Source organism: Lactuca serriola, chromosome 3 (genome assembly GCF_051521515.1).
Source record: "Lactuca serriola cultivar US96UC23 chromosome 3, Lser_US96UC23_V15, whole genome shotgun sequence".
In the NCBI taxonomy this organism is placed as follows: domain Eukaryota; kingdom Viridiplantae; phylum Streptophyta; class Magnoliopsida; order Asterales; family Asteraceae; genus Lactuca; species Lactuca serriola.
Genome location: NC_136410.1, coordinates 121208022 through 121280110, shown reverse-complemented (window position 1 = coordinate 121280110; position 72089 = coordinate 121208022).

Here is a 72089-nt window from a genome sequence, read left to right as displayed (position 1 = left end):
ATGAGACATGGATGCAGACATGGCTGTGGGATTAGAGACCAAATACTATCTGAAACTCTAAAAAACTTTAGGATCCAATCACATATTCTGCGTCAACTGGTGGCATAGCAACAACATTAAACTGTGGAGGACGAGGTGTCTATGGATGAGTACCAGAGGAATGTGGCTGAAACTTCTGTTGAACAGGCCTATTTTGTTGTCTCGATTGAGGCAGACCTGATTCACCCTTTTTGACTAATAATAGACACTGAGCTTTCCCATGATTTTTCTGTTTGCAGAATGTACACTCATCATAAGCAACCCTTGAAGTTTGTCGAGACTAATTAGAGGAAACAACAAGCACAACAGGTGTGGAAGTAGGAATGGAGGTTGCTTTAAACCCTTTGTCCGCATGAGACTTGATACGAGTCTCTTCAACAATCAACTCATGAACAACAGAATTTAATGAGGGAAGGGAGTGCAATGAAGAATCGTTCCTCGTAGTCCTTCAAAATCATAACGTAAGGCCATCAAGAACCGGACCAAAAGTTGTTCCTCCCTCCTAGCAATGTAAGGCTCAACATCTTTTAACTCTTTAGATTCAGTAAGAGCCAATTGATCCCACTAATCAAACATAGCAACATAGAAATCTTGAATGATCTAGTCATTTTGTTGCAGAGCACGAATATCATATTCTAATTGTTATTGGTTAGAAAAATTGGATGAGTATACAGTCTCTCCAAGTGATTCCAAAATTCCTTTGTTGCATCTTATTTAGCCAACTGCATACCAATAGACCGAGTAACATAATTATTAATCCAAGTAATGACCCTGGAGTTATCAGTCTTCCAAGCATCAACTAATAAGTCAAAATTCTCAGGTTGAGGCACTAAGGATTTTTAGTCCCAGTGACATAGCCCCATATATTCTTCCCACGAATCAAGTTCTTCATAACGTAACTCCAATACGTATAATTATTTCCATCTAGCCGAGTACTGATTGACTGAAGGAAATCATCCTTTCCAGTCATGTTGACAATGAATAAATAACCACAATAACTGTATAGCAATTTGAGAATGAGACGGGTAACAAACCAACAGAAGCAATCAATCGGACAACAAGAAATCGAACATCAACAACAAATCAGCGGAAACATCAAACGAATACCATCAAGAAAACGAAATTCACCAACGAAGAAACATCAACAGCTTGAGCAAAACTTCCTTCGAAACGGCAATGGTAACCCTAGAAAATTTCGATCCGCGCCACAGATGATTGCTACAAAAGCTTCTAACAACGTATCAAACCTCCGCTCTGATGCCATGATAACATTTCCATATGAATATGATAAATAGGAATTGCAAGGGTTCTCAATGAAAAATATAAAGACTACAAAGAATAAAGTGGATATAAATACTAGCTAGATAAACCCTAATGGGCTAAAGGCTAAATGGCCCATAAACAAGTTGGCTAATAATATATTTTTGCTAACACTTTAAACTTTTTATATTAGTATAAATAAAATTTTGTTTCACTTTGAAGCATGATTGCTAAAAGGTCCCAACACCCAAAGCCTAATGGTACTCTTAATACTCAAGGAGCTCCAGTGATGACCACGCTGGTCAACCATGTAGAGAATCCGAAAAACTTTTCTGGACTTCACTTTAAGAGTTGGCAGAAAAATATGCTCTTCTACCTTACCACGTTGAATCTTGCTAGATTCTTAACTGAAGAGTCTCTGATGATGCCCAGAGGAGAAGAATATGTGCAAGCTTTGAGTGCGATTGAAGGTCGGAAACATTCTGATTTATTATGTAGGAAGTATGTTCTTAATGGTCTTATTTATTCACTTTATAATGTGCATTTTGTAACAAAGAAAGCCAAAGACCTATGGGACTCATTCGAAAAAAACAAAAAACTAAAGATGCCAGGACCAAGAAGTTTGTGGTTGCCCAATTTCTACACTATCAAATGGTCGATGGGAAAACTATTATGTCCCAAGTCTAAGAACTACAAGTACTCCTACATGATATGCATGACGAGGGTATGGGGTTTAATGATCTTTTTTCTATTACTTCCATGATTGAGAAGCTACCCCATGGTTGGTTTAATTTTAAGAATTACTTGAAACATAAGAGAAAGGAGAGGCCCATTGAGGATTTAATTGTCCGCCTTCGAATTGAAGATGACAATAAGGTAACTCAAAATATACCTATAACCCTACTTATGAAAAAGCTAATGTGGTGGGGCATGGTCAAAGTTTTAGGAAGAAGAAATTTGGAAATGATAAATTCCAAAAGAAAGGAAAGGATGGAAACTTAGAAGTCAAAGGTGGAACTTTCATAAAGTCATTTAGAGGATACTGCCATAATTGTGACCGACCTGGTCATCAGACTGCTAATTATAAACTTACAAAGAAGGAAAAAGAGGAAAACATTATGAAGAAGATAACCAACGATGTGTCTGGCATCAATCTTACAATGATTATTTCTGAAGTTAACCTTTTGGATCCGAATCCAAGGGAATGGTAGGTTGACATGGGAGCTATGTATCATGTTTACTGGAATAGAGAATGTTTCAGAAACATCAAGGTTATGGATAATGGAGATAATTTTTTCATGAGAAACTCGAAAACTTCTGATATCCAAGGTGTTGGGAAGATTGTGCTAAAGATGACGTCAGGAAGAAAGATGACATTGAATGAAGTATTGTATGTAGCCGAAATTCATAAGAAGCTTGTGTCGATTTGGTTGTTGAAAAAGCATGGTTTTCGCTTGGTGTTTGATTCGGATGAATTGGTGTTAACCAAAAATGGTGTATATGTGGTAAAGGGGTACGTTGATAGGGGTATCTTGAAGTTATGTGTAATGGATATTAAGCCAAATGAAAGTTATAATGAAATGAATAACTCTTCCACTTACTTGCTTGAGTCTTCAAATATTTGGCATGCTAGATTAGGATATGTTAATTTCTATACTCTTCGACATTTAATTAAACTTGATAACATACCACATTTTCATAATGGCTCAAAATACAAATGCAACCCTTGCTTGGAATCAAAATTAACACGGCAATCTTTCAAGTCCATTTATTGGACAACTGAACTACTCTGTTTAATTCACGCAAATGTGTGTGACATGAAATCTAAGGGTGGAAATAAGTACTTTATCACTTCTATTGATGATGTTACTAAATTATGATATGTCTATTCACTTAAAAGTAAAGATGAGGCCACAGAGAAATTTAAAGTGTATAAAATTGAAGTTGAGAATCAACTCATAAAGAAAATTCAAGTACTAAGAAGTGATTATGGAGGTTAATATGTATCACCATTTGAGGAATTTTGTACAAATCATGGTATAATACATGGGCTTACTGCACCTTATTCACTACAACAAAATTGCATCACAGAAAGGAAAAACTATACCTTAAAGGAAATAATAAATGCCATGTTTTTAGGTTCTTGGTTGCCACCCTCAACGTGCGGGGAATCTATATTTTCAGCTTTCTTTTAAACAAGGTACCACGAATGAAATTGGATAAAAAACGATACGGTTAATGGTCAGGTATAAAACCATCCTACAAATACCTTCAAGGGTGGAGGTGTCCTACAAAGGTCGTGGTACCTACACCCAAGGTGATGAACATAGGACCCAAAGACCGTTAATTGGATATTTACTGGATATGTAAAAAATAGTAGTGCTTATCGATTTCTTGTGCGTGTCTCAAATATACCATAAACTCACAAAGGCACAAAAATGGAGTCAAGAAATGCATCGTTATTTGAGAATGTGGTTCCATGCCTTGATAAAGCCAACACAAGTGCTCCAAAAATAGTTGAGCACAATGAATCCTCTCATGAAGAAGAAATAGAGGAAGGAGCAGAGCCATGTAGAAGTAAAAGGGAACAATTTGAGAAGTCATTTGGAGATGATTTCTACACTTATATGGTTGATAAAGAGCCTAAAACGTTCAAAGAGGCAATCACCTCTTCTGAAGGACCTCAATGGAAAGTGACAATTAAAATCGAAATGGATTTCATCTTGCTAAACCACACATGGGAGCTCATGGATTTACCTCAAGGCTGCAAACCACTAGGCTATTAATGGATTTTCAAGAAGAAAATGAAAGAATATAGATCCATTGAAAAGTACAAGGAATGGATGGTAATAAAAGGATATAGATAGTTAATACACCTTGATTACTTTGATATGTACTTTCCAATTACATGTATTATATCCATTAGATTGGTACTTGCAATTGCTTCTAAAAAAATATGAAGTACACCAAATGGATGTTAAAACACCTTTTCTAAACGGGGATTTAGAAAAAAAAATTACATGGAACAACCAGAAGGTTATGTTTCCCAAGGACAAGAATCAAAGGTTTCCAAACTAGTGAAGTCGTTATATGGGTTGAAACAAGCCCAAAATCAATGGCATAAGGAGTTTGAACATGTGATGTTGGAAAGTGGATACAAGATTAACAAATGTGATAAGTGTGTGTGAGTTAAAAACACAGGTGAGGGTTGTGTTATCTTATGCATTTATCTTGATGATATGCGTATTGTTAGTAGAAACGATAAAATGATTCAATCAGCAAAGAACATGTTTAAAGAAACATTCGATGTGTAAGATATGGGTTTGACAAATGCCATAATTTAAGTCAAACCCATTATATGGACAAAGTTCTCGAGAAGTTCAACTATGATGACACTAATGTGGCTAGGACACCAATTGATACAGCTCACCATCTAAGTAAACATAGAGGTAAAGCAGTTGCACAAGTTGAATATGTAAAAATTATTGGTAGTCCGATGTACCTTTTGAGTTGTATCGGACCTGAGTTATCTTTTGCAATAAGCAGACTAAGTAGATATACCAATAATGCAAGTGAAGAACATTAAAAGGGTATTAAAAGACTATTACAATACCTAAGGCATACTCACAATTTTGGATTGCACTATACATGATATCCCGAGGTGATAGTGAAAGACTCACACTTTCATATTTCTGAAAGGCCCAAACTTCCATACTTTACAATTGTTACTCCAAAACATGCTACTTGTATATTCATAAAAACAATATTTTACATTGTTAAAGTGATTACAAACTACATGATACAAACCGACTATTACAAAGTGTTATATATTAGATAACTTCCCAAGATACTATACTTTTATACACACTTGAGTACAACATACAATAGTTTCATAACTATTCTAAACATTCAACAGTATACAACTATACTGGTTACTTATCTCCTGCAATTTGTTAAACATTAAGAGGGGTAAGCGGTGACGCTTAGTAAGTTCAATAATAGATACAATATAACGTTATGCCATATATATATATATATATATATATATATATATATATATATATATATATATACACTTCAATATGGCAGAAGCAAAGAGGAACAAGGAACAACAAATGCATATGTGAATCAAGTGACAGCTTTCCATATCAATCAATGATTTCATTCAAAGATATAAAATCAATGAGACATAACAATTTCCATACTTGATATACATCAATAAAGCTTTGGCCCAAATGGCACAAAAGACACACAACTTCTGATTAACATTTTGGTAGATTTCGGGCTTATAGCCCTGTCTAACCTTCTGCCAATGCCATAGAATATAAGTCATTCTTTTACGGAGACATGCTCTACATGGCCAGAGGCTACATACCAGTACCAATGTGAATCTAATTCCTTCCACTGATCACATGCTCAAAGGTATTACTTTGCAATTAAAATAGCAAATAAAAATAACACGGAAAAATAACCCATAAAATTTTACTCGGATTTCGATGAGGTTATCGCCTAAATGTTTCTAACAAGATTCTTTACTACTTTCAATAATAAAATTTTACTTATTTCAAATTTTATAATTTCGTTAAATTTCAATATTTTCCTTTTGATTGGAATCTCATAGGACTTTCAATATTTTTCGAGTGATTCTAAACATAGTTTTACTTCATTTCTAGTAAAAACTATTTGTCAGAACTTAATACTCAATTCACATAATATTTCATAATATTATTTACTTTTAACATTTACAAAACACGATTTCAAAACATGTATGTTACAGATAAAAGGTTATAGTGATGTAAACTGGATATCTTAACAAATGGGTTTTGGTTCACTCTTGGAGATGGAGTTATATCATGGAAATCTTGAAAAATAAACAGTTATAGTTAGATCCACCATGGAATTTGAGTTTATAGCACTTGATAAAAGTGGAGAAGAGGCAGAATGGCTACAATACTTTACGGAAGATATACCATGATGGCCTAAACAAATTTCTACACTCTAAATCCATTGCAATAGTCAATCAACAATTTTGACGGGCGTAAAGTGCTATGTATAGCAGTAAGTCTCCATATATTCATTGAAGACACAACACAATTCAACAAATACTTTTAACTGGAGTTATCTCAATCTACTACATAAGGTCCAAGGATAACATTGAGGATCTGCTAACCAAAGGGTTAAACAAGGGGTTAGTTGCAAATTCGTCAAAAGGAATGGGATTAAAAATCATTAACGAATAAGTTACTGTTAAGAAAAAACCCAACCTACTTGGCTGGAGATCTTAAGATCTAGGTTCAATGGGACAACCTACTTGCATATAACATATGTGAATCACTATGGGGATCATCCCCAACCTATTCCTATAAAAACAGTGATGCATGTTACGCTTATAGTAGTTGATGATAAGTTGCAAATCATCAAGCTTTAGCTTTTAGCAATTATATAGAATCACATATGTGACAGATAAATGGGGTTATGATAGGTGTCATTTTATGCATCCTTTAGGGTAGTTTTTATTAGCATTTTGCATCATATTTTATGCTTTTTCATATGCATTAGTTCAATTAATGTTCAACTCATGTTTATCATTAGAATTCCTGTACAACTCATGTTTTATGTCGTTTTTAGATATTTCAAGTGGAACGATAATTTTGAAGAAGATTTAGATACATATTTGGAGATTAATGGAGCTATAACCTAGGTTAGATTTGCTGAAACTATAGAGTTCACATCCGAATAATGTGTTTTATAAAAAATGTGACTGTGCTTCCCATAAAATGCCTCAACAACAATTGTTTAGTTCTATTCATTCATGTAATTACATGTTATATTTTCATAACACTTATTTTAATAGGAAATGTTTTAAAGATTTGGAGTGAGTTCAAACACTCAATGATGGAAGAATTCGAAATGATAGATATGGGAGAACTTTATCATTTTCTTGGCATTGAAGTGTATCAATCTAAGAAAGGAAATTTCATTTCTCAAGAGAGTTCTGCAAAATATGTTCTTAAGAAGTTCAAGAGGGATAAAGCTAATGCAGTCACTACTCCATGCAAAACAAGTTTGAAATTATCCAAAGAAGGTGAAGGAAAACTCGTAATTTCAACTTTGTTTAAAAGTTATAGTGGAAACTTAACGTATCTAACTTCTATAAGGCCTGAAATTGTATATGCGGTTAGCTTGGTGAGTATATTTATGATGAAGCCTTATTCAAATCATTGGAAAGCTACCAATATAATCTTACAATATGTTAAATGGTCCCTTGACCATAGGAGTGTTTCTGAAGATAAGGTTGTTGGATTAGGTGTCTAAGCCGATAACTATAATTGGTATATATTTGACTCGATAGTAGCAAGGTCCTTTTGGGTTGCCTTCACCATAGAAATTTGGCAGGATAAATTATGAGAAAGAGGTTGATAGATGATTTATTAATATATTATAAGAATAATATATTAATCGAAAAATCATAGTATTTAATTAGTATTGATCAGAAATTAATTTGGAATTAATTTAGTGATCAAAAGAGACTGATTAAAAGAACCGGGGCTGATATTGCAAATCACTAATAGTTTCAATTGGGCTGATGGATCACCTTGGAATAAGGTTGGACGAATTCTATGGGAAGCACATAGAGAATTCATCCGAAGGAGCATTTTAGAAGTAGTCCATGGGCTGCTTGAGGATTAAGCAATCAAATTAGGGTTTCACATAAAACCCTATCATCCACAAGAATAAATAGACCCCTTGGCATGAGGATTTTGGCCACTTGATGCCAAGAAGAAACCCTAGCCGAAAAGCCTAGCCTCTCTCCCTCTCTTTTGTGTTCATCCAATTGCTAGTGGTGTTTGCAACTCCATTAGAGGTGCAACAATTGAGGCACTAATCTCTTGAAGGTCAAGATCAACAAGCTACAAGAAAAAATATTCTTCTGACTTATGTTGTCACACCCCAAAACCAGAACGGCGGAAACGTTCGGGGGCAGAGGACGTCATGTACAGTATCACAACAATGCAAAGTAGTAAAAAAGCAACTGTCACACCCCCAAACCGGAACGGCGGAAACGTTCGGGGGCGGATGACTTCATGTGGTAGCGTAACAAATGAATACATAGTAAAGAAAGCAATACAACCATCATATATATAATTGAAAGTTTACATTGTTAAAAGGTACATGTTCAAAACCAATTAGAATATGATGCCAAAATATGAATTTAAACTGGTGCCACAGCGTCCCTTCTTCAAAAGTTGTTTGTTACCTGTAATTACTGAATCCCTGGGACATACAAGTAGTTTTGAAAGAGTAGATCAACATTTAAGCTGGTGAGTTTCATAAGTATTAAATGACAACGTTTGTATGAAATGAAATGTTTTTATTTTGTTTGTTTGTTCCTAGAAAATCCCATATTTTCTACTAGCATAAAAGTAGCCTTCTATCAAGACCAATGTTTGTTTCTAGAAAATGTATGTACGTATAAAATTTCCAATACGTCTGAAAAACCCCGTAAATCAATGTATTTTAATACCCCATGTGAGTTTTTATAACCATGATATTGACTAGGAATGCCTATACGCAACGTTCTTCAAGCGTTGGAATGTTCTGACGTTTGTCACCCCAAATGGTGTACTATAGCTAACAGTCAGGGCGCGGGGTTGTCAAGCCCGTATAGATCTATACACAAACACCATGATCCCCCTCCAAGGGATTCTGGTATATAATACAGGAAAATTGGAATGTGTACTCGAACGTAGATGAAGTTAATGTCTCACAAAACTTAGTATAAAAACATATTTACGTGTAAAAATGTTGTTTTGTTCTTGTATGTGAAAATGACTTCTTGAAAATAGTGTTTCTAGTATGTAAAAGTTAGTAATGTTCTCGTAAAACTACACCTATTATAGTTTTCTTTAAATGTGTCTCGTTTGTATAGTAATCCCTAGTAAAATGCTCACTTGTTATGAAAAGTATAATTTTTATAGTGTCTAAGATGGACACATATACATACAGTATAAGCAGAGTGTTTTATTTATACATATATAACTACATTTTTCATTTAAAAAGATATGATGTTATCGTGATATATTTTGCATATGAAAGTTTCCTTGTAATAGTTATAAATCATATATGATTCCGTTGATAAAAAGTGTATAATGAAACTTTATATAACACATGATAATAATCGTGTGTTTTACTTGTATTCCCCCCTTAGAAGCATATAAAAGCATTTATAAAACACTTAAAAGAGTGGATTATAAGGGTATGAACTCACTTGGAAGATCGAAAAAGGCGAGATGAAAACCGACCAGAATTTCGACTCGAGAAAGCGGATTTTCTCGGGATTCTCGGGAATCTCGGGAGCACAAACGACCATCGGGACTTGAGCAAGGAAACTGGGGCTTCGGGTTAGCACGGGCATGGAAAACGAGGCAAGAATTCAAGAAAGTTGATAGAAATTGAGCCCTTTCTTCGGAACCCTCGCATCCCTTTTATAAAGGGTGGGAACCGCCTCGGTACGTTGGGTGTACGCGGGTACGCTGGGCGTACACGATTACGCTGGGCGTATGCGTGCGGCATGCGTGATCGCCTCCTCGACTGCCTCGGAGCTTCGGATGGGACGGGTATTGTCTCGCATAGGGGCGACGTGGACGATCCGAGGCCTAGTCCTCGAGTACGCTGGGTGTACGAGCGTACGTTGGGCATAACTCGGCTCGACCTCGTGACTCCTCCTTCGGATAATACCAAGGTTAAATAAGAAAATTTATATTTTAATTATTTAATAAACTTCAAAAATCCATATCTTCTTCATACGAACTCCGTTTTCGACGTTCTTTATATCCACGCGTAGGTGAGACTACGCTCTACAACTTTCATTTAGATTCCGTCGGCAAATTTTGAAATTGTTTTTATTATTTATTTTTAAAAGGTTACGGTAAGAAAATTTCATTAGAAATTCATAACTTCATTATCTGACGTCTATTTTTGCCAGACTTTTTACCGTTGCAAAACCATTGTCGAGATCTTCAGTTCTCATTTGGGTCATTCCGGCCAAAATTCGCTCGATCTCCGTTTCGAGTTTGTAGTTGTCTGTCGTTAAGCCGAACTTGGAAAAATCATAACTTCTTTATACGAAGTCAGATTTGAGCGTTCTTTTTACGTACGATCACGGTTTAATGTCATCTAACATAGTAGGTAATTAATTTGAGATTTTTGGACATTTTATTTTCGAAGTTTATTTCCTTATATCAAAAGTGGTTACAATACTTGACTTTTTAGGTCATTACATAGAGTTGAAATATCGGGTTGTCACAGCAAAAAGATCATCCATTTCATTATTAGTATAATTTTATTTACAAGTGTGTTCTTTCATAGTATAAGACAGCATAATGAACAATCAAAATAAAATAGGAGTCTTGATTTTTCCGTCTTCACAAAATATGGTTGTCGTACCTGTCTATTTGTGACCTAAGAATACAAGTATTTTGAAAGTGAGTATCAGCAATAAAGCTGGTGAATTCATAAGTATTAATGGGTCTTAGATTTGTAAAACTGGAAAGTAAAGACTAGTGAACATTTGGAAAATTTTTGTATAAGTATGAACTTTTTGAAAGTAGTTTGAAAATGTTTGAATACCCTAGCAAATCCCTATAATTTCTATTAGCATAAAGAGTGGTCATCTACCAAGACTAGATTGTTTTGAAAGTAACAAAGATGGTTTTGTCGCTTGTATGACTACTATTAACAATATATATAGTCTACCTCATCGTTTATGTGAATGTATCACAAAATAAAAGTAATATGAAAAATATTGCCATGTAAGTATTATCCTTTTGTATTAGGATAAACCCGACATTGCGACTGCCGAATACTATTAACCTTGAACGTCCGTAGATAATCATTGTCCGCTGTAGCTAACAACAGGGTGTAGGAATGGTTAGTCCCGTAAAGGTACCCTAGTATAATTATTAACCATAGGCATCCGTAGATGTTCATTACCTCTGTTGCTAACAGTTGGGTGCCGAAATGGTTAGTCCCGTCTAGTAAGTAGGCAGTCTTCTCACGGGACCCAATGTAAGTAAGTAATAATATGATTGGTAGTCCCTATTCTACATTTGGAACTAAAGGTGACTTCCGCAACGAATCGCTAGGACGAAATCCATATTTACTACCAAATCATATATAAGCCCAACTACACCTATTATAGTTTACTAGGGATATATGAACGTATACCTTTGCTACCCAAAGGTACTAACTGTTTAGACCTATTGTGTCCGTATATGTACACATGATATATAACTAATGATTTAAACGACCTTCGGACGGATACCCGATACCCTACCAGACCACATCCCAACGAGGAAAAGGAAATAAAGCGGGTTAGCCTTCTTATGTCCTTTAAACATTACTTATATAACTATACATATACATGCATGCTTTTAACAAGGTATCTATGTAAAGGTATCCATGTAAGTGTATCCAAGTAAGTGTATCCAAGTAAGTGTATCTCTTCATATAGCATTTAGTATAGACTCATGTATGAACTGACTCTTGTGTAATTCCTTGTAATAGGAATAGCATGTAGTATCTCCTAACTATACCTATAATAGTTGCTAGTAATGTACAAGTATAAATGAAGGTATACATTTGCTAGCCAAAGGTACTGAACTGACTGAGGGCACTTTTATGTCTATATATGTATACATGATATATAACTAATACTTAGACGACATTCGGACGGATAATCGATACCCCATATCCACAACCCAACGAGGAAAAGGAAATAAAGTGAGTTAGCCTTCCTAAGTCCTTTAAAAATTACTTATATAACTATACATATATGGGCATGCATTTGATAATATAAAAGCATAAAAGGAGTTTTGTAAAACCTTTGAATAAGATTAATATCTAAGAGAAGATCGACTTGATGTCAATTTATAAAACGGTTTGAAAGTATTTTGTTTGAATAATCAGTTTAAGTATAAAAGAAAACCTTTGTTTGAAATACAATTGTAACAGAGTTTGAAAAGAAACATACAGTGTATGAAATAGTATGATAAAGATTTTTAAACATATAAAAACGTTTAAGAAAGTCATTTGAAGAAATCTATTCGGTAAAACAGTTAACGTATAGTAAATCCATTTGCATGCTAGTTATTAATCACATGTGATTGATGTAATATCTAAACATGATTTAACTTGTATCCCCCTATAAAGCATTTAAAAACATTTAAAACATTGATTAAGGGGTATGAACTCACCTGGAGTTGATGGTTTGGATGAATTGACTGACGTAGGATGCTAGGTGTCAAGTGAAGACTTGTACACACACAAGGATCCTAGTTAACATATAATAGTACATATATTTATCCAATTAGTCTTTAAACAACTATTTAAAAAAGTTAAGACATCCTAGGACATGATAAACACTTTATATAAGTGTTATAAGTGCTAAGGAGTGCATCCAAGTGTTGTAGGACAAGGCCATTGAGTTTAGGGTTCAATAGAACCCCTTTCATGAGTTTACTCCCTAACGACCATAACCCATTGAGTTTACGGTCATAAACCCTTGATATTACGGTCGTAAGCTACTAATCTTTGGATCATTTGGTGGTTTGAAGCCTTATAAGTCCTTAGAAGTGTTTCCACTTGATGTATGAGCCTAAGGAAGAAGTTAGGGCACCATTTCCCTCATTTGAGGGGTTTACGGCCCTAAGACCATTTTCCTTTGGGTTTACGGCTGTAAACCCTTACGGACCATGGTATTTTTGTGTTTTCAAGTCCTATACACATTAAGGTATGAGTCTAGGCTAGTTTCACAAGGGAAGGAATGGACTAGGGCACACTTTTGGCCCTAAAGAAGGGTTACGGTCCAAGGTGTTCTTGGGCCGTAAACACTTATGATCTTGGTGTTTCCTCGTGATTTCTTGATGTATAGATGTGTAACAAGCTTTACTATACACTAGGGTAGGAGTACTTACAATAGAGAAGCTTGAAATGAGCCAAAAGTCCAAGAACACTAGTGTGTGTTCTTGGTGTTCTTGGTGAAACTTCAAGAATCAACCTTTTGGAACATTTTCACGGATGGATGTGTGTTAAAACACTAGATTAGATTATATACTAACTTGACAGGGCTAGAAAAACTTACTAGATTTAAGATCTCGAAGAAAACCGGGATGATACTTGAGAGAGTTTGGGAGTTTACTCTTGGAAAGGTGATAACCTGATTTAAAAGACTAAGTGTCACTTATATACCCCCTTCCTTGGGGTTTGCAGCCGTAAACACCATTGTTTAGGCCGGAAACTCCAATTTTTTGATGTGTCGGGATGTTATTGTTGCACAATAAACCCTAGGGCATCCTCTCTCCTAATATTTCCTAAAGTCTTAGTCCTAAAATACTCAAAATTAAACCAAAAAGTTTGAAGATTAGCAGTACTGTTCTGACTTCAATTGACTTGATATATTATACATAATGTAAATTTCGGGTTGTCACATCATCCCCTACTTAGAAGGAATTTTGTCCCGAAATTAGAATTTAGGTAAGGAAGTGGGTATGAATAATCGAGACAAGAAGTGGAGATACTTCCTAATCGATTGCTTCTCGCACTCTCAAGTAAATTCGGGTCCTTGGTCACCACGGTTCTTCCACGAAGGCGAGGGTCTCGTTGATCTCGATCTCGTCGAGTGGGATTACGAGAATCCTGACGGAAAGGTACGTTTTCAAGTTCGAGACGTGAAGGTCCTAAGTTTGTGAGTTACAGGGCCGATTCTGGTTATAGGAGTCGCAGTAGGTCCTAAGTTTGTTCACATGACGATGCGATTACTCGTAGTCTTGGGCAGTCTCTATCCTAAAGTTCATATTAGAATTCATGCATGGTTCATCAATCACAGTCTCGTGTATACGAGTCATATATAATTAAGATTGAAGAGGTAGTCGAATAAATGCTTCCCATTTAACCTCACATCCCAACAAGGAAAAGAGTAAAAGTGAAATCATCAATTCTAAACCTGTAGAACCTTGATTATATACCACCCCTTAGCGTACATTCTTCAGCGATAGATCAACCATATGGGTCTTTGGATTGAACTTGACGTACTATACGAGTGGTACCTCGGGGAGGTTTGCTGCGGTTTCTTCGGAACGGATAAGAACATGTGGTACTCTATGCATGAGTACTCCGGTGTTCTGGAATGGCGGCTTCGCTAGCAAGACGATTTCGGAGAAAGAGATGTGCGCACGAAGCTGGTATTGCGAGGATCGAATTGACTTAAGTTGTATGATAATGTCTGAATCATATGGAAACTAAAGACATTAGATTTGAACATAAGGCGTTACAGACAAAACAAAACAGTGCAACCTTTAACAGAGTTAATGTACTTTAGTTTAACTAGAAGACTATTGCTGCGAACAAGGTATACTACAAAAGACAAGTATACGCAGCAAGAGGATCCCTTAACTGGCTGGATCTCGCAAAAGATAAGACTCTAGTTGCACTAGTTCTAAACAGTTTATAAGTCTGTTACAACGAAACACCTTAATTAATTTAACGTGGGTCCGGAGTAGTCTCTCCTGCGGCGGTGATCATTAGCATCCTTCCGTCTGTGCCAGTATTCGCTACTTCTGGGCAGTTTCTTTTGTAGTGACCCACCTTGCCACAAGCATAGCAAGCCTGGCTCATACCAGCACTGGGTACTTGGTTGATCGGTATTGCTGGACTCTTGCAGTAACTTATGGTGTCTCCCTTTTTGTTGCAGTTTAAGCACTGCATCTCTCGACAAGGTCCATGGTGGTGATAGTTTCATTTGTTGCACTTTGGGAGATTACCCGCATATGGCTTTGCTGGTAATGGGTTAGTAGAGACTATTGTAGGTACTGTAGCAGCATTGACTGTAACTTGTTGTTGTTTCCTTGAGGATCCTTGTGAGGAATCGTCTTTCCACTTGTTCTTGTTGTTGATTCCTCCTTGTTTATCTTGTACATAAATTTTTGAGTTCCGATGGTTTCCGTGGTCAATCAGAGATTGTGCTAGTTCTTTGGCACTATCGAAAGTATTTTGCCTTGATGCTAACACACTTGACTGAATTTGGGGAGACAATCCCCAAATATACCTCTCTAATTTCTTGCTCTCAGGAGCAACCATATCCGGGCATAGGTTTGCTAGATCACATAATCTACCCGTATAGTTTGATATATTGATACCAACCATTTCCAGACTCCAAAGTTCTTGTTCGAGCTTTTGAACTTCCCCTCAAGGACAGTACTTTCTCATCAACATGATCTTCCAGTTTTCCCAACTTATTGAATTTGCCACTACAATAGTCAGGGACTTAACATGGCCATTCCACCAAGTTAACGCTCTGTCAGAAAAGGTACAAGTAGCAAACTTGACCTTGTTCCCTCCGGGCAGCCGCAAATCTCAAAGACTGCTTCTGTCTTTTCAATCCACTGCCTTAGGACCATAACCCCACTAGTTCCATTGAAGTTTCAGGGTTTAGCATTTGTAAAGTACTTGTGGGTGCATTCCCTAGGATGCCCATGGCTCTCTCCATGGTGAGAAGGAGGTGCACCCGTTCCCGATCCACTAGGGACAGGAGCATTGATGGCTGACACGGCAACTGCTACTGCAACCGTGAAGGCTGCTTGGAACATGGCAGCATCGAAAGGAGGAGGTGGACGAGTTGGTGGTATTGGTGTTTCGTTATTAGGGTTACGCCTTATATTCCTGCGAGTCGACATCTTTTGACTATACGATGAAAGATGACAACACGGTAAGAATAAACGAATAAGGAGAGTGACTCATGGACTAACTCTCCTTAGTCCAACAACACAATTTAATAACACGTTTGAATGAGGATCTAGTATCGAAAGGTGAAAGCATTTGGACAATAATGTCCATACGATTTGGTATCTGTCAAAAATACTGGAATTATAAATGTAACATGTTCTGGAAAAGTGGCCTAAGAGTAGGCCTTACATCAACCATTGATGGGAAAGTTTTGACAGGACAACGATCTAATCAAGACCAAATAGATCTAAGATTTACAACGATAGGAAATTAGACCAGAGTTTTACATAAACTAGGTTATATCCGAAGGAGAAGTCGATGAGATTCTATCGGCAACGAGAACTACCAGAAAAGTCTTCAGTTGAGTGATCATTCGAAGGGATTGGGTGATCATTCTCTGGCTCCTCTCCGAGCCATCCAGCATTGTCGTGGTTAGGGTAGTACGGGTTGTCGTGGGGATGGAAACCAACCATGATATCTACGCGAGAAGAGGGATAATAAGAAGTAACTTAATAGATGAACTAACTTAGATAAGTAACCCTAACCCTATGCTCCCAACCCAACGAGGACAGGACATAAAGCAAAGATTCACAGATTCTAAGTCTATGACATCCTAGTACATATAACCTTAGTGTATCCACTAAACGACTATTGACATACTAATATATATCTATTTAGTTCTGAAATAAGTAATTACAGTAACACTAAATACCCTTATGGTATTTATTTTGTGGTTGTGTTGGTAAGTTTTTAGACTTGTTGCCACATCACAACCATTCTTGGGCATATGCTAATCACTCCTCGGACCAGCATAGTTGATCAAGCTATGCCACTCCCAAGACTGACTATACATCCCCAAGCTTACTTATGATATTCAACAATTGTAATACTTTTGTTCTTGTCATTGTGACACTGATTTTAGTATGAATGCAGGCACATATACTTTCTAAATTATTTTATTATTTAAAGTATAAACTCTTGGTCAGAGTATTTTAATCCCATTGTATTTATAGTCTGTATATCTTTTATGGGTTTATATACTCAATTCACTATAAACAATGCTCTGATACCAATCTGTTACACCCCAAAACCGGAACGGCAGAAACGTTCGGCGGTGGAGGACGTCATGTACAGTATCACAACAATTCAAAGTAGTAAACAAGCAACAACATCATACATTTCATTATTAGTATAATTTTACTTACAAGTGTGTTCTTTCATAGTATATGACAACATAATGAACAATCAAAATAAAATAGGAGTCTTGATTTCTCCGTCTTCACAAAACCTGGTTGTCATACCTGTCTATTTGTGACCTGAGAATACAAGTATTTTGAAAGCGAGTATCAGCAATAAAGTTGGTGAATTCATAAGTATTAATGTGTCTTAGATTTGTAACACTAGAAAGTAAAAACTTTTGAACATTTGGAAAAAGTTTGTATAAGTATGAACTATTTGAAAGTAGTTTGAAAACGTTTGAATACCCGATCAAATCCCTATGATTTCTATTAGTATAAAGAGTGGTCTTCTACCAAGACTAGACTGTTTTGAAAGTAACAAAGATGGTTTTTCCCTTGTATGACTACTATTAACAATATATATAGTCTACCTCATCGTTTATGTGAATGTATCACAAAATAAAAGTAATAGGAAAAATATAGCCATGTAATTATTATCCTTTTGTATTAGGATAAACCCGACATTGCGACTGCCGAATACTATTAACCTTGAATGTCCGTAGATAATCATTTTCCGTTGTAGCTAACAACAGGGTGTAGGAATGGTTAGTCCCGTAAAGGTACCCTAGTATAAGTATTAACTGTAGGCATCCATAGATGTTCATTACTTCTGTTGCTAACAGTTGGGTGCCGGAATGGTTAGTCCCGTCTAGTAAGTAGGTTGTCTTCACACGAGACCCATTGTAAGTAAGTAATAATATGATTGGTAGTCCCTATTCTACATTCGGAACTAAAGTTGACTTCCGCAAAAAATGGCTAGATCGAAATCCATATTTATTACAAAATCATATATAAGCCCAACTACACCTATAATAGTTTACTAGGGATATATGAACGTATACCTTTGCTACCCAAAGGTACGAACTGTTTAGACCTATTATGTCCGTATATGTACACATGATATATAACTAATGATTTAAACGACCTTCGAACGGATACCCGATACCCTACCAGGCCACATCCCAACGAGGAAAAGGAAATAAAGTGGGTTAGCCTTCTTAAGTCCTTTAAACATTACTTATATAACTATACATATACAGGCATGCTTTTAACAAGGTATCTATGTAAAGGTATCTATGTAAGTGTATCCAAGTAAGTGTATCTCTTCATATAGCATTTAGTATAGACTCATGTATGAACTGACTCTGGTGTAATTCCTTGTAATAGGAATAGCAAGTAGTATCTCCTAACTATACCTATAATAGTTACTAGTAATGTACAAGTATAAATGAAGGTATACCTTTGCTAGCCAAAGGTACTGAACTGACTGAGGGCACTTTTATGTCTACATATGTATACATGATATATAACTAATACTTAGACGACATTCGGACGGATAACCGATACCCCATATCCACATCCCAACGAGGAAAAGGAAATAAAGTGAGTTAGCCTTCCTAAGTCCTTTAAACATTACTTATATTACTATACATATATGGGCATGCATTTGATAATATAAAAGCATAAAAGTAGTTTTGTAAAACCTTTGAATCAGATTAATATCTAAAAAAAGATCGACTTGATGTCAATTTATAAAACGGTTTGAAAGTATTTTGTTTGAATAAACAATTTAAGTATAAAGAATACCTTTGTTTGAAATACAATTGTAACAGAGTTTGAAAAGAATAATACAGTGTATGAAGCTGTTTGATAAAGAGTTCTAAACATATAAAAACGTTTAAGAAAGTCATTTGCAGAAATCTATTGTGTAAAACAGTTAACGTATAGTAAATCCATTTGCATGCTAGTTATTAATCACATGTGACTGATGTAATAACTAAACATGATTTAATTTGTATCCCCCCATAAAGCATTTAAAAACATTTAAAACATTGATTGGGGTATGAACTCACCTGGAGTTGATGGTTTGGATGAATTGACTGACGTAGGATGCTAAGTGTCAAGTGAAGACTTGTACACACACAAGGATCCTAGTTAACATATAGTAGTACATATATGTATCCAATTACTCTTTAAACAACTAATTAACAAAGTTAAGACATCCTAGGACATGATAAACACTTTATATAAGTGTTATAAGTGCTAAGGAGTGCATCCAAGTGTTGTAGGACAAGGCCATTGAGTTTAGGGTTCAATAGAACCCCTTTCATGAGTTTACTCCCTAACGACCATAACCCATTGAGTTTACGGTCGTAAACCCTTGATTTTACGGCCGTAAGCTGCTAATCTTTTGATCATTTGATGGTTTGAAGCCTTATAATTCGTTAGAAATGTTTCCACTTGATGTATGTGCCTAAGGAAGAAGTTAGGGCACCATTTCCCACGTTTGAGGGGTTTACGGCCCTAAGACCATTTCCCTTTGGGTTTACGGTCGTAAACCCTTGCGGACCATGGTATTTTTGTGTTTTCAAGTCCTATACACATTAAGTTATGAGTCTAGGCTAGTTTCACAAGGGAAGGAAGGGACTAGGGTACACTTTTGGCCCCTAAAGAAGGGTTTACGGTCCAAGGTGTTCTTGGGCCGTAAACACCTTTGATCTTGGTGTTTCCTCGTGATTTCTTGATGTATAGATGTGTAACAACCTTTACAATACACTAGGGTAGGAGTACTTACAATAGAGAAGCTTGAAATGAGCCAAAAGTCCAAGAACACTAGTGTGTGTTCTTGGTGAAACTTGAAGAATCAACCTTTTGGAATATTTTCACAGGTGGATGTGTGTTAAAACACTAGATTAGATTATATACTAACTTGAAAGGGCTAGAAACAATTACTAGATTTAAGATCTCGAAGAAAACGGGGATGATACTTGAGAGAGTTTGGGAGTATACTCTTGGAAAGGGGAAAACCTGATTTAAAAGACTAAGTGTCACTTATATACCCCCTTCCTTGGGGTTTGTGGCCGTAAACACCATTGTTTAGGTCGGAAACTTCAATTTTCTGATGTGTCGGGATGTTATTGTTGCACAATAAACCCTAGGGCATCCTCTATCCTATTATCTCCTAAGGTGTTAATCCTAAAATACTCAAACTTAAACCAAAAAGTTTGAAGATTAGCAGTACTGTTCTGACTTCAATTGACTTGATATATTGTACAAAATGGAAATTTTGGGTTGTCACATATGTTTATTTGTTAAATCCGAAAATTGTATGCTAGATTAGGGTTTATGCTTTTGATAATAATTGCATGTATAACTTGAGAAAAACCTAGATCCAAAGCATTAGGGTTGCATGTACACCGTAGGAATGTTGTAGTGCTGAAAACCTATGCAAGTTGTGGTGCTCTCTACAACTAAGACTGAATAAATTGTTGCACCCCATGCAAGATGTTAATTGGGTTGGTTATGTGCAACATTGGATACTATTCATCAAAATCAAAACAAGCCAACAAATTTGTTTTGTGACAATATTTCAACAATTTTTTTCAAAAGAGATCCCATTATTTATGGACGGACAAAGCATATACGCAAGCAATATCATTTCTTGAAAGAACTTTTAAATGAAGAAGATGCTCATGTTGAGTATTCCAAGTCAAAAGATCAAACAAGAAATATTTTCACAAAGCCACTTGGTACTCATATTCTCAAAGGAAATTTTAAAATACTTGGAGTTCAGACCAAGTTTAATTTACGGGAGACATTGGTGGAAAAATAAATTAACTTGCATTAGTGTATGGAGTTTTTATTATATTCTATTAAGTTTTTATTTCTTGTTCTTGTAAACTATGGAATAAATGGTAGTAATAAAGATAAATAATTATATAGATGATGCTAGCCATTGAAGGGTCTAGTCATTTATGAAGACACTAGATATGTTACAAATGAAGTCTATATATTATCCTTTTATTTTTGTTTTCAAGTCAAGAGAAATATTTAAGAAGACTTAAAAAAAATTCTTCATTTTTTGTGTTAGCTTTATAAATATTTCCATCTTTTATATATATATATATATATATATATATATATATATATATATATATATATATATATATATATATATATATAATCAAGGTTGTAAACTCGTTACTCGGTACATGTTCGGCCAACTACTGAGTAGCGAGTACTCGGGGAGTACTCAGATTCGGTATTTTATGTAGAAATATTTTTAGGGAAATTATATAAGTCAAAATCATAAGTTAAAATCAAAAGTTGATTGAAACATATAACAAAATTAGACACATGTGGATACACAAACAAAAAAATGCATAATGGTCTGTCTTCATGAATAATTGTTCAAAATTTAAGACATATATGTAGTAATAATCACATATGTGTGTGTTAAATAATCAATCATTAAGTATATTATAAATATTAATCACCGAGTTGATCGGGTTACAACACTTCTCAGTTTAGGAAGGGGACGATCAGGGAGTACTCGAGATTCTACAACTCGCCTCGGTAAGGGGCCGAGTAGCGAGTACTCGGAGGAGTAATCGGACAACTCGACGAGTTTTACGACACTTTATATAATATAATATAATATAATATAATATAAGTCATATTAGGCGTATCTTCAATTTTAAGAGGTATAAAATACAAAGCATTTTGTAAGAATCTATTATGCATAAGTAAATCATCAATACTTGTAAAAAATTTAAAGACTTGAATTACGGAAGGGTATAAAGAAATTCAGTTTTGAGCAAAATTACAATTTTAAAATATTAAATTCATCTAGACAAATTAATTTACAGTTCTTAAACTAGACATAGATATTAATTAAATTACATCAAATATATAATCAGACAGTATAAATATAAAGTTTAAACACAAATATTTTATTTAAAAATGCTAATTTCTTATTACATAATAATTCATAAGAAAATCTAAGAATTATTTATCCGTAAGAGAACGATTCGCCAAAAAAACTATTACCGTCTTGCTTTTCGCGAGCACACATCAAGTGTGTGTGTGTGTATATATATATATATATATATATATATATATATATATATATATATATATATATATATATATAACAAACTCTTGTTATTCGATAAAAAAATAATTTTGTAGTTGTTTCCAATATTTTGGTTTATTTAAACATAACTAATTATACCAAAAGTCTCAATTGTTATCCTTGATAAATACACAACAATATTGATATTGTTTCACCTTGATCTAGTTAGATTCACATTGTTAATATGTACTGATTCATACTTTGAATCTGAAGTTTAAATAATTTAGTGTTTAGCAATCATAATATGAATCTGACTTACTATTTCAACCCGTATAATCATTCACAAATAAACTTAGTGGAAATTACATATATATCGAAGTATATATTTCCTTGTGCTTTTAAATTATTTTCATGTTTTCATTGCTCATAAATTAGTTTTTTTTAAATACACTAGTGATTTTTATTCACATTGTAAGTCTAACCTATATATAATTTATTTTTCAGAATTCACAATGTGAATTTGACAAAATTAAAGAAAAGAAGTGAGTTTTTGTTATAATCTGATACATACGTGTGCAGTACACAAATCTACAACCCTTCATTTGGCATCAATTACTTTAAATTCCAAAGGTTTGCATTGTTTCCTTGGTTTTTTAATTAATAATGGTTTTATATTGAAATTAATTAATAATGATTTTATATTGAACTTTTATGAATTTCCTATACGAAGTTGTGATGAAATTTATAATTAAATACAATAAAGTCATAGTTTAATTGTTAAGGTGTAAAGTTCTCCTTGGATATAGCTTTACCCTCTTGTATGTGTAAATGCGTAGAGTCTTTCCTATAAATAGTAAGTGAGTGACTCCCGTTATGTAAGACCCATTTTGTGAGTGTTAGTTTAGTAAGAGAAATAACAAAACCCACTTGTACTTTTACTATTCTAATGGAGCTTAAATGATTTTATTTACTCCTTGTGTTCTTGATGCTTGCATGATTCTGTAACATCCCAAAATTTAAGACAAAAAATTTCATTTTTGATATAACGATTCATAAAACAATTTATAAGAAAACAACATCAAATTAATTCATTTCATTAAAACCATAGATCACATGTCTCAAAACTATATCATGAAATAGTAATAATGTCAGAGTACAAATCCCAATAATCTTGTGTGTGGAAATCATGTGTGTGATGCGCTGCTATCGGGCCGCCTCCTTTCCCTTTGAAGAAGAAGGACCTGAAACAAAAATTGAAAATTGTAAGCACAAAGCTTAGTGAGTTCCCCTATCATACCACATATCATTTAACATACATACTGTATAACATATCCAGGTATTGAACTACCCCTTCGGTCTCTTTCAACCGGTAACTGCCTAGCATATCAGGGTGCTGGCTAACCCCTTCGGTCCTATCGACCGACACCTAGCTTAGAATATCAGGGTGCTATCATGCCCCTTCAGTCCTTTCGACCAGTACCTTGCCTAGCATATCAGGTTGCTGGCATACCCCTTCTATCCTTTAGACCGATACCGAGTTCTATTCCACCCCTACTTTACCACATAGCATCGTAGTGCATAAACATAAAATCATATACTGCCTAGCTTATCCTATTGCTGGCATACCCCTTTGAGCCTATCGATCGGTACTGGGGTCTATCCTACCTGTCATATCACATATCACATAACATCATAGCATACTGGCACATAAACATAACAGATAATGACATACCAGATAATTATCACAAAGTCATTTATCCCTACTATAACTCTAAATAGTGGGCCGAACTTGGTGCCTTGGACCCACTTCTATTGGAAGGTAACTCACCTTAATGTCGTGAAGTAGTTGAACTGTCCTCGGTGCAAGGATTAACTCACATCAAACTCCCATACATAGGATATATTTAATTTCTCTTTCAAACTTATAACCCTTCTAAGGGTCAACTCTGGTCAATGGTCAAGTCAAAGGTCTTCACTCTGGTCAAAGTCAACCTTCTAGTCCAAGTCAACATTATGGCTGACTCAAGTCGCCAAGTTGGTCCGTCAACTCATCGAGTTTCATGATTTAGAGAATCTCGAACTCGCGATCTAACTTGTCAAGGTACCCTATAACTCGCCGAGTTTGTCCTTATCACATAATAGAGACTTTCCGTTTGAACTCGTCGAGTTCTCCTTCATACAGAATCGGTGTATTTCACTCACAACTTGCCGAGTTCATCCTTGAAATCATCGATTTCCTCTTTATGTATGTTTGGACAATTGCTATCAACTCGTCGAGCTCATTCTTGGACTCGTCGAGTTCTTTGATCTTCAAGTCCATAAACGCGTCCAACTCGTTGGGTCATCTTCTAGACTCAACAAGTTTGTTCAGTAACAGAAAAGTTTGGGGAACCACAATCCAACTCAATGAGTCCTAAGTATGAATTGTCGACTCCCCCAAGGTCTAATTCCATACAGCCGATTTTAGTCAGGCTTAATGCACCCAAAACATAGATCTGGCCTCCTAGGGTAAATATAACACGTAAAGTTACAAACTTTACGTTCATGCATGGAATATTTAGCTCGAATAACCCTAAAAAGTGGTTCTTATGATGCATGGGACTCCCATGGCCATAAAGTTGGAACCTTTATCCCATTGAGTCCCTTAAAGGCTCTGGATTTGAAGTCTTAGCCCCAAACATGCTTGCATCCATGAATGGTTCCAAAAATGGTTCCTTAAAGCCCTAAAATACTCCATGAAGGGATCTTATAGATGAATAGACAAGGTATAGACTTTATACCTCAAATGAGCTGAAAATGCAACACAAAATCTGGATCTACTTGCCTCTTCTTGAATCCCCAAGCTTTCCTCTTCCTTCTCAAGCTTCAAATCACCAAGAACACACAATAAAGGCTCAAGAATACTCAAAATGGATTAGGGTTTCGTGAATAAGGCATGGAGGCGATGGAGGTTGTAGTTGAGGCCAGTTAAGGTGTTTAAATAGGGTATAAAGCCTGAAAATTAGGGTTTCACTCTGGCAGCCCTACTCGTCTAGTTGAGGTCTCTCAACTTGTCGAGTAGGCTTCAATTCCACGTCTAATACTTCGTTCCTACTCGACGAGTCTAGGGCCACTGAATCATCGAGTCCTGATGCAAAAATGAGAGTTTTAATTTAAAATACATACAAGGAACTGGGCATTACAAATCTCCTTCGCATTTTTAGACTTCATCCTCGAAGTCTGTTGCATCTAGAAATAAATCAGGGCAATGGTCCCTCATCTCTTCCTCTCGCTGCTAAGTCCATTTCTGAGCCCTTGCGATGCTGCCACTGCACCTTCACCAAATCGATCTTCTTGTTCCTCAGATCCTTCGTGTTCCCGTCGAGGATGGCTACCGATTGCTCGATGTAGTTTATGATGTCATCCACCTGAATATCCTCTAGAGGTACCACCGCAGAGTCATCTACTAGGCAGTTCCACAGCTGGGAGACATGAAATGTGTTGTGGTTCTGCCTAAGCTCGACTAGCAGGTCCAACGTATACAACACCTTGCCCACCCGGGATGTAACCCTGAAATGACCAATGTACCTGGGGCCCAACTTACCCCGCTTCCTGAACCGGATGACACCGTTCCAAGGTAACACCTTCAGGAGAACCATATCCCCGACCTGGAATTCCAGGTGCGATCAGCGTCTGTCGGAGTAGCTCCTCTGTCGATTGTGAGCAGTCTGAAGCTTGCTCCTGACCTGTTGTATCCTCTCCTTCGTCTTGAGTACCACTACCGTACTCCCCATGACCCTCTTTCCAACTTCACCCCAACATATCTGGGTTCTGCACTTCCTCCCATACAACATCTCTAAGGGAGGACGGTTGATACTCGCGTGGTAGCTATTATTGTAAGAAAACTTTGCCAAGGGAAGGTAGGTATCCTAGCTACCACCGAAGTCTAGGACACACACCCGCGACATATTCTCCAAAGTTTGGATGGTCTGCTCGCTCTGACCATCTGTCTGCGGGCGGAAGGTCGTGCTAAAGTGCAGACGAGTACCCAACTTGTCATCAAATTTCTTCAAAAATCTGGAAGTAAATTGCACATCTCTGTCAGAAATCACGATGACTGGCACTCCGTGTCAAGCTACTACCTCTCTGATGTAAATTTCAACTAGCGTCTCGACCGAAATGCTCTACTGGATCGGAATGAAATGGGCACTCTTAGTCAATCGATCCACCATGACCCAAATCGAATCCACTCCCTGTGCGCTCCTGGGTAGCTTCGTGATGAAATTCATAGTAATGTCCTCCCATTTCCACATAACGATATCCAACAGCTACGTCTTGCTGTGAGGTCTCTGGTGCTCTGCCTTGACCTTCCTACAGGTTAGGCATCTCTTAACGTACCAGGTTACATCTTACTTCATGCAGGGCCACCAGTAGTCACGAAGAAGATATCTATACATCTTCGTCGCCCCAGGATGGATGGAAAATCTAGACTTGTGGGCCTCATCCATCAAAATCTGCCACACTCCGCCCTAGTACGAAACCCAGACCCTCCTATGCAAGGCCAGCAGCCTACGACTGTCGTAGTCAAACGAGGCCACCTAGCCAGACCCGCTCAAAAAGTGGAGCCACCACCAGCATCCTCAAGCAAATGTCTCTAATCGGGTCTGCCTTGTGACTGAGCGCATCAAACAAAATGTTAGCCTTCCCGGGTGGTAGAGGATCTCACAGTCGTAATCATTCACCACATCTAGCCACCGACGTTGCCTCATGTTCAGATTCGGTTGATCCATGGGGTACCTCAAACTCTTTTGATCCGTGTATACGGTACAACGGACTCCATAGAGGTAATGATGCCAAATCTTGAGGGCGAAAACAACCTCCCCCAACCCCTAATCATGCGTAAGCGATGACATGCCCCCTCTTCATCAATATTGTGCCTAAACCGTAGATGGACGCGTCACAGTATACAACAAAATCCTCCACGCCCTTTGGCAGGGCTAAAATAGGCACATCGCACAACCTCCATATCAGCATCTCGAACGCTGCCTGCTGCTCAGGCTCCCAGCGAAATACGACGGCCTTCATTGTCAGCCATGTCAAGGGTAACACTATATTGGAGAAGTCCTGAATGAACCTACAGTAATAGCCTGCTAACCCAAGGAAACTCCGAATCTCAGATGGAGACTTCAGAACCTCTCATCTCATCATGCGCGACTACTTTGGTCGGGTCAACCAAAATCCCACTCTAGTTGACAAGGTGCCTCAGAAACTGCACCTTGCGCAACCAGAACTCGTACTTGGAGAACTTGGTGTACAAACTCTCCCTCCTCAGGGTATCCAAACCTCTCCTTAGTGGTCCTCATGTTTCTCTTGCATCGTGGAGTAAACAAAGATGTCATCAATAAAGATGACCATAGACCAATCCAACATCATTCTGATACGCGGTTCATGAGGTCCAAGAACACGGCAGGAGCATTGATGAGACCAAAGGGCATCATCACAAACTCGTAGTGGCCATAGCAAGTCTGGAAATCTGTCTTCTGCACATCCTCGTCACTGACCCTCATCTGATGGTAGCCTGAACGCAGATCTATCTTGGAAAACCAAGATGCCCTCTGTAGCTGGTCGAAGAGACCATCAATCCTCGAGAGTGGGTAACGGTTCTTCACTATTACCTTGTTTAGCTCCTGGTAGTCTGTATACATCCGATGCCTCCTTCCTTCTTCACAACCGGATCGGGGCTCCCCAAGGCGAACTGGTCGGCCTGATGAATCGCTTGTCTAACAGCTCCTGCAACTACGTAGACAACTCTTTCATCTGGGGAGGAGCCAACCGATATGGTGCCTTGGTTATCAGAGCCGCACCAGGGACTAGGTCGACATGAAAAGTTCACGATTAAGATAGCATATGAGCTCTTTGCTAAGGATTGTATTTTGGGGTTAGAGATCGAAGGCTTCGTGATGGTTAATTGGTTGGATGTCAAAATTGGTTTCGATGTGTGCAGACTATTTCGATATGAGAAACAAAGTGACTTCGCTTTTAGGTTCACAATTGTGTTTTGGTTTGGAGGTCAAAACAGAGTTTGACATTGAGGATTGATTAGGAAGGATGATAATGAAGGTGTATTGTGAATGGGAAGTTGGTTTGGTTAGATTTCAAATTGGAAAGTCAAATTGTTTGGGAATTCTTTGCTATGGATTACGTACACAATGTGTTTGTCGCTTTGGGTTAATTGTTTAGGAAGACGAACAAGCATCGTTTTGTGGTAATTGATTTGGATGTAAAAATAAATTTCTATGTGTATGTTGGAGGAGTTCGATGTGTAGGAAGATTGCCTGTTCAATTTGGGTTGATGGTCAAACAACCTTCGCTATATTTTTTTGGAGTCGGCAGTCTTGAGGCATAGAAATCGATCGATGTGTGGATAGGGATTTCGACGTGTGGATGGCAATTTCGATTTGGCGATAGCGAGTTCGACATGAAAAGATCGTAGATTGGGTTTCGATGTCGAATTGCGTTTGTTTTGTGGAAATTGATTTCAAGGCTTCACTATGGGTTAATCGAGTTTGATGTCGAACACAATTTTGCTATGGGGCGATATCTCAATGTCAGACACACTTGAGGTCTTCACTGTATGAGTTTCTCCTTGAACGCAACTGGATAGTGAAGTGAAGAAGAAAGCGAATGTGTCGATTTGAATCCCTAAACTTTCAACGAAATGAGAAATTTCACCCACTTTCGACATTGGAGTAAATTTGTTGAGAAGTACGCAGAATTTTTGGTTTCAATCCCTACAATTTATGCAAATGGTAGAATTTACCCAATTTTGACATTGGGTTAAAATCCTGAGAAATATGGAGATTTGTGTATCAGATCCCTGAAGTTTTTATGAATTGACACTTTATGCCTAGTTTTGTATATGGGGTAAAGTTTCGCATTGGAATCCATTTTGGCGCAATGGGTCCCTGCAAAATTACAAATGGACAATTTATACCCAGATTTTTTAAATTGTTACAACTCTCACCCAAAAGTTGAAAATTTTCACAAAATTTGGAAAAATGTCTTGGCATTTCATGATTGTTTTTCGTGGTTTCACTTTTGGCACATATCGAGGGGGAGATTCGTCAAGTTTATCCTTGAGCGCTTCTCAACCTTTGTGGGTTTTATAATCACTTATTGATTATAAAAAGGGAGAGAATGTAGATATGGGTATTCAAAGCGTCTCAGGTATTCATTTGCGGATTTAAAGACCGATATTACTTCGAAGGGGAGTTGGTCTTGATCACGCGAGCTCGTTTGGAAACTGAAGCTACGACATCCTGTAACATCCCAAAATTCAATAGTAAAAATTTCATTTTAATTAAGTTATTATAAAACCAATAGTATAAGAAAACATCCATAATAACACATCATGTCCAAAACAAAGTAGAAATCATCAAAACATGTTATCATAAAACAATATCAGAGTGTAATCCCAAAGATCTCATGTGCGAAAAACCATAGTCTGATGCGCTGCGATCGAGCCAACTCCTTTCCTTTGAAAACGTAGTACCTAAAACCAAAATTGAAATCCATAAGCACGAATCTTAGTGAGTCCCCCCCCATCATACCACATACCACATAATACCTAACCTTCGGTATCTTTCAACCGGTATCTGTCTGGCATATCTGGGAGCTAGGCTCCCCTTCGGTATCTTTCAACCGGTAACCGGGAGCTAACCTCCCCTTTATTGTCTTTCAACCGGTATTCAGGGACTATTTCACCCCCTACCACTATCAGATAATAACATGTCATAAACATATTGATTCCATGATAACATAACATAAACATGTTGATCACATAATAGCATATCGTAACCATACTGGTCACGTAAAAACATATCATAAACATAGTGCTAGGCATGCATGGTTTCTATCTACACCTTCGGTATCTTTCAACCGCTAACGGTTTTTGTTATCTTTCGACCGGTAATTGGGGACTATTTCACCCTACTACTACTAACACATATCTTATAGCATCCCATCACATAAAGCATATCAAATAGTGGCAAACCAGATAATTATCACAAAGACAATCATCTCAAACATAATCACTTACTAGTGGGCCGACATTGGTGCCTTAGACCCACCCCTACTGGAAGGTAACTCACCTCACACTGCTGAAGTCCCGTAGACATAACCCCTAGCTGCTGGATGACAGATTCCCGAACTATCAATATCAAAGCATCGCCCAATTAATAATTGGGTTCCAACACATAACCATAAATACATACTTGGGGTAAATACTACTTTACCCCCAGCTTAGCTTTATTCAAGCCCAAGGCCCAATCTAAAGGTCGAAAATGCAACTATGAGTCAAAGCCTAACATTAGCCCCAATTGTCCAAATTGGGTCCAAACCTATACAAGGTCTTACCATAAGGCCCAACCATTTAGTCCACTCCAACATTCAACATTCTAATGGCCCAATAGCCCATAATCATGAAAGCCCAATTATGGCCCAATTTTCCAAATTGGGCCCAAACCCTCACATATGGGCCTTATTCTAAAGCCCATTACATTATGCTAGTACATATGATTATTCTTGGATGGCCCACCAATAACCCAATCATCAAGGCCCAATAGAAAGGCCCAATAACAAATCCAAGTAAAATTAGGGTTTCACATACAATGACAATTAGGGTTAAGTGTTTCTCACTTACCCCATTAAGGAGTTAATCCATTAAGTCCATCACTCTTCTAAATAAATCCTATGGTGTGATTGGGCTTGATACATAATTCCATTCTAGTGGCCCAAATGTGGGTCCCGATAAGTCCAAGCCTATTAAATCCAATAATAGGGTTTTCTAAACCCTAATTAGGGTTTCAAACCCCATCTTAGCCCAATAGGCCCAATAGCTAGGTCTTTTGATTAATTAGGGTTCATTAGTCCCAATACTCATTTGTTTGGTCTTTTAGGTCAATTAGGGCTTCATTGGGTCCATTAGGGTTTTATTGGGCCTATTTGGGTTTTAGTTCCTTTGTCTAAACATCCACACGAATCACACTACAAACGAGGAACACCGCCACCCCACACGGCGGCCGGTGGTGGCAACCATCACCTCACGGTAGTGGTTAGGGTTACTTTTCATTATTCGAATTTCCAATTACATTTTAGAAGGCTAAATCTCATGTAAACACACACCCACTCACTACGATAAACACATACATGGCGGTACATGGTGGCAGCCTTGCGATTTCCGGCTAGACTAAACACGTACTAACAGAAATGCATGCACACACACTCTTTATATGGCCGCAAAGGAACTTTAGCCACCCACCTGGTGGCTCACGGCAGCGACAACAAGGTTTTAGGATGGTAGCCACCACCTCACGGTGGTGGCGATGACTTCTTTTGAGTCCATGACCAGCAGCAACGCACCCCGATGAGTCTTCACTTGGAATCGAGATGCAACCTCCCTCGATGGTGCACTGTGACGGCAACGGCAGTACCATCGACGACAATAGTGATTCGCGATGGCAGCCTCGTCAAGCCACGATGACAGTAGTAATGGCGGCATAGTGGTGGAGTAAATAAGAGAAGAAGAAGAGAAATGAGTACAATGGAGAGATGGCAGCGACGCTCATTCCTTCGCCGGCATCGGATGCGACATCGGAACTAGGTGGAAGCCTTAAACTGATGGTGGCGGCTAGGGTTTGCCGACATCGGAACAAGGTGGAAGCTGTCAATTTAAGTCCATTGATCAAACTTCAGCCATGTTAACATTTTTAGTACCTACCTTCATAAAAATTTACAAATTGAGTCCAGAACATATAATTTTAACCCCCGAATTCTAAAATTGGCATTTAGCTCTTTGAGATCATCCTTTGATATATAATTATTTGTTTTAGGGACACTATTTGTTCATTAATTAATTTATTTATCTAATAAATAAACGGGGTGTTACACATCCAATCCTAACTTTGAGAGGGAGAATGTTAGGGTGAAAAGTCCTCCTTGGATGTGGCTTACCCTCTTGTATGTGTAAATGGGTTGAGTCTTTCCTACAAATAGGAAGTGAGTGAATCCCATTATGTATGACCCATTTTGTGAGTGTTAGTTTAGCGAGAAAGTTAACAAAACCCACTTGTACTCTTACTATTCTAATGGAGCTTAAATGATTTTATTTACTCCCTGTGTTCTTGATGATTGCATGATTCAGTAGATCTTTTCAGTTCCGCACATGTCATCATAATTAGGGTCCAAAAATTAACATAATACACTCACAACTTATTTACAAGTATAATCTTATCTTTTAGTGTATAAACAACTCATATATGGTTTAATACATACATAAATTATCTCATACTTCAGAAGCAAACATCAAAAGAAAAATACATACATGAATCCTAAAAGAGTATAAGTTATCTAAAATCAACAAAGAAGATGAGTAAGAAATAGGACATATCATTACTTTACCACTACCACCAGCTTCAACACTGCAAACCACCATACGCTGCCATCAACCATCACCACCACCATGCATCAATGGCAACACCGCTAACATCCTTCCCTACAAAATCAACTATGTATACAAAAAATCAAAATTCACAATTTAATTCAACATTTCAGACACTAATTCACAACTTAATTCAATATTTCAGCTATTAATTCGCAACTTAGTGCATAAAAAATACATGTTAACAGCTTCAGAACTTACATATTCACAAATTAATATATAAAAACACATATTCACAATTTAATACACTCCATTCATAGCTCATGTACAGGTATAGAATTTAGATCTAGAATAATATTCAGATTTCACAGTTTAATACAATATTTCAGACACTAATTCAAAGCTTAATTTAACATTTTAGACATTAATTTACAAATTAATGCATCAAAAAAATTGAATTCATAGTATAATACACATTCCCGACACTAGTTCACAACTTAATACAAAATTTAAACACTTATTCATAACTTAACAACTTACAAATATTGTTGAGACATTTCATTGAACACCTTGTATGCGCATTCCTTCTAGACTTGAGGTGATTTATAGATTTGGAATTTTCATGTTGCTTAGAGTCTCTATATATTGCTTTTCATCAAACATCTTATGTGCAGATTATTTCTAGAATTTCTTTATCAAAACACCACCACCAATGAATATCTAAGATAAAAAGAGAATAAAGGGAAGGAGGCGGTGATTGTGGAGAAAATTTGATGTGGTGGTTGAGCCAATGTTGGAGACCATGAAATGCTCCATAAACACTAGATGAATGCCTAAAAATGCACCAAACACAATTTGTTATGATTGAATCTCAGAAATCGGTGCGTCTTTGGATTTAGATGTAAGAGGTTAATGACATTTAGTGACTTTTCAGATCATCTGAAAACAAAAGGTTTTATGAAATCACATCTAAATGTCAGATTTGATATGATACATGTGGATCTGGTATGGTGCGATGAGCGATGACGAAGAAAAACTACATGAGGAATAAAATATAAGGAGTAAGTCAAACAAATGTGATTTAGTTGTTAAACCACCATCTACCACCATGAACTACATTATAACCACCAGACGAACACCTAAATACATCAAACACATTAGGTATGACGCATATCTGGTGGTGTGTAATTGGAGACTAAATAGAAAGTGATAGAGGTGGCCTGGAGGAGTTTCACCGGAGCGCCCGTACATCACTGGTGGTGGAGGTTGAAGGCCATGGTGACTTTCATCAGTATTAGAGCTTAAAAACGTCGGATCTCATATAAATCAAGTGTTTTGTCACCATAGAACATGTAGAAAGAGATGGATGTGAGTTCGTTGTGTTTAATCAGAGCAACTACCATCCAATCCGATATGAGGATGTGCTTTTGATATTGGCCGTTGCAGAGCAAATTCGGGAGGTGTAAGAGGTCGTGGTGGTCAGAAAATCAAAATTTTGGAAGATCTAGTCCAACAACATTAGGAAAGTGAACAACTGAAGGATGTTGGAAAATCGCAGATCTGGAGGCTGCTCGAAAATTTCATATCGGGAGGTTATCTGAAAATCATAAAGTTGTACGTTGAGAGTAGCTGAGGTGGTGGTAGAGAAATAGTAGTAGAGAGAAGTGAAGGAAGTCTTTCATCGGTGGTTCTCCACCGGCGGTAGTATGTGGTGGTGGTACTAGGGAATGTGTGATGGTTTGTATCGATCAAATACATTTCAAGTATAATTAACAAAGAACTAGTTAACTAAATCAAATAAAGAACAGAAAATGTAATGAACATAAATTAATCACAAAGATGTCATTCACCAAGAAATGGGTTGTTCTTCACCACGGGAACGAATGTCACAAAGATGATCACCAATATATACACATTAGGGTTCACCCTAATGTTGAATGTATACTAAACTATACTAGTATATCCCTTCAATCAAGGGATTGTATCTAATCTATAATAAGAACTGATCCTTATCACTAAGATATCATATATGCTATTTATTCTATACATATCTGTATAAACACCTAATATATAATGATTACATAAGATCTTTATCTAGACACTGATGCTGATAAGGTCTTCAGGCATTGGCGTTGATGCTGATGTTAGTGCTAGTGTTGGTATCTAGCATGTAAGGTGTTTGACTCATTAGATCATAAGGTGTGACCTTACAATCTCCCTCTATGTGATGATGTGAAAACTAATCTTCTTCAGAGGATTCATCAAAAGAAGCATTGTAGAATTTATCATCTTCATTCAATGTTTTAGGCTTTACCCACCTGAATTCATCAGTTTGAAGAGCTTCCAAGCTTGTGCTTAGCTCAAGAGAAATCAACACACAATATCCTCTTCCACGTTTTATATGACGAATTCCCTCCATGCGAAGATGAAATAAATGCTTAGTGGGTGTAGCAGGAAGATTATCAGTGTATCATGAGTTTTAGCTGATATATGTTCTCCCTTAGTTTTAGCTTTTATCTACCCCCTATATTTAACTCTTTTTTGGATCAGGTATATGTTTCTCCCCCTTTTAGACATCATCAACATATATGGTACTAGAGGAAGTGAGTAGTGTATCAGATTTGCAACTAGTAATTCAATAAGTATTATGAATCTTGATAGTATGGGTTTCAACTATCATTCCCTAACATAGTTTTGCGAGATTTCATCAGCGTGTGGTTTCATATGTTGTCTCATTAATCACTTTATTAGAAGAAAAGGGACAGAATGGAATGATGCATGTGATAAGTTGTGGTGTTTTAGCTTAACCATCGACACAGAGTTTAAAGCTCTCATCAGCGTATACTACATTACGCTAAATCATAAAACTTTAAAGAAAAATGTAAGGTAAAGAAGGGGTTAGTGCATGTAATAGTCTACGGTACATAGACTAACCACCGACACAAAGTTTCAAACTTTTATCAGTGTGTGGTATATCATAGTAAATCATTAATTTTGATTGAGAAGAATTAAGGAGAGAATAGAGTATTTTGCTCACGCTGAGGTGGAATCGGCATGAATCATAAACACTTTCAGCGCATCAACAAGAAGTGGTTCAACTTCTGTATCATAGTGTTGAGTTGCAGTCTAGAACTTTGAAGTTCGCCATTAATTCGTTCAATGGTACAATGTCATACCTCATAATAGGAAGTCAAGGACATGGATAACCCTTTATAATTGAAGGACAACACAAGTATGTATTACACTGATGACTATGTAATCAATGTAAACCATTTGTTTATGATCGATGTTTTAGTAGAGAGACGATTAATAAAAAAATAAATAACCAAGCCTTTCAATAATTTTCTGATTTAGACCAGGCAATATCACCTTGAAAGTTTATACGATGCTAGATTATGAGCATGAGGGGGTGACTCAATGTCATCTCAACATATGGTCTCACTGATGAGTTGCTTAGAGAGATATAGGCACGTACAACAACATGCTTCTAGGGGAAATGATTTGTCAATAGTTACATAGGCTTATGAAATGCCACTGTCAAATCATTTAAAATGACACAAGACAAAAAAATAAATACTATAAGAATATAAACAAAAAAACATAGTCAAATAAGGAAATATTCAAAAAGCGATACTTATGCAGCCTTTTCAAAGGCTCTTTATGTAACCTTTTCAGAAGAATCATAAAGGCAGAAACTCTTTCGAGTAGAGTCACCAAAGAAATATCTTTTGAAATAAATACTCATTAATCAATTCATTTCTTCAAGATATCTGTCCTTCAAATCTGGCTATAAAAGAAAACACAATCAAGAACAAATGCATTAACGACATTCTTGAGTTCAATCATTGAGACAAAACTCACGATCATGCAAATATTGTTGTTGACTTTGCTACGAGTGAGAATCCCATAATTTATATTTCCAATGTTTTGAGATTCAGGATGATCTCGAAGAATTATAGAATTAGAAAATTCATTTGTATTATTTGGAACAAAATCTTCCTGATTAGATGTCTCAACTTTTCCAGAAACTATAGGACGATCTTCAGAGTTAGATTGGGAGGTTACAATTTGATCAACATTTGGAACAACGATATCAATGTTATTTGGCAAGAAATCAGGAACATGGTCTGATGGACTAGAAGTGAGTTCATTTAGAATGGACAAAGGATGATCAATCCGATAATGGATAAATGAGTCTTCATTGAAAGTGACATGAGCGGTTTCCTCAACATTTTTCCTTGAAAGACTTAATACCCTGATAGCCTTGGATACACCAGAGTAAGATAGAAACCTCCTTCATCATCTTTAGCTTCAAACTTGGATGATAATCTCTTTGATTCAAATTGTAACTAACACACCCAACACATGAAAGTAAGAGATGTCAAGTTTCCTCCCCTTAAGTAGCTCATAAGCAGTTTTCCCATGATGCTTAACAATAATGTAACGATTTTGGGTATAACACATTATGTTGACAGCTTCAGCCCAAAATGACAGAGGAAGACCAACTTCAATCACTATAATTCTTCCAGCTTCACTGAGAGTTTTATTTATTCTTTCAGCAATGTGATTTTGGTGAAGAGTTCTAACAGCAGAGAAGTTCTAAGAGATTCCTGGGATTGAGCAAAATTTTTGCATGGAGGAATTTCTTAATTCAATTCCATGATCACTGCATAATTTTCTAACTTTATGATCATAAAGAACTTCCCATTGCTTAATGAGTAAGATGATTTTATCAACATCATGACACTTCTTTCTTAAAAAGTCTAACTAGGAAAATCTTAAAAATTCATCCATGATAACGAGAGTATACTTCTTCCAAACTCTTGACTTAATTTAGACTGGTCCAAAAAGGTCCATGTGTTGAAGATGAAGAGGTTTGATAATCGAAGAACAAAAATTTGGATTGAATGAGGACTTGGTTTTCTTTCGCTTTTTACACAATGAGAATAGTTTATCCTTGACAAATTGCATCTGAGGAATTCCTATCATAAGCTGATTCCCAGAAATCTTTGATATGTTCTTGAAGTTCAAGCGAGATAACCTTTTGTGCCAAAACCAATTTACATGAGATTGAGCACGGTGAAATAAGCAACGAAGAAAAGAGTTGACAACAGAGAACATATACAAGACAAAAATGTCATTTTTTTTAATTTGTAGTCAAAACAGTGACACCCCTTTGATCAAGTACCTTTCCTTCTCTTTTGTTAAAGTGAACTTCATAGCCAACATCACATAGTTGACTGATTGAAATGAGATTGTGTTGAAGACCTTCCACATAAGAGACGTTATTGAATACAACGTAATTGTACTTAATGGTTCCATATCCCTTTGTATCTCCCTTGTAATTTTCTCCAAGTCTAATAATAGGACCATCCTTCTTTGTGAAGTCTTCTAGAAGAGACTTGAATCTAATCATATGTCTTGAGAAAGCATTATCTAAATACCAAATATGTTCTTTACCCTCAAACTAAAATATACAATTAATAAATACAAACAATACTTGCAATCGGTCACTTAAGAAAAAATATGTAACAGGCATCAGGGGGACAATATAAAGAGTTTCCCTTTTTGATTCACTTATCATTTCAAATCATGATGTCAGAAAAAATGAAGTTTTTCTGAAAAGTACACTCCCTGACTTTGTGAGAAGCATCACCACATCGATAAAAAAATTTGGTTCCATGATTCTTTGTTTTTACAATGGAATTTGGTTCCTTTTTAACTGCTGAATCTGAAGAACTTGGATCATTTTATTTAAAAACTCTTTTTTTAGTTCTGGACCAAGGAATGTTGTTGATTGTATGCTCAGATGTCACTTTGCCACGAGACTCAGGAGATATTGAAGAATCATCTAGAATACATGACTTTGATTGATCTCCAGATTCAGAGTTGTTAACAGAGCACTGAGGAAACATGCTAAGAATTTTGTTTACTGAATGAACTTCACCATTTGATATAGGAAATTTCAGCAAAATCTTAGTGGAGAACAAAGCATACTCACGATGAGGAGGTTTGTAGGAAGGATCAAGAGCAGATAAATGAGATATACATTTTTTGTTACCGTCACAGTGAGTAGTGTAATGTTTATTAATTAAATGTTGATTTATAAAATAGGTACTTACCAATCTAATTTTAACATCTTTTTCTAGACTATCAGCGTTATAAAAGGTTTGTCTAGTCCCACTCTTTTTGATTAAGGAGACATCACCTTCTATATTGCCTCCAAGAATTTTCTCACACTAATCAGGAATATGATCTTAATAATTCTCGTTACATTATAATGAGAAGAATGCTATTTTTTTAAAAATAAGTTGAATGCATCTAGCATGATCAACAACTTTTTGTTTTTCAGAGAGAAGAAAATTGTTGGTATGTGAGATACAAGTGCTTTCATTTTTTAAAAGTGAAAGAGATTTTTTAAAAAAACGAGAGTTTTTCTTTGAGATTTTTTAATTCAAACTTTAGAGAAGATCTTTCTTCGTTTGAAACAGATAAATCGAAACACAAGTGATTGATTATGTAAGCTTGTTCGATGTTTTTGTTGGAAGAATATTTAACAAGATTTTTTACCTGAGACGCTGAGGTTGAGTCAGAGTCAGACTTAAGGTCTATAGCAGCTTGAGAATGATCAGTGTCAAGAGTATCAACATTGTCATTCGGTGCATCAAGAGGAGATTCAACGATCTAATCCGTGAGACACTTACCTTTTGGAATTTCGTCATCTAAGAGACTTTCTTTATCAAAAAGCAGATGCCAGTGTGTTCATCATCTCTTGTGCAGTTGAGTCGTTTTAAAAAAAACGATAAACATAAAGTGCAAGTGAGTTTCCAATAGCAACTCTAGCTATTACATCGAGATTTAACACCATTTAGTCTTCCTTTTTGTATCATGGCACAAATTTCTTCTTTGGCTCACTATTGGATGCACTATCATTGGATGATTGATGCATAACGACGATAGGATTCTTGTTGTTGTTGTTAATCATGTCATAGTCCATGATCTAGAGAACTTCCATGTATTTTGATTTCCAAGCAGTAAAGTTGAGTTTATCAAAAGGAGGGATCATGTTGAGAGTAGACGATTTGGGATTGTATGAGGTCGACATAATCACTTGTGTGTAAAAAAAACCTGCCCTGATACCGATTGAAGTTTGTATCAATCGGATACACTTCAAGTATAATTAAAAAAAACAAGCTAACTAAGCCAAATAAAGAATAGAAAATGTAACGAACACGAATTAATCACAAAGATGTCTTTCACCAAGAAAGGGGTTGTTCTTCACCAAAAAAAACGAATGTCTAAAATACATTCACCAAGACGTACACATTAGGGTTTCACCCTAATGTTGAATATATACTAAACTATACTAGTGTATCCATTAAATCAAGGTATTATTTCTAATCTATAATGAGAGGCGATCATTTTCACCAAGTTAGTGAATCTACTGTATATTCTATACATATCCGTATAATTACCTAATATACAAAGATTAGATAAGATCACTATCTAGACGCTGACACTCATAAGGTCTTGAGGGGTTGGCAATGATGCTGGCAGTCAGTGTGTAAGGTTTTTGACTCATTTGATTATAAGGTGTAACCTAACAATGTGTGTTCTTAAAAAATGGTGGGATAGTTTCAAAGGAATTGTTATTTTAAAAGATAGATTTGATTTTAAAATGAAGCTCTTGTGTTTTCTATATATATATATATATATATATATATATATATATATATATATATATATATATATATATATATATATATATATAAACCGGATTAATTCGGCAGTCGAACTGAAAACCAACCATGAGACTAGTTCAACTAACAATTTGTTCTTAAAATATTGTTTCTGTAAGGGGCAGGATCCTTAAATGCTTCTGTAGCCTCAGGATTCTTAAAGATATCTCGGGATATTGAATATTACCACTAATACTTCTAACATTTATAATAGCTATATTCTCTTTATTTTTCTCACATGTGCAGAACGAGTCAACACAATACCCATTCTCCATGGAGAGTCATCCCAACCATGCAAAAACCCCAAAATACCATGTCAAATAACGTTCATATGTTGATTTCAGAGGATCCCCAAATTATCGGACTTCTTGTTATTAGCATTAGACTATAAATAACACATGTAACTAGCATACTACAGACACATTTAGCTCATCTATGATACTTGTACTCACATTTACACATTATATCTCTAAATCGAATTTTGATATCAAATAAATTGTCAAGGTAGGTGATAAATATCACCTCCTAAGGTTTTATGTCGAAGATCCTATCAAGAATCAAGGGCTTTCCTTGTAGCTCGCTTATATCCCTTTGATCATCATTTCATAATTGATTTACTAAAAACATGACGGCCTCTTATACAATTTGGTTGGATTCTACTTAATCAATTTTTGACTAAAAGATTTGGCACCCAACGTGGGGTCGTGGTGCTCAAAACCTTTTTGGAGAATCATGTCGATCCAATCAATCTTATCCACTTCCTCCATTCGTCCTATTTCCTCTAAAAACCTTCCTCCATCCCAGGGGAGTTCCCAAGAAAGCCTCTGAGCCACCAAAGAAAAACACTTCTCCGGTCGCTACCCATGGATTTCAGGAGCCTCCTATGCTGATTTCCGATAATGAAATCCTCGCTATGATAATCAGACTGGAACGACAAGTGACTCAACAATAGAAATATAACAGGACAATACTCAAGGAAGTGGAGAGAATGAGGGCAGAGATCCATAAGCCTCAAGAAGTAGCACCCTCGATATTGCAATCCAAGATCCTAAACTTTGATAGCATAGGATGCTCAGTGAATCGTAACTCCAAGAGAGTAAGCCAATACGACCCAGGATCCTAGAAAAACGTTCGTTACTCCCAATAACAACGATTCTAGTAACTTCTTTGATAATAATATCTTTACTACTAACTCTATGGATGTTGATGCAGGAATGAGACCTTTGATGGACAAAGAACTTCAATAGCTACGACAGATGATCTCAAGTGTACCTAGTGTAGTCCAAGCAATACTGGAAGTGTCCGCAACAAGCTACATGATCTTAAGATTTGCTCCTGCAATCGCTGACACTGTGGTTACAAAGTGCTTCAAAACTCCCAACAAGAAGCCTTATGATGGGACCAGGGATCCTAAAGAAAATGTGGCACAATACAAGAAAAAAATGGAGATCATCCCCATTCCCACATGCTCTAAGGAAGCTTTCCTGTGCAAGGGCTTTGGTTCGTGTGGCATCCTAATTTCACGATCATTTTAAAAATTTTATTTATGTTTATTTAAAAACTAGAGTATAATTTTTTGAAGAATAGTATTGCAAAACTTGTTCCCAGAAAACATGCTAAATATATAATCAAAGAATTTCCGAGGAAATGTATTTTATTTATATTAAAGAGTTGGGATGTCGTTGCAATATATAAACATAATCATAAACCGACCATACATTTATTTACACTAATGATTTACATCTCCTTTAAACTAAGTGGGTCAGGTTGGGAAACCTGGTGAGTACATAGGATTTTCAAACCACAATGTAACACCCCAAATTCTGGTATGTTATTTAAATATATATTTTCAAGTTTTCAAGAGGAACTCGACGAGTCAGTAGCCAGACTCGTCGAGTAGAGTCGGGATTTTGAGCACGTTTAAGTTGGCTACTCGTCGAGTCCATATTTTGGACTCGGCGAGTCCGCCAGTCTGGATGAAACCCTAATTTCTACGGTTTGCACCCTATTTAAACAACTTTTTGGGACCCCAAGTCAGCCCCCATCACCCCCAGAGCATCCTTCTCGAAACTCTAGAACTCTCATAGCATTTTGTGTGTTTTGGTGTGATTCTTTGAGGATCTTGAGCGAAGAAGGAAGGTAGATCAAGAGGAGAAGAAGGAGATCCAAGATCTTTGTGGCATTTCAGAGTATAGTGAGGTATAACTCGACCCTTTTCTGTTTCTATGATTTAATCCCCTTTGGAACGCCATTAAAGCCATTCTTGAACCATTTCTTGGCTTGGTAGTAGCATAGAGGACTCATTGAGATGAATAGCCTTCGGATCTAGCTAGGTTTGTGTTCCAGAAGCTTAGATCTAGTACATTTATGGAGCCATTTTGCATGAAAGCTCTAGATCTACTCTTATAGTGTGCTTTGAGCTTTAAAACCTTCATTTGATGTTATTTACACATAAAGTTGGAAACTTTATGTGTTAATCAGGCCCTAAGAACCCAGATCTATGAATGGAATGAACTGGTTTCAAGCAGAATCGAGTATACAGCGATTGCATGTATACGACTCGGTGAGTCGAGTCGCGTGTCCCTTGTTTTCCCCTTTTTGAGTTATGCCGAGTGGAACCAGTGAGTGAGAGATGGGATTAGTGAGCTAGAGGTTAAACTCATTCATGGAAGAACTCGGCGAGTCAATGCCCTGACTCGGCGAGTCCAAGGCAATCTTCATGCCTCAAGAACAAACACGATGAGTTGTTCATACAACTCGGCGAGTCACAGTCAGAGTGTTCATGTGTTGAAGGAGAACTCTACGAGTTGTTCATACAACTCGGCGAGTCCGATGCAGATTGACTGTGTGTTAGTTTCAAAGAGGAACTCGTCGAGTCTCTGCCAAACTCGACGAGTAGTAACGGGCAGAAGCAAGAAAGTGAGAGTAAGGACTCGACTAGTTGGTGGCCCAACTCGACGAGTCAGGTCAAGTTAATGTTGACTTTGACCGATAGGTTGACCAAGGTTAAGATAGTCTTTTTACCCTCAATATTATTATCAGTATTTGATTGAGGGTACTTATGGAAATTATAGTCGGGGTGAAGCCGGAGCCGCAGCAGACAGATTCCGGAGCAGTTCATTCAGCAGCTAGGCTACGAGGTGAGTTTCTTTCCAGTAGGAACGGGTCTAAGGCCATAATGCCAGCCTGATTAGTTAGTAGTAGTTTCCGGAGTTCGGTCTGATGCAGTAGTTAGAATGTTTGATGCGTTTGTGGCTCAGACGGTTTTGTGTGTTATGTGTTTCGGGATTGGCCCGACTCAGTATGCAGTCTATGTTGTTATGCTAGTTGATATGTGTATGCTATGTTATGTTCAGTAGTTCTGGACTTCGGTCCGATGCAGTCAGTTCCGGGCTTAGGCTTGATGCAGTTAGTTCCGGACTTCGGTTCGATGCAGTTTGTTCCGGACTTCGGTCCGAGGCAGTTGGTTCCAGACTTAGGTCCGATGCAGAGGGTAGGGCCCTGGTTAGTTTCGAACTTCGGTCCGATGAAGTTTCTGGGCTTCGGTCCGATGCAGTGAGCGGGGGCCCAGTAGTTGTTTATATGTTTGTTTGGTATGAGGTAGTTTGGGGGAGCTCACTAAGCTTTGTGCTTACAGTTTCAGTTTTGGTTTCAGGTACTTCTGCAAGTAAAGGGAAGAGCTCGGGATGATGGCATCGTACACACCACAGCTTCAGCTTTATTCCTGGGATTTTTGTTCAGATACTTAGACATGATTTGATACAGTTTTTGATATATCATTTTTATTATGTCTTTTGGGATACCCAACGTATGCTTTTATTTATATGACATTTAGTGTTATGACTTTTATTATATGTAAAAGCAAAAAATTTTGGGTCGTGTTTTTAGGATGTTTCAAGTTGGTATCAGAGCCTTGGTTTGAGGGATTCAGGCACACTCTCAGGTGTGACTGGACTCAAACTGAGGAAATGGTAGGAAGATTTTCAAAAGTATTTTCAAAAATATTTTGAAAAGAAAAACCTAAAAAGAGAAAGAGTTTTGAGAAGAGGAAAAGGGTGTGGTGCATGCGATCAGTCGAGCTCAAGTAAGTACTCCCAAATTACCCATACAAGTTTACGTTATGATTATCAGTTTCAGTTTCAGTAGAACAACATGCTACAATAGGACTGAGGATCTGGGACAATGCCTTATGTGACTGCTATATGTGTTTCAGCTTTATGAGAATTGCATGCTAGTTTTGAGTAGACAACAGTAGGATAGCCTGTTTAGGTTATGTCTGATAGTATGAGCTTAGCATTGTATGCCAGTACAATTCCTTGTAATGAGGATATAATTGCTTGAGTAGTTTCCTGTGTCTGAATGCTGCTTGCTATGTGCTTTGTGGGGCTCTGAGTGATGTGAGTTATCCATTAGGTGAATACGTCACTTCACATGTGAACAGGGTTGAATAATCTCAGAGTGCTAGATCTGGCACTATTGGGCAGCTCTTGTATGAGTTTAACCGTTGTGGGGATGGGCCTTTTACTCGAAGGATTATCTGAGCCTCGCCACATGTGATGGTATTCAGGTGATGACTAATTGGCATTACAAGGCGGCCTTTCAGCAACTGAGGACTGGTTTGGGTAGAGTCAGAGATTTCCTTAGGGCAAGCCTAGGATGGGAGTACCAGAGATTAGTATTAGTTGTAGTGACTTGGTGGAGTCAAGGCGATAATTGAGGAAAGTACGGATAGATGTGGAAGGTAGTATGGGCTCGTACTACTAAAAGCAGAGGATCCGTACTCGAATCAAGGAAAGCTGAGATGAGACCAAGAAACTTGTGGTAGTAGTGATCCCTCGAGATATATCTATGTTTCTGAAGTTTATTAGATGTGTTTTCAGAATGGTGGTCCTCGGCCCTAGGCCAACAGTCGGCAGTTCAGAGGCCGGAGGGGGATCAGGATCAGGCCTGGAGGTCGGGAAGTTGGATGAGCAGACTAGGGAGTTTCTCTCTTTAGAGATTACTCGCACCATACTTGAGCAGACTACTGTGATCGTTGGTTCGATCAAGGAGGGTATCTTAGAGTTGATGGACGAGAGATTGAGCACTTTTCGTGCTGAGGTAGCAGCCATGATGGGGTCGCACACGCTTACCTTTAGGGAGTTCCGTACATGTGGAGCTCCATATTACCACGGGGCGCGGGACCCCATAGGGAGTAATAGGTGGTTGGCGGATGTGGCCAACGCTTTCCGCACGAGCAGATTGATGGGTTTTAGCCATAAGAACTTTCCTATGTGCGCATGCAAAACCCTAATGCTTGAATCTAGGCTTTCTAATAAACATGCTTTGAATCCAATACTTCTAATGACTAATTAGGTTAAATAACAACATTGAAACAGATCTAGAATCAAACCTTTGAGTTCCTTGTTGATCTTGAGGTCTTGGAGCTTCTAGAGTCACAAATGTCACTCCTCTAATGGCTTACAAACACCAATATACAAGGAAGATGATTTAGGAGAGAGGAGAGGGGAGGAAATCGGCCAGGGTTCTCTTTCTTTTGGAGAGGTGCCGATTTCCTTATGCCATGGGGTCTATTTATACTTGTAGACTCCTTAAGGGTTACAATCTAAACCCTAATTGGATAATCTTCTCTTAAGGCTATCCAAATCCTTTCCATAGATAAGCCTTGGACGAATTAGCTATCCTTTTAGCTTCTAGAATTCGTTCCTAGCATATCCATAAGGATTTACAGTCTAAAGCTTAACTATCAAACAATTGACAGTCTATACCCCTTTATTTAATTAATCTCTTTAAGTCACCAAATTAATTCTAATTAATTCTATGACTTATATTAATCAAATAACAAATATATTATTCATTATATTATTCTCATAATATATTAATAATATTTACTCTCTCGTAATAAATCATCTTATCAAGTTGCTATGGTGAAGGCAACCCAAAAGGACCATGCACAACCGGGTCAAATACTTGCCTAATATAGTTGCAGCCTTAGACACTATTCCAACAGTCTCCCACTTGGATAAGTCTAGTAACTATATTCACAAGTACAATTCGGTTTGCAATCGTAGCTCTCAAAGACGTTGTCAACTCTGATCTAATCAATCTTGTCCTTTAGATAAGGGAACGTACAGTCCTCTGTTAGATATCATGCTGACAATCCTATGGAATGGTTAGTCAAGCATTTAGGTTTCTCGATCTCTGATTTATTTGACATAGAACTTAATCGAACACATCAATTCAGTTCTGACCGGGCCCGACACATAAGTCAAATCAAATCATCGAGCGGCCGAGATATCGCTTTTACCTTCTTAGATAAAAGTTACAGATAAACTTCGACTTATATGCATTTACTTATTCATTAACCAACTATACACAACAATACGTTTTATAACACCGAGTTACTGATGCGTTTTCGTATTATCAATGTATAATCAATTAACAAATAACAAATCATATATCTAGGTTTTAAGACCATATGATATTATCGTCTTGCGATCACCTTTTATATTGTATTCCATAAGGTGATTCCAGCAAGCGCGGGTTTATTCCAATGCTCAAAACTAGTTCATAAGCACTCATGAACGTTGCAGCAATCCTTTGCTATGTCTAACACCATTTAGACATTCTACACACCAATTCATGACAATCTTCATTCATATCTACTCCCAACATATAAACGATTGTGGACCATTTGAACAATTTCTATTATTCTTAATAATCTTAATTATTCTGGAAGTCAAAACATGCAAAATGAAACAATAGCTAAACAATTAACATAAGATAGTAACATTACTCATAAATAAAACTCCTTTATTTAATCATCAATTGTCAATTACATTTATCTATTACACGTTTCTAATACTATCTAATCTATGCTAATATCATCTTTCAGCCCAATACTCCTAGCATGCTGCAAGTGCTTAACCCTACTCAGTCCCTTCGTAAGCGGATCTGCTGGGTTATCTTCTGATGATATCCTCTTTACTACGAGTTGTCCTTCTTCTACACGATGTCTAATGAAGTGATACTTTCTGTCGATATGTCTTGATCTACCATGATCCCTTGGTACCTTGGTCAAGGCAACCGCACCTTCATTATCACATAAAATCTCCATTGGCTCCTTTATGGCAGGAACAACTCCAAGATCACCGATGAAGTTCTTCAGCCATATTGCCTCCTTCGACGCTTCGCTCGCTGCAATGTACTCTGATTCGCACGTTGAATCAACTACAGTTTCCTGCTTGGAACTCTTCCATGTCACTGCTCCTCCATTTAGGGTAAAGACCCAGCCCGACTGCGAACGGTAGTTGTCCCTGTCGGTCTAAAAACTGGCGTCACTATACCCTCGCACCTTCAAGTTATCACTCCCTCCGAGGACTAAGAACCATTCCTTCGTCCTCCGAAGGTACTTAAGGATGTTTTTCACCGCAATCCAATGTGCTTTGCCAGGATTCCCTTGATATCTGCTAACCATGCTCAAAGCGAAGGCATTATCAGGGCGAGTACAAGTCATAGTGTACATGATTGAGCCAACTGCGGAAGCGTATGGTACTCGGCTCATTTCTACTATCTCAGCTTCGGTACTCGGGCTTTGAGTCTTACTCAATTTGGCATTACTTTGTATCGGTAGTTCTCCCTTCTTTGAGTTTTCCATACTAAAACGTTTTAGTACCTTCTCTAAGTAAGTATTCTGACTAAGTCCAATTAGTCTCTTACTTCTTTCTCTTACTATCCTTATTCCCAAAATGTAAGAAGCATCTCCGAGGTCCTTCATAGGGAAGCACTTCCCGAGCCAGGACTTAACCTCCTGCAGAGTCGGGATGTCGTTTCCTATGAGTAATATGTCATCGACATATAGAACGAGGAAGCTTACTATACTCCCACTGGCTTTGACATATACACAAGATTCGTCTTCGCTTCGTACAAATCCAAACTCTTTGACTTTCTCATCGAAGCAAAGATTCCATCTGCGAGACGCTTGCTTAAGTCCATAAATGGACTTCTCAAGCTTACACACTCTATTCGGATGCTTCGGATCCACAAACCCCTCTGGCTGAGCCATGTAAACATCCTCAGCCAACTTTCCGTTAAGGAAGGCGGTCTTGACATCCTTTTGCCAAATTTCATAATCATGAAATGCGGCAATTGCTAGCATCACTCTAATAGATTTAATCTTCGCAACTGGTGAGAAGGTCTCATCATAGTCAACTCCGGGAGTTTGAGTAAAGCCCTTCGCGACCAATTGCGCTTTATATGTGTGTACGTTTCCATCCACGTCGGTCTTCTTCTTGAAGATCCATTTGCACCCAATGGTCTTACGTCCGGGCACGTAATCAACCAAATTCCAAACTTGGTTATCATACATGGATTGGATCTCGCTATCCATTGCCTCTTTCCACTTTGCAGACTCCGGGCCTGCCATGGCTTCCTTATAGTTACTAGGTTCATCAAGGTTTACTAGTGTACCATCACTAATATACGTGTCCCCTTCGGTAGTAATATGAAAGCCATAAAACTGGGGATGAACTCTAACTCTATCGGAACGTATAAGAGGTAAGGATTCGTCAATCGGTTCAACCGGAGTTTCCTCCTCGGGTTGAATGCCAGCAGCAGAGGTTCCTTCATCTATCGACTCTTGAATCTCTTCAAGTTCGATTTGCCTCCCACTATCTCCTTGGCTCATGAGTTCTCGCTCTCGGAAAACTCCTCTCCTCGCAACGAAGACAACATTGTCCTTCGGTCTATAGAAGAGATATCCAAAGGATGTCTGCGGGTAGCCGATGAAAATACATCACTCACTTCGAGGTTCAAGCTTGTCGTGAGTATCTCGTCTTACGAAAGCCTCGCAACCCCAAACCTTGATATGTGCTAACGAGGGAGCTTTCCCTGTCCACATCATTTCATTTCATGGTTTATATAGACAAGGATTTAGATTTTCTTTTAATAATGAGAATGGTTCTATTTTGGCTTATCTAAATGGTGTCTTTTACTTTGAAGCTATACCATGTAATGGAATATATGAAACCGTTATGATTGTTGATAACTTAGGAAATGATGTTTTAAATATTGATTCTTCCACTAGTATGGATAAAGCATCCTTGTGTACAAGGGGACTCGCCGAGTCAGGCCTACTCGCCGAGTCCACCTTGGAACTTTCCTAGTCCATGACTCAGAAAGCTAAAAATCGAATTTTGCAGGTTTGTTTCAGTTAATCAAGCAACAATTTAAAGAAAACCAAGCCAGGCTCTGATACCACTGATGGGTTTTAGCCATAAGAACTTTCCTATGTGCGCATGCAAAACCCTAATGCTTGAATCTAGGCTTTCTAGTAAACTTGCTTTGAATCCAAGACTTCTAATGACTAATTAGGTTAAATATCAACATTGAAACAGATCTAGAATCATACCTTTGAGTTCCTTGTTGATCTTGAGGTCTTGGAGCTTCTAGAGTCACAAATGTCACTCCTCTAATGGCTTACAAACACCAATAGCAAGGAAGATGATTTAGGAGAGAGGAGAGGGGAGGAAATCGGCCAGGGTTCTCTTTCTTTTGGAGAGAAGTGTCGATTTCCTTATGCCATGGGGTCTATTTATACTTGTAGACTCCTTAAGGGTTACAATCTAAACCCTAATTGGATAATCTTCTCTTAAGGCTATCCAAATCCTTTCCATAGATAAGCCTTGGACGAATTAGCAATCCTTTTAGCTTCTAGAATTCGTTCCTAGCATATCCATAAGGATTTACAGTCTAAAGCTTAACTATCAAACAATTGACAGTCTATATCCCTTTATTTAATTAATCTCTTTAAGTCACCAAATTAATTCTAATTAATTGTATGACTTATATTAATCAAATAACAAATATATTATTCATTATATTATTCTCACAATATATTAATAATATTTACTCTCTCGTAATAAATCATCTTATCAGGTTGCTATGGCGAGTTCACCAAGTGACTCGGCGAGTCAAACATTCAGAAACTCAAAAAATCGATTTTCAGTGCTTATTTCTATCAAATATTCATCAATACAATAGAAACCAATCAAGGCTCTGATACCACTGATGGGTTTTGGTCATAAGACATCCTATGTGCTCATACAAACCCTAATGCTTGGATCTAGGTTTCTCTATTGTACATGCTTTGAATCCAAGACTATAAACCCTAATTCAAGCATATGGAAATCAATATAAACATATAATTAGGTTTATGATATTACCTTGATTGTTATGTAGCAATAACAATTCCAATTCCTCCTTGAATTGACTTTGGAAGGCTTAGAGTCACAAGTGTCACTCCTCTAATGGCTCACAAACACCATAAGCAAGAGGATGAAGAGGAGAGAGGATAGAGGCTGCCCAAAACGTGTTCTAACCCTAGAAGGTTGCTTGTCCACGTTTTTGAGCCTTAAGGGTTCTATATATAGTGAGGCTATTAGGGTTATCTAACAAGGAAACCCTAATTCGGTTGCTTAAGCCCTAAGCAACCCATGGAGCCCTTTCTTAAAGCCTTGGATGACTTCATATGGGCTTTCCCCATAGAATTCGTCCACCTTATAATAAAAGGCAATCCATGGCCCAAATTACAATTATCTTATAATTATAATTCCAGTCCCTTAAGTTTAATTAATCTCTTTTAGTCACAAAACTAATTACCAATTAATTATTGACTAATATTAATTAAACAATATGATTTCTCCTTTAATATATTATTCTCATAATATATTAATAAATCATATTTAATCCTTTCTCTCCATAATTCATCCTATCAAGTTGCTTTGGTGAAGGCAACCCAAAAGGACCATGCACCATCGAGTCAAGTACATACCAAAGTAGTTATGGAATTAGACACTAATCCAACAGTCTCCCTCTTGGATAAGTCTAATAACTATTCTGCGTATGACTTCAGATCCTGATCTGCAATCGTAGCTTTCCAAAGCCGCTGTCAACTCTGATCCTATCAGATATGCGTGTCCTTAGATAAGGGTTCATATATTCCTCCATTCTAGATATCATATGAGATATGATTTCAAATCATTCTCTTTGTACTATATCTCGAATTCCGATTTATGATGACTGACTAATTGAACAAATCAAATTAGCCCTAGCCTGGCCGAGCATTTACGTTTGTCATCACAAAATCATCGAGGGGCCCAAAGATATCGCTTTTATCCTACTTTGAATAAAAGGAACGGATAAACTTTGATACAATGCTTGCTTGCACTCACGCGCCGAATCACACACAACAATATGTTTTATAACACCAAGTTACTAGTGCGTTTACATATTATCAATGTGCAACCGATTTGCAAGATACAACTCACACATCACGGTTTCAAGAATATAAGATGTTATCATCTCACCAATCACTCGTGATACAATTCATGGAGTGATCCAAGTGAGCGTGGGTTTAATCCAATGCTCAAATCGTATTCGTAAGCACTCATGAACGTTGCAGCAAACATTTGCTTATGTCTAATGCTCTTTAGACAATCCACACACCAATTCACGACAGTCTTCATTCATATCTACTTCCAACATATGAACGACTATGGCCCGTTTGAATAATTCGATTATTCTTAATAAACTCAATTATTCTGGAAGTCAAACCATGCAAATGTGAAACACAAGAATAATACTAATCCCATATGGCCTCAACCCTTTGAGCATAAATAAAACACCTTTTATTTATCATCATATTGATTACTCATTATTTGTAGTTTCGGGTAATCAACTTCTTACTTGAATTCCAACACTTGTCCCATGCTCCTAGCATGCACACAATGTTTACCTATGGTTCTTACTTTGTGAAATAGATCATATTGAACACATTTCTACTATCTCAGCTTCGGTACTCGGGCTTTGAGTCTTACTCAATTTGGCATTACTTTGTATCGGTAGTTCTCCCTTCTTTGAGTTTTCCATACTAAAACGTTTTAGTACCTTCTCTAAGTAAGTATTCTGACTTAGTCCAATTAGTCTCTTACTTCTTTCTCTTACTATCCTTATTCCCAAAATGTAAGAAGCATCTCCGAGGTCCTTCATAGGGAAGCACTTCCCGAGCCAGGACTTAACCTCCTGCAGAGTCGGGATGTCGTTTCCTATGAGTAATATGTCATCGACATATAGAACGAGGAAGCTTACTATACTCCCACTGGCTTTGACATATACACAAGATTCGTCTTCGCTTCGTACAAATCCAAACTCTTTGACTTTCTCATCTAAGCAAAGATTCCATCTGCGAGACGCTTGCTTAAGTCCATAAATGGACTTCTCAAGCTTACACACTCTATTCGGATGCTTCGGATCCACAAACCCCCTGGCTGAGCCATGTAAACATCCTCAGCCAACTTTCCGTTAAGGAAGGCGGTCTTGACATCCATTTGCCAAATTTCATAATCATGAAATGCGGCAATTGCTAGCATCACTCTAATAGATTTAATCTTCGCAACTGGTGAGAAGTCTCATCATAGTCAACTCCGGGAGTTTGATTAAAGCCCTTCGCGACCAATCGTGCTTTATATGTGTGTACGTTTCCATCCACGTCGGTCTTCTTCTTGAAGATCCATTTGCACCCAACGGTCTTACGTCCGGGCACGTAATCAACCAAATTCCAAACTTGGTTATCATACATGGATTGGATCTCGCTATCCATTGCCTCTTTCCACTTTGCAGACTCCGGGCCTGCCATGGCTTCCTTATAGTTACTAGGTTCATCAAGGTTTACTAGTGTACCATCATTAATATACGTGTCCCCTTCGGTAGTAATATGAAAGCCATAAAACTGGGGATGAACTCTAACTCTATCGGAACGTATAAGAGGTAAGGATTCGTCAATCGGTTCAACCGGAGTTTCCTCCTCGGGTTGAATGCCAGCAGCAGAGGTTCCTTCATCTATCGACTCTTGAATCTCTTCAAGTTCGATTTGCCTCCCACTATCTCCTTGGCTCATGAGTTCTCGCTCTCGGAAAACTCCTCTCCTCACAACGAAGACAACATTGTCCTTCGGTCTATAGAAGAGATATCCAAAGGATGTCTGCGGGTAACCGATGAAAATACATCACTCACTTCGAGGTTCAAGCTTGTCGTGAGTATCTCGTCTTACGAAAGCCTCGCAACCCCAAACCTTGATATGTGCTAACGAGGGAGCTTTCCCTGTCCACATCATTTCATTTCATGGTTTATATAGACAAGGATTTAGATTTTCTTTTAATAATGAGAATGGTTCTATTTTGGCTTATCTAAATGGTGTCTTTTACTTTGAAGCTATACCATGTAATGGAATATATGAAACCGTTATGATTGTTGATAACTTAGGAAATGATGTTTTAAATATTGATTCTTCCACTAGTATGGATAAAGCATCCTTGTGCACAAGGGGACTCGCCGAGTCAGGCCTACTCGCCGAGTCCACCTTGGAACTTTCCGAGTCCATGACTCAGAAAGCTAAAAATCGAATTTTGCAGGTTTGTTTCAGTTAATCAAGCAACAATTTAAAGAAAACCAAGCCAGGCTCTGATACCACTGATGGGTTTTAGCCATAAGAACTTTCCTATGTGCGCATGCAAAACCCTAATGCTTGAATCTAGGCTTTCTAGTAAACTTGCTTTGAATCCAAGACTTCTAATGACTAATTAGGTTAAATATCAACATTGAAACAGATCTAGAATCATACCTTTGAGTTCCTTGTTGATCTTGAGGTCTTGGAGCTTCTAGAGTCACAAATGTCACTCCTCTAATGGCTTACAAACACCAATAGCAAGGAAGATGATTTAGGAGAGAGGAGAGGGGAGGAAATCGGCCAGGGTTCTCTTTCTTTTGGAGAGAAGTGTCGATTTCCTTATGCCATGGGGTCTATTTATACTTGTAGACTCCTTAAGGGTTACAATCTAAACCCTAATTGGATAATCTTCTCTTAAGGCTATCCAAATCCTTTCCATAGATAAGCCTTGGATGAATTAGCAATCCTTTTAGCTTCTAGAATTCGTTCCTAGCATATCCATAAGGATTTACAGTCTAAAGCTTAACTATCAAACAATTGACAGTCTATATCCCTTTATTTAATTAATCTCTTTAAGTCACCAAATTAATTCTAATTAGTTGTATGACTTATATTAATCAAATAACAAATATATTATTCATTATATTATTCTCACAATATATTAATAATATTTACTCTCTCGTAATAAATCATCTTATCAGGTTGCTATGGCGAGTTCACCAAGTGACTCGGCGAGTCAAACATTCAGAAACTCAAAAAATCGATTTTCAGTGCTTATTTCTATCAAATATTCATCAATACAATAGAAACCAATCAAGGCTCTGATACCACTGATGGGTTTTGGTCATAAGACATCCTATGTGCTCATACAAACCCTAATGCTTGAATCTAGGTTTCTCTATTGTACATGCTTTGAATCCAAGACTATAAACCCTAATTCAAGCATATGGAAATCAATATAAACATATAATTAGGTTTATGATATTACCTTGATTGTTATGTAGCAATAACAATTCCAATTCCTCCTTGAATTGACTTTGGAAGGCTTAGAGTCACAAGTGTCACTCCTCTAATGGCTCACAAACACCATAAGCAAGAGGATGAAGAGGAGAGAGGATAGAGGCTGCCCAAAACGTGTTCTAACCCTAGAAGGTTGCTTGTCCACGTTTTTGAGCCTTAAGGGTTCTATATATAGTGAGGCTATTAGGGTTATCTAACAAGGAAACCCTAATTCGGTTGCTTAAGCCCTAAGCAACCCATGGAGCCCTTTCTTAAAGCCTTGGATGACTTCATATGGGCTTTCCCCATAGAATTCGTCCACCTTATAATAAAAGGCAATCCATGGCCCAAATTACAATTATCTTATAATTATAATTCCAGTCCCTTAAGTTTAATTAATCTCTTTTAGTCACAAAACTAATTACCAATTAATTATTGACTAATATTAATTAAACAATATGATTTCTCCTTTAATATATTATTCTCATAATATATTAATAAATCATATTTAATCCTTTCTCTCCATAATTCATCCTATCAAGTTGCTTTGGTGAAGGCAACCCAAAAGGACCATGCACCATCGAGTCAAGTACATACCAAAGTAGTTATGGAATTAGACACTAATCCAACAGTCTCCCTCTTGGATAAGTCTAATAACTATTCTGCGTATGACTTCAGATCCTGATCTGCAATCGTAGCTTTCCAAAGCCGCTGTCAACTCTGATCCTATCAGATACGCGTGTCCTTAGATAAGGGTTCATATATTCCTCCATTCTAGATATCATATGAGATATGATTTCAAATCATTCTCTTTGTACTATATCTCGAATTCCGATTTATGACGACTGACTAATTGAACAAATCAAATTAGCCCTAGCCCGGCCGAGCATTTACGTTTGTCATCACAAAATCATCGAGGGGCCCAAAGATATCGCTTTTATCCTACTTTGAATAAAAGGAACGGATAAACTTTGATACAATGCTTGCTTGCACTCACGCGCCGAATCACACACAACAATATGTTTTATAACACCAAGTTACTAGTGCGTTTACATATTATCAATGTGCAACCGATTTGCAAGATACAACTCACACATCACGGTTTCAAGAATATAAGATGTTATCATCTCACCAATCACTCGTGATACAATTCATGGAGTGATCCAAGTGAGCGTGGGTTTAATCCAATGCTCAAATCGTATTCGTAAGCACTCATGAACGTTGCAGCAAACATTTGCTTATGTCTAATGCTCTTTAGACAATCCACACACCAATTCACGACAGTCTTCATTCATATCTACTTCCAACATATGAACGACTATGGCCCGTTTGAATAATTCGATTATTCTTAATAAACTCAATTATTCTGGAAGTCAAACCATGCAAATGTGAAACACAAGAATAATACTAATCCCATATGGCCTCAACCCTTTGAGCATAAATAAAACACCTTTTATTTATCATCATATTGATTACTCATTATTTGTAGTTTCGGGTAATCAACTTCTTACTTGAATTCCAACACTTGTCCCATGCTCCTAGCATGCACACAATGTTTACCTATGGTTCTTACTTTGTGAAATAGATCATATTGAACACATTTCTACTATCTCAGCTTCGGTACTCGGGCTTTGAGTCTTACTCAATTTGGCATTACTTTGTATCGGTAGTTCTCCCTTCTTTGAGTTTTCCATACTAAAACGTTTTAGTACCTTCTCTAAGTAAGTATTCTGACTTAGTCCAATTAGTCTCTTACTTCTTTCTCTTACTATCCTTATTCCCAAAATGTAAGAAGCATCTCCGAGGTCCTTCATAGGGAAGCACTTCCCGAGCCAGGACTTAACCTCCTGCAGAGTCGGGATGTCGTTTCCTATGAGTAATATGTCATCGACATATAGAACGAGGAAGCTTACTATACTCCCACTGGCTTTGACATATACACAAGATTCGTCTTCGCTTCGTACAAATCCAAACTCTTTGACTTTCTCATCTAAGCAAAGATTCCATCTGCGAGACGCTTGCTTAAGTCCATAAATGGACTTCTCAAGCTTACACACTCTATTCGGATGCTTCGGATCCACAAACCCCCTGGCTGAGCCATGTAAACATCCTCAGCCAACTTTCCGTTAAGGAAGGCGGTCTTGACATCCATTTGCCAAATTTCATAATCATGAAATGCGGCAATTGCTAGCATCACTCTAATAGATTTAATCTTCGCAACTGGTGAGAAGTCTCATCATAGTCAACTCCGGGAGTTTGATTAAAGCCCTTCGCGACCAATCGCGCTTTATATGTGTGTACGTTTCCATCCACGTCGGTCTTCTTCTTGAAGATCCATTTGCACCCAACGGTCTTACGTCCGGGCACGTAATCAACCAAATTCCAAACTTGGTTATCATACATGGATTGGATCTTGCTATCCATTGCCTCTTTCCACTTTGCAGACTCCGGGCCTGCCATGGCTTCCTTATAGTTACTAGGTTCATCAAGGTTTACTAGTGTACCATCATTAATATACGTGTCCCCTTCGGTAGTAATATGAAAGCCATAAAACTGGGGATGAACTCTAACTCTATCGGAACGTATAAGAGGTAAGGATTCGTCAATCGGTTCAACCGGAGTTTCCTCCTCGGGTTGAATGCCAGCAGCAGAGGTTCCTTCATCTATCGACTCTTGAATCTCTTCAAGTTCGATTTGCCTCCCACTATCTCCTTGGCTCATGAGTTCTCGCTCTCGGAAAACTCCTCTCCTCGCAACGAAGACAACATTGTCCTTCGGTCTATAGAAGAGATATCCAAAGGATGTCTGCGGGTAACCGATGAAAATACATCACTCACTTCGAGGTTCAAGCTTGTCGTGAGTATCTCGTCTTACGAAAGCCTCGCAACCCCAAACCTTGATATGTGCTAACGAGGGAGCTTTCCCTGTCCACATCATTTCATTTCATGGTTTATATAGACAAGGATTTAGATTTTCTTTTAATAATGAGAATGGTTCTATTTTGGCTTATCTAAATGGTGTCTTTTACTTTGAAGCTATACCATGTAATGGAATATATGAAACCGTTATGATTGTTGATAACTTAGGAAATGATGTTTTAAATATTGATTCTTCCACTAATATGGATAAAGCATCCTTGTGCACAAGGGGACTCGCCGAGTCAGGCCTACTCGCCGAGTCCACCTTGGAACTTTCCGAGTCCATGACTTAGAAAGCTAAAAATCGAATTTTGCAGGTTTGTTTCAGTTAATCAAGCAACAATTTAAAGAAAACCAAGCCAGGCTCTGATACCACTGATGGGTTTTAGCCATAAGAACTTTCCTATGTGCGCATGCAAAACCCTAATGCTTGAATCTAGGCTTTCTAGTAAACTTGCTTTGAATCCAAGACTTCTAATGACTAATTAGGTTAAATATCAACATTGAAACAGATCTAGAATCATACCTTTGAGTTCCTTGTTGATCTTGAGGTCTTGGAGCTTCTAGAGTCACAAATGTCACTCCTCTAATGGCTTACAAACACCAATAGCAAGGAAGATGATTTAGGAGAGAGGAGAGGGGAGGAAATCGGCCAGGGTTCTCTTTCTTTTGGAGAGAAGTGTCGATTTCCTTATGCCATGGGGTCTATTTATACTTGTAGACTCCTTAAGGGTTACAATCTAAACCCTAATTGGATAATCTTCTCTTAAGGCTATCCAAATCCTTTCCATAGATAAGCCTTGGACGAATTAGCAATCCTTTTAGCTTCTAGAATTCGTTCCTAGCATATCCATAAGGATTTACAGTCTAAAGCTTAACTATCAAACAATTGACAGTCTATATCCCTTTATTTAATTAATCTCTTTAAGTCACCAAATTAATTCTAATTAGTTGTATGACTTATATTAATCAAATAACAAATATATTATTCATTATATTATTCTCACAATATATTAATAATATTTACTCTCTCGTAATAAATCATCTTATCAGGTTGCTATGGCGAGTTCACCAAGTGACTCGGCGAGTCAAACATTCAGAAACTCAAAAAATCGATTTTCAGTGCTTATTTCTATCAAATATTCATCAATACAATAGAAACCAATCAAGGCTCTGATACCACTGATGGGTTTTGGTCATAAGACATCCTATGTGCTCATACAAACCCTAATGCTTGAATCTAGGTTTCTCTATTGTACATGCTTTGAATCCAAGACTATAAACCCTAATTCAAGCATATGGAAATCAATATAAACATATAATTAGGTTTATGATATTACCTTGATTGTTATGTAGCAATAACAATTCCAATTCCTCCTTGAATTGACTTTGGAAGGCTTAGAGTCACAAGTGTCACTCCTCTAATGGCTCACAAACACCATAAGCAAGAGGATGAAGAGGAGAGAGGATAGAGGCTGCCCAAAACGTGTTCTAACCCTAGAAGGTTGCTTGTCCACGTTTTTGAGCCTTAAGGGTTCTATATATAGTGAGGCTATTAGGGTTATATAACAAGGAAACCCTAATTTGGTTGCTTAAGCCCTAAGCAACCCATGGAGCCCTTTCTTAAAGCCTTGGATGACTTCATATGGGCTTTCCCCATAGAATTCGTCCACCTTATAATAAAAGGCAATCCATGGCCCAAATTACAATTATCGTATAATTATAATTCCAGTCCCTTAAGTTTAATTAATCTCTTTTAGTCACAAAACTAATTACCAATTAATTATTGACTAATATTAATTAAACAATATGATTTCTCCTTTAATATATTATTCTCATAATATATTAATAAATCATATTTAATCCTTTCTCTCCATAATTCATCCTATCAAGTTGCTTTGGTGAAGGCAACCCAAAAGGACCATGCACCATCGAGTCAAGTACATACCAAAGTAGTTATGGAATTAGACACTAATCCAACAGTCTCCCTCTTGGATAAGTCTAATAACTATTCTGCGTATGACTTCAGATCCTGATCTGCAATCGTAGCTTTCCAAAGCCGCTGTCAACTCTGATCCTATCAGATACGCGTGTCCTTAGATAAGGGTTCATATATTCCTCCATTCTAGATATCATATGAGATATGATTTCAAATCATTCTCTTTGTACTATATCTCGAATTCCGATTTATGACGACTGACTAATTGAACAAATCAAATTAGCCCTAGCCCGGCCGAGCGTTTATGTTTGTCATCACAAAATCATCGAGGGGCCCAAAGATATCGCTTTTATCCTACTTTGAATAAAAGGAACGGATAAACTTTGATACAATGCTTGCTTGCACTCACGCGCCGAATCACACACAACAATTTGTTTTATAACACCAAGTTACTAGTGCGTTTACATATTATCAATGTGCAACCGATTTGCAAGATACAACTCACACATCACGGTTTCAAGAATATAAGATGTTATCATCTCACCAATCACTCGTGATACAATTCATGGAGTGATCCAAGTGAGCGTGGGTTTAATCCAATGCTCAAATCGTATTCGTAAGCACTCATGAACGTTGCAGCAAACATTTGCTTATGTCTAATGCTCTTTAGACAATCCACACACCAATTCACGACAGTCTTCATTCATATCTACTTCCAACATATGAACGACTGTGGCCCGTTTGAATAATTCGATTATTCTTAATAAACTCAATTATTCTGGAAGTCAAACCATGCAAATGTGAAACACAAGAATAATACTAATCCCATATGGCCTCAACCCTTTGAGCATACATAAAACACCTTTTATTTATCACCATATTGATTACTCATTATTTGTAGTTTCTGGTAATCAACTTCTTACTTGAATTCCAACACTTGTCCCATGCTCCTAGCATGCACACAATGTTTACCTATGGTTCTTACTTTGTGAAATAGATCATATTGAACACATTTCCAATCATTCTCATTTCTCAACTCCAAATCCTTTTTTCCATAAGTTAAAGAATATCAAATTCTTGCTACTTATAGAATATGCTAGATTCTAACATTCTATGCAACTTATCCTTTCGTAATGTCACTGCACCAAAATCACAAAGACTATTGCCAATGATATTACAAAGTCCTCTATCAGAGATTGTTACAAGAAAATTCCATAGACGTGATGTCTCTCACTCAAAGTACATTCTTTGAACATCCTTTTGCATAGAAGTTTCTAGTCTAATCATAGATTTCTCAATATTCAATTCCCAATATGGACACACTTCCATATGTTCCATATGACAACTCATTCTTAATAGAATCTTATCTATTCGTAATGATGTCGATATGGTCCATCCAATATGGAAACATTTCCATATTTTCCAATACTATACTTCCAACTACTCACAAGCGACCAATCCTCGTCGAACTTGGATTGTCCTTTGATAGTTGTTTAATTATTTTAGTCAAAACCAATTCTAGTCCCTTTTCCCTCTAAATGCGCTCGACATTTGGAAAATTTTAGAATGGTCAAACATTTAAGCATTTGCAATCGATCCTATACCCGAAGCGTATGGGACACGACGCATAATGTTTTATTTGCTATGTTCTTAAAATTCGAATTGTCAAGAGGGATGCCGTAATCATAATCGAAATTTTAAGAACACACTTTGTACCTTTGACTAAATTTTATTAACATTTCTCAACCTAAACCTTTAGATTTGAAATGAAGCATAATATTATCTCCCTTAATTATAGCAAAACAACTTTTCAACTATTGCGACTTTGCAAAGTATGACTCATGTTTTCTATAATTAATATTGCTAACCTGGCAATACTTTCCTTAATAATCATACAATCATAACATTTATGCTCCCACTATCATGATGATTATTATAAACCATAACACTTATGCTCCCACTAGCTTCGACATGTATTCATAAACATCTTAACTCTCAGAAAACAATACTTATTGAATTCCTTAAGTTCATGTTTTTAATACTTAGTGCTTTGATAATCTTTTATCAAGGTTTCTTGAACTTATACACATTTGCCTTCGATAGTTCATATGTGTGTCTAAAAAATTAAAACTAATTGCCAAACCTCACAATTCAAATTATGGAAAGGGATACCGTAACCATAATCAAATTCGAGAATGCAATTTTACAATCACTATCTTCTTAAATCTTTCTTAGTGAAAGCATTTCCTCACAATCATTTTCATGAAGGAGGAAATCTTATGACACTTAGATTTGAGCGGTGTATGTGTTCCTATCCATGTGAATTTGTCAAAACCAAAGTTTACGACAAATTCAAACTCTTATGGATCGAACTTTCTTGATCTCGATTTCTTGCCTTTATGGTAGCACAGCTGCCCACCATGTCTTCCATGTAGTTAATCAGCTCACCCTTTCCTATCAACGTACCTTTCATTGATTAAGGTGCTTTGTCTTTTATGCGTTCAAAATGAGAACTCATAGAACTCATATGCATAATTATCTCGATTGGATTGGCACAGAATCAAAATAATGTCAACACAATAGGTTGTAAACCTCAACTCGTGTGCTAGTGATGATCGATAAGGTTTATTTGATTTGTTCTTGAAACCTTTCAAGACCATTAAGACTCCCACTGACTCCTTGACATATAAGATTCTCGCCTTTGAGTATACATAAAACACCTTTTATTTATCACCATATTGATTACTCATTATTTGTAGTTCCGGGTAATCAACTTCTTACTTGAATTACAACACTTGTCCCATGCTCCTAGCATGCACACAATGTTTACCTATGGTTCTTACTTTGTGAAATAGATCATATTGAACACATTTCCAATCATTCTCATTTCTCAACTCCAATTCCTTTTTTCCATAAGTTAAAGAATATCAAATTCTTGCTACTTATAAAATATGCTAGATTCTAACATTCTATGCAACTTATCCTTTCGTAATGTCACTGCACCAAAATCACAAAGACTATTGCCAATGATATTACAAAGTCCTCTATCGGAGATTGTTACAAGAAAATTCCATAGACGTGATGTCTCTCACTCAAAGTACATTCTTTGAACATCCTTTTGCATAGAAGTTTCTAGTCTAATCATAGATTTCTCAATATTCAATTCCCAATATGGACACACTTCCATATGTTCCATATGACAACTCATTCTTAATAGAATCTTATCTATTCGTAATGATGTCGATATGGTCCATCCAATATGGAAACATTTCCATATTTTCCAATACTATACTTCCAACTACTCACAAGCGACCAATCCTCGTCGAACTTGGATTGTCCTTTGATAGTTGTTTAATTATTTTAGTCAAAACCAATTCTAGTCCCTTTTCCCTCTAAATGCGCTCGACATTTGGAAAATTTTAGAATGGTCAAACATTTAAGCATTTGCAATCGATCCTATACCCGAAGCGTATGGGACACGACGCATAATGTTTTATTTGCTATGTTCTTAAAATTCGAATTGTCAAGAGGGATGCCGTAATCATAATCGAAATTTTAAGAACACACTTTGTACCTTTGACTAAATTTTATTAACATTTCTCAACCTAAACCTTTAGATTTGAAATGAAGCATAATATTATCTCCCTTAATTATAGCAAAACAACTTTTCAACTATTGCGACTTTGCAAAGTATGACTCATGTTTTCTATAATTAATATTGCTAACCTTGCAATACTTTCCTTAATAATCATACAATCATAACATTTATGCTCCCACTATCATGATGATTATTATAAACCATAACACTTATGCTCCCACTAGCTTCGACATGTATTCATAAACATCTTAACTCTCAGAAAACAATACTTATTGAATTCCTTAAGTTCATGTTTTTAATACTTAGTGCTTTGATAATCTTTTATCAAGGTTTCTTGAACTTATACACATTTGCCTTCGATAGTTCATATGTGTGTCTAAAAAATTAAAACTAATTGCCAAACCTCACAATTCAAATTATGGAAAGGGATACCGTAACCATAATCAAATTCGAGAATGCAATTTTACAATCACTATCTTCTTAAATCTTTCTTAGTGAAAGCATTTCCTCACAATCATTTTCATGAAGGAGGAAATCTTATGACACTTAGATTTGAGCGGTGTATGTGTTCCTATCCATGTGAATTTGTCAAAACCAAAGTTTACGACAAATTCAAACTCTTATGGATCGAACTTTCTTGATCTCGATTTCTTGCCTTTATGGTAGCACAGCTGCCCACCATGTCTTCCATGTAGTTAAGCAGCTCACCCTTTCCTATCAACGTACCTTTCATTGATTAAGGTGCTTTGTCTTTTATGCGTTCAAAATGAGAACTCATAGAACTCATATGCATAATTATCTCGATTGGATTGGCACAGAATCAAAATAATGTCAACACAATAGGTTGTAAACCTCAACTCGTGTGCTAGTGATGATCGATAAGGTTTATTTGATTTGTTCTTGAAACCTTTCAAGACCATTAAGACTCCCACTGACTCTTTGACATATAAGATTCTCGCCTTTGAGCATACATAAAACACCTTTTATTTATCACCATATTGATTACTCATTATTTGTAGTTCCGGGTAATCAACTTCTTACTTGAATTACAACACTTGTCCCATGCTCCTAGCATGCACACAATGTTTACCTATGGTTCTTACTTTGTGAAATAGATCATATTGAACACATTTCCAATCATTCTCATTTCTCAACTCCAAATCCTTTTTTCCATAAGTTAAAGAATATCAAATTCTTGCTACTTATAGAATATGCTAGATTCTAACATTCTATGCAACTTATCCTTTCGTAATGTCACTGCACCAAAATCACAAAGACTATTGCCAATGATTTTACAAAGTCCTCTATCGGAGATTGTTACAAGAAAATTCCATAGACGTGATGTCTCTCACTCAAAGTACATTCTTTGAACATCCTTTTGCATAGAAGTTTCTAGTCTAATCATAGATTTCTCAATATTCAATTCCCAATATGGACACACTTCCATATGTTCCATATGACAACTCATTCTTAATAGAATCTTATCTATTCGTAATGATGTCGATATGGTCCATCCAATATGGAAACATTTCCATATTTTCCAATACTATACTTCCAACTACTCACAAGCGACCAATCCTCGTCGAACTTGGATTGTCCTTTGATAGTTGTTTAATTATTTTAGTCAAAACCAATTCTAGTCCCTTTTCCCTCTAAATGCGCTCGACATTTGAAAAATTTTAGAATGGTCAAACATTTAAGCGTTTGCAATCGATCCTATACCCGAAGCGTATGGGACACGACGCATAATGTTTTATTTGCTATGTTCTTAAAATTCGAATTGTCAAGAGGGATGCCGTAATCATAATCGAAATTTTAAGAACACACTTTGTACCTTTGACTAAATTTTATTAACATTTCTCAACCTAAACCTTTAGATTTGAAATGAAGCATAATATTATATTCCTTAATTATAGCAAAACAACTTTTCAACTATTGCGACTTTGCAAAGTATGACTCATGTTTTCTATAATTAATATTGCTAACCTTGCAATACTTTCCTTAATAATCATACAATCATAACATTTATGCTCCCACTATCATGATGATTATTATAAACCATAACACTTATGCTCCCACTAGCTTCGACATGTATTCATAAACATCTTAACTTTCAGAAAACAATACTTATTGAATTCCTTAAGTTCATGTTTTTAATACTTAGTGCTTTGATAATCTTTTATCAAGGTTTCTTGAACTTATACACATTTGCCTTCGATAGTTCATATGTGTGTCTAAAAAATTAAGACTAATTGCCAAACCTCACAATTCAAATTATGGAAAGGGATACCGTAACCATAATCGAATTTGAGAATGCAATTTTACAATCACTATCTTCTTAAATCTTTCTTAGTGAAAGCATTTCCTCACAATCATTTTCATGAAGGAGGAAATCTTATGACACTTAGATTTGAGCGGTGTATGTGTTCCTATCCATGTGAATTTGTCAAAACCAAAGTTTACGACAAATTCAAACTCTTATGGATCGAAATTTCTTGATCTCGATTTCTTGCCTTTATGGTAGCACAGCTGCCCACCATGTCTTCCATGTAGTTAAGCAGCTCACCCTTTCCTATCAACGTACCTTTCATTGATTAAGGTGCTTTGTCTTTTATGCGTTCAAAATGAGAACTCATATGCATAATTATCTCGATTGGATTGGCACAGAATCAAAATAATGTCAACACGATAGGTTGTAAACCTCAACTCGTGTGCTAGTGATGATCGATAAGGTTTATTTGATTTGTTCTTGAAACCCTTCAAGACCATTAAGACTCCCACTGACTCCTTGACATATAAGATTCTCTTGTCAATAAACATTTCTTGACAAACAAATATTCAAGAGTTAGTGTAGTTTTTATCAAAACACTTCATAAATTGGTCCTAGTTGGTCTTTGTCTTATCCAAGACATCACAACGTTCCACATTTAATGAAAGTTACAAACCTTCTTAATACCTTTCACTCAATGTCACCATCTTAACTTTAAGATTTGTTATTGGAACGAAGTATGATTGACTTATTGATTTAACCATTTCTTCAATTCTTGATTCCTCTTCTTAGACATACAATTGTACTAAGAATCACTTAGAGGATCAATTGAGATATGGTTCTTAATCATTAAGACCTACCATAAAGCATAAAAGGTACTCTCCCTTCATCTTAGAATGGAGTGACTTTTATCTTTCTGCCTACTTGATTCTTCTTATTCGTTCCGCTATTGATTTAAACCGTTTAATCAATTCAGAATTACACCTAATCATGTATGTATAATCATATTTACTAAACCTTTTGTAAATCATGACGAATATCATTTTTACTCTTATGATGGAGTTGATCAACACGCAACATTTTTTGCTCGATCTCTTAGTCCTTCACTTGACACCTTGTCAACGAATTAGTCTAATTTCCATATATGAAATTTCTCATTCATCGTGCAACCAAGTTGCATGATTCCAAATTTCTGTCCAATTGAAATTTGGGCGATGAGAAAACTCTCCCTATTTGGTAAATTCTCGACTTTTCCATAAACACCATAAATAAGAATCATATCCATTTGTTGTAGAAATATTCAAACACCAATTTTCATAACGATTTCATTGCAAGGAAATAAACAAATAAATAAATAAGTCAAACGAAAATTTTTTTATTTATAAAAGCAGCGGAAAACATTTGTCCTTACAATGCAAAATCCATTGAAAACTATGTATTTCAAAAGAAAATTTTCTAACAACTTTATCATAACTATCTAAGATCTAATCTTCAAGTCCATGCGATCAAGATGCATTCCTTGTGATTAGATTCATCTTGCTCTTTCACTAAACTTCCTTTCTTTTCACCGATCCTTTAAAACATTCAAATGCAATGTTATTACATTATGTATTAAGAATTAATGAATAGGAACTTAATGGAGTTAGATAGTGGATTTTACCTGAAGTGCAGCCATACTCTTTGACTCTCCCATCTTCTGGACTCTTCAGGCTCTTTGGGCAGACTTGTATCCAACTCCCTTTCTTTTGGCAGCAAACGTAGGTCGGTTCTCCTAGAACGTCCTCGGAAGTATGGTCGGTTGACTCTCCCAACAAATACGCTCCATTGCTTCGCCAAATCATTTCTGATTCAGCAGCAATGAGCATGTAAGTTAGGTCAATGAGGTTGTCGTCATGATCCATCATATAAAACTTTCTTTTGAACTCATTATATGATTCTGGAAGTGACTGCAAAACCCAATTTACCGCCAACTCATTCAGGAATGACACACCCAACATTATCAACCTATCAATGTGTGATTTCATTCCTAGAACGTGGGTACACACGGGTTTACCATCTTCATGTTTCATTTCCAATAGGGCTTTAGTGATATTGAACCTTTCAATTCTTCGATCTTGTGGGTTGAGGAGAACAATAGGAGGAGGAGGAGGAAGTGAAGCATGATTTCTCGTTCCTCGATTGAATCGTGGAATACCATCTTCATGTGGAATGCTTGTTCCACGGGATTTGGGAAGACCATAGTTGTCGAACTTTGACATCTACAAAACGGGAGAAAAAAAAACAAATTCAAGTTAGTTGATTGATTTGAGTCCTTAGTAAATCACCCAAATGAAATACTAAGGCTAGGACCCAACACAATATTCTACAACTCGGGAGAGGGATGTCGTAACCCTAATTGCAGAATATTTGAAGGTGAGTGAATGACGATTCACTAATTTCCACCATGAAAAACGAAAAAGAAATTTAAGTTTTAAATCTATGAAAACTCCTAGATCGTTTGAGATTCATTGAAATTTCAATGGCATGTTTAAATCTCGATATGCCCCTCTTGTTTGTGACTAGGATGCCGAGGATCACAAAGCGGGTGTGAATAACCATGCAAACTTACATGGTGCCCTCACATGTTACAGTCACCTATTCGATGTGCCGGTAAACCACACACGCTCCACCGAACTATGACAAACATTGAGTCACCCTTTGCTACCTTTTCTTAGAACCATTTAGTGTGCCGGTAAACCACACACGCTCCACTAACGTCTTCGCAAGGGCACAAAGTGTAATTTCATGGAATTGCATCAATTCACTTTTGCCTAAGTAACTAAGATTGGGAATTTTATGAAAACATTTAGTTACTTTTATATTTCATTATACTTATAATGGAAGGTTTTGTCCTATCCTACCCATTCGGCTAACGACCCTCCACTAGTCAAGAGTGCGGTGGGTAAGAGTGGATACCCATTCAATCGCCATTTTATAGGCAATTTCCTTAAACACCCCTTATAGACCAGTTTCGTGAATGAGGCCTATTAACGGTAAGACTGACTTTTACTCATACATATATATAATGTTAGACTTTTAATGATATATATATAGTATAAGGTGTATTTTATACTTTCAAAATACTAGGTGGTCTAATTTAACAATTATACCTTTAATTCAATTAAATTGTAAACCTAAACTTTTATGGATTTATTAAACTTCTTTTAATTATACACCTTAATTAATTAATAAAACCATAAGGGTGTGATTTGAACTTTTTCAAAACAATACTAGAGTTTTAGAATTTAACATTCCTAATTAAACTTTTAATCAACTTTTAAATTCCAAAACTTGAGGGCAAGTTTTGAAACATTTCAACACATTAGGGTTTCAACTATTTAAATTTCAAAACTACAAAACTATTGGGTTCAAATTTAAACTATAAAACCTAAAGGGAAAAATATGAAACTTTTCATAACAACAAGGATCAAATAACAAATAATCTAAACTAACATTTAATTACATAATTATACATATTTGATTTGTTTAATGATTTCTTGCAAAACAACTTATCAATTTACTCAAAATAATTAATCAATTATCTTATAAGGAAACAATTATCTTATTAATTGATAAATATCCTAAATTAGATCAAAAATATAGTCAAATATATCATATAATCGGATTAATATTGATCTAACATGATAAGGTAACTAACCCAATGCAAAAACAACAAGAAATCCTGAGATAAGCTCTATCTGACGAGTTGACTCGTCGAGTCAAGCCTGGACTCGGCGAGTTCAGTTACGGACTCGGCGAGTCCAGCCTCCAAAACACCAAAAATCAAATTTTTTAGATATACAATGCATCAATACAATTGAAACCAACCTGGCTCTGATACCACTAATGGGTTTTGGTCATAAGACACCCTATGTGCTCATACAAACCCTAATGCTTGGATCTAGGTTTCTCTATTGTACATACTTCGAATCCAAGACTTTGAACCCTAATTCTAGCATATGGAAATCAATATTAACATATAATTAGGTTTATGATATTACCTTGATTGTTATGTAGCAATCACAATCCAATTCCTCCTTGAATTGACCTTGGAAAGCTGAGAGTCACAAGTGTCACTCCTCTAATGGCTTACAAACACCATAAGCAAGTGGAGAAGGTATAAAGAGAGAGGAGGGAGGTTAAAATTCGTCCTTAGGACCTCTTGGGAAGGGTTAGACGAATTCCTAAGCCCTAGGGGGTTTATATAGGTGTAAAGATTAAGGTTTTAGTCCTTATCCTTATCTAGTTGCTTGTCCACCAAGCAACCATAAGATAAGTCCTAGAAACCTTTATCCTAGTCGAATTCTAAGGGATTTACACCTCAAATTCGTTCACCATATATATAAAATAATCCTTACCTTATTTTGTAACTATCACATAATTACAATTCAGCCCCTCTAGTTTAATTAATTACACTTGATCACAAAATTAATTCTTAATTAATTATTGACCAATATTAATTAAACAAATATGATTTCTCCTTTAATATATTATTCTAATAACATATTAATAAATCATAATAACCTCTCTCTCTTTATTTATTTCTCCAATCAAGTTGCTTTGGTGAAGGCAACCCAAAAGGACCATGCACCATCGGGTCAAGTAGATACCAAAATAGTTATGGACTTAGACACTATATTAGGCAAGTATTTGACCCGGTTGTGCATGGTCCTTTTGGGTTGCCTTCACCATAGCAACTTGATAAGATGATTTATTACGAGAGAGTAAATATTTTTATTCAACCTAATTAGTCATTAGAAGTCTTCGATTCAAAGCATGTTTATTAGAAAGCCTAGATTCAAGCATTAGGCTCTGATACCACTGATGGGTTTTAGCCATAAGAACTTTCCTATGTGCGCATGCAAAACCCTAATGCTTGAATCTAGGCTTTCTAATAAACATGCTTTGAATCCAAGACTTCTAATGACTAATTAGGTTAAATAACAACATTGAAACAGATCTAGAATCATACCTTTGAGTTCCTTGTTGATCTTGAGGTCTTGGAGCTTCTAGAGTCACAAATGTCAGTCCTCTAATGGCTTACAAACACCAATAGCAAGGAAGATGATTTAGGAGAGAGGAGAGGGGAGGAAATTGGCCAGGGTTCTCTTCCTTTTGGAGAGGTGCCGATTTCCTTATGCCATGGGGTCTATTTATACTTGTAGACTCCTTAAGGGTTACAATCTAAACCCTAATTGGTCCTTCATAGCGAAGCACTTCCCGAGCCAGGACTTAACCTCCTGCAGAGTCGGGATGTCGTTTCCTATGAGTAATATGTCATCGACATATAGAACGAGGAAGCTTACTATACTCCCACTGGCTTTGACATATACACAAGATTCGTCTTCGCTTCGTACAAATCCAAACTCTTTGACTTTCTCATCGAAGCAAAGATTCCATCTGCGAGACGCTTGCTTAAGTCCATAAATGGACTTCTCAAGCTTACACACTCTATTCGGATGCTTCGGATCCACAAACCCCTCTGGCTGAGCCATGTAAACATCCTCAGCCAACTTTCCGTTAAGGAAGGCGGTCTTGACATCCATTTGCCAAATTTCATAATCATGAAATGCGGCAATTGCTAGCATCACTCTAATAGATTTAATCTTCGCAACTGGTGAGAAGGTCTCATCATAGTCAACTCCGGGAGTTTGAGTAAAGCCCTTCGCGACCAATCGCGCTTTATATGTGTGTACGTTTCCATCCACGTCGGTCTTCTTCTTGAAGATCCATTTTCACCCAACGGTCTTACATCCGGGCACGTAATCAACCAAATTCCAAACTTGGTCATCATACATGGATTGGATCTCGCTATCCATTGCCTCTTTCCACTTTGCAGACTCCGGGCCTGCCATGGCTTCCTTATAGTTACTAGGTTCATCAAGGTTTACTAGTGTACCATCACTAATATACGTGTCCCCTTCGGTAGTAATATGAAAGCCATAAAACTGGGGATGAACTCTAACTCTATCGGAACGTCTAAGAGGTAAGGATTCGTCAATCGGTTCAACCGGAGTTTCCTCCTCGGGTTGAATGCCAGCAGCAGAGGTTCCTTCATCTATCGACTCTTGAATCTCTTCAAGTTCGATTTGCCTCCCACTGTCTCCTTGGCTCATGAGTTCTCGCTCTCGGAAAACTCCTCTCCTCGCAACGAAGACAACATTGTCCTTCGGTCTATAGAAGAGATATCCAAAGGATGTCTGCGGGTAGCCGATGAAAATACATCGCTCACTTCGAGGTTCAAGCTTGTCGTGAGTATCTCGTCTTACGAAAGCCTCGCAACCCCAAACCTTGATATGTGCCAACGAGGGAGCTTTCCCTATCCACATCTCGTGAGGTGTTTTGGCAACCTTCTTAGTAGGGACTCGGTTAAGGATATGGGCGGCAGTCTCTAAGGCATACCCCCAAAAAGAGATAGGTAGTGAAGCACGACTCATCATAGAGTGAACCATATCCAACAAGGTTCGATTACGCCTTTCTGCCACACCATTTTA